Below are 72,089 nucleotides of genomic sequence, written 5' to 3' on the forward strand. Positions count from 1 at the left end.
AAATGAATGGATCTTTAAAAAAATAAAATATTTCCAAATAATAGATGATAATGGAATGTTTCCATTGGGGTGTATTCCTTAATTTCTGGTAAGGGTACATATTCTTTGGAATGTAATTTAAGAAACACTAGTCAAGAGATACTCAGCTTGATTATGAATGCAATAAAAATACTTAAAGCATTACTAGTATGTGTAACGTTTGGAGATAGAGAAAAAAAAAATTAGCCTGTGCCCCCAAGAAGCTCTTGGTTTAGATGGGGAATAATAAATTAAATACAATATACCATGGTAAAGGCTGTGATAGAAGTATTGTTCTTGGAGGCAGTAAACGTTGGAGTTTGCATTTATTGAAAAGATGGAGCAAGAGAAAAAGGAGGAGGAGCACATGAGAAATTACAGAGGTGTGAGAACAAATGGGTCACTTTTTCTTACATTCTGTATTACATGTTTTAATTCATATTATCTATAAGTATTAAAATTCAGTTTAAAAATGTGTGACTTAGAAATTCTAAACTGTTTTTACTGTTTTACAGGATGACCTCACACCACTTTTACTTGCTTTAAGTGAAAACAAACAGCAAATGGTAGAATTGTTGGGAAGGAGGGAAGGAAATAGACATGCTGTAGATAACGTTATAAGGTACAGTCATTTTTTTTGAACTTTAGTATTGTTTAGCGTGGTAATAGTCACTCAAATAAGAAGGATTAAATCATTAAGAGAATTAATTTATAACACTGACATATATTGAAAAATATCAATAAGTCATCAGGAGGAAAAACAATTCTTCTGATGGGCAATATATAAAAGTATATAGCAAAATTTATTCCTTTTTAATGTTGCTGATATCACTTACAATCTGATTCTTTTAGTCCTATGATTAGCTAATGGAGTATTAGCTAATGGGGCTTCATATTTTGTAAATTGTGGACTCCAACTTTTAGTTTATGGTACAATTGACTTTCTTAACTTTTATGGTATTTCTTTAACCTCTACTTAATATATTTTTCCTTTATTTATTTATTTATTTAATTTTTAATAGAGGCATGTTTTATTTATTTATTTGTTTGTTTTGTTTATACATGCACTGGGTACAGTCAGAAGCGCGGGAGGGTGAGAGAATTCACCAGAGGCAGAGCGGGGAGCAGATCAGGCAGAAGGACCAAAGTACACTGCTGAGGGGAGCAGCGGGCTGCAGGAGAGGTCTGCGTGCCATGTGGGACCCTCCGCTGGTGGCCGGGGAGCAGCCGGGTATCGAACCGGCGCCGCTGAGGCCGCGGGCAGCTTGGCAACCCAGTGCTCAACCGCTGCGCCACCGGGGAGGCCCTGTATTTTTCCTTTAAAGCTGCATTTGATGCATAACTAAGAGTTGATTTGGTTTCCATTCACCCTACTGCTGCAGTATAGCTAGTCTGCTATGCTGCTAACAGGCTGGTCCTGCTGGTCTGGTAGTGATTGACCTTTGTTCCCAGGATAACCTTGCTGGTCCAGATTCCTCATCCTTCATGGTGATCTGCATTTAGACTTCAAAGCTGCAATTTTTTAAAATTCCCTACATATGTTTCCATCACTGCTTCAAAGCACTGACAGGTGGGCCTCCCAACTTTAGTCAAAGATAACATTTCCCCCTCCTTCAAAACCCTTATGTAGAGTCCCTATCTTTGCCCAGACTGTCGCAGTAAGTTATCCTTCTAGGATCTTTGATTTTCCCGCTAGTAGATATTAGTTGGGGCCATACTAAGCTGTAGAGGAGTTCAAACAATGCTGCAGGAAGAGATCAGACTTTCCCTTCTCCTGTGTTACCAGATGTGTATGCTACTGCTGCTTTACGTCCTGTGACACCTTTTCTTGGTTGTGGAAAATCCCATATCATTCTGAGATAGTGGGTGCCAACATGCCTGAGATTCCACAATTAAGACTGAGCTCTCCAGTGATCTATTTCCTATACAAATGAAAATTCCCCTACATGACTTATATTTATGTCAAATTTCAAATTATTTTCTGATTCTGCCTTAAAAGGAAGCCACTCAGCAGAAATCTCTAGATCTAAAGTGCGTTAGTTGACAATGGGAAAGCCAAGACCCATCCATGATTCACCAGTATCCATGAGTTATAAAAGTTAGATTATATTTTCCAAGTCAGTTAGAGATGAACACGGCAGTGAACACTATTGCAATAAAGATCTGCTGGTTCAGGGTTTGAGTAGGTAGAGAAGGAATAGTAGTAGTCAAAGCCAGGTTTGTCTTCTTAGTTTTCTGCTCTTGTTGTGATTAGCTAAATTATGCTATTTAATGAGGTGACATTTATAATAAATTTAGTTACAGATTTGTAATAGCTAAAACCTTGAGTTACAAACCACAAAGAAATCCACTAATAACCCAAATTAATAACATTTTCTTGAAACTGCAATATTCGTTGTCAGAACTTATGAAAAAACACACATTCAGATTTTGGGGGGATTCCAAAGTTGTTCCAGTGGTAAAGTTCAAGAACAAATTATTCTATTGCTTCACTATTTGTCTTATCATTTTCGGGAGGCCATATCATCTCATTAAATCTTCTAATAATCTGATTGCCTTTAAAATAAGGCAATTGCATCCCCGTTTTATGGCGAAAGTTTTTGAGCTGAAGGGAAGTGACTTGTCCAGGAGGAAATAGCTGTTGGTTATAGAGCTTTGGACTCGTTCTGAGTTCAAGACGTCTTCCACTGTGTGTGAGCTCCTGAGTTATACTGCCCTCATTTCATGACTGCTTCACCTTCCTCTTTTTTCTTCTTTAAATTATGTTTTGTTTTTTTTTTTAAAGATTTATTTATTTATTTATACAACCACTGGGTACAGTTCGAAGTGCGGGAGTGTGAGAGAATTTACCAGAACCAGAGCGGGGAACAGAACAGGCAGAAGGACCAAAGTACACTGCTGAGGGGACCAGCAGGAGTGGCGGGAGAGGTCTGTTGCGCCATGTGGGATCCTAGCCGGTGGCCGGGAATCAAGCTGGTGCTGCAGAGGCTGTGGGCAGCTTCGCAGCCCAGCAGTCAACCGCTGCACCACCAGGGAGGCCCCTTTTAAATTACGTTTTGTAAAAATTTGTAGACCATACAAATTTGAAGTATACAGGATAATTATCCTTTTAATATATGAAACTACTATTAAAATGGTAATATGATTATCACCTTTTTTTAATCACAGCAATCATCAACTAATTTCTCAATATGAAGTAGAAGAGACTTCATTCTTCTCCAGCAATTAGCAATGCAGGTAAGACTTTAGATAGTGAACGACTCTTGGTGTTCCTACCATAGGTAAAGAAAGGAAAAATAAGGGAGTTTTGATAATGAAAAAGATTAATGTGCTCAATTACATGTATATTAAATTCTTCATAGTCTGGCTTTCACAATTGTTTAGAAAATTAATTGTAGATAATTGAAAATCTGAGACAATGTTGTCTTTCTGAAAAAAAAAAAGTCACTTATTTAGTTCCCATGGACCCTAAAATACCAATTAATACCTTTTATAAAAAAGAAAAAGGTTATTAGTTAGTATGCTATATGTTCTTCCTAATAACATCATAACAAATGGGACTTGTTTTAAAAATGATCTTTATTCAGTTTTTCCAACAAGTGGATTACATATGTTAAATGTAAATTAATTATTACATCATGCTTTTTCTCACTAAAAAAGTAACTATATCTTGTGACTCCCTGGTGGTGTAGGCAGTTGAGTGCAGCACTGTGAGGCTGTCTGCAGCCTCTGCAGTGCCTGTTAGATCCCTGCCAGTGGCAGAGATACCCACATGGCACCGCAGATCTCTCCTGTCTCTCCCGCTGCTCCCCTCAGCAGTGTATTTCAGTTGGTCTGCCTGTTCTGTTCCTCCCTCTGTCCCTAGTGAATCCTCTCACCTCCCGCACATCTGGCCTGTACCTCGGTTCTTGTGTAAATAAATAAATCTTAAAAAAAAAACAAACCAACAACTGTATCTTTTAAAACTGGAGGCTCAACAACACCTGTTGGGTACTCTAAATAGGTAGCAAACAAACAAACAAAAAAAAAAACAACTGCAAAACTTAGCCAGTATGCACCAATACCAAGAAAATATCTTTTTTTTTTAAGATTTATTTATTTATTTATTTTTTGTTTGTTTATGCAAGGGCTGGGGTATAGGCCAGATGCTCGGGAGGGTGAGAGGATTCACCAGAGACAGAGCCAGGAACACAACAGGCAGACTGATGAAATACGCAGCTGAAGGGAGCAGTGGGCGAGACAGGAGAGGTCTGCTCACCATGTGGGTTGCTCTGAGGCCGGCAGTGGGAATCGAACCGGCACTGCAGAGGCTGCAGACAGCTTCACAGTGCTGTGCTCAACCGCCTGCGCCACCAGGGAGGTCCAAGAAGAAATCATTCTTAAGATGATCTATTTAGGGCCTCCCTGGTGGTGCAAGGGTTTAAGCAAAGCACTGTGAAGCTATCCTCAGCCTCTGCAGCATGAGTTTGATCCCCACCGGCCAGGGAGCTACCCTGACTCGCCTGCTGCTCCCTTCAGCAGTGTTTTTTCAGTCAGTCTGTCTCTTCTGTTCCCCACTCTGTCTCTGGTGAATCTGCTCACCCCCTGCACTTCTGGCCTGTACCCAGTTATTATATGCATAAATAAATAAATCTTTACCAAAAAAAAGATACCTATCGATAGTATAGAAATCAAAAAAGTAGTAACAAAAGTTACTTGTTATTGTTTTTGGTTGCTGCTTAATAAGTGCCAGATGTTTTAAATTCTTGGTAAGGAATTCGAGTTTTTAAAAAGTGAACAGTAGTGCAAAGACTTTGATGCAGGAGTGAATTTTGCAGAATTCATAAGCTGTTCGTTTTGTTGGTATGAAAAGCGTGCTCTGGGAATGGCTGGAAAAGAGGTGAATAACTAGCGAGGGCAAGCTGATGACAGCCTGATGGTAGTATAAAGGAGGGACTCCTCCCCTGAACCCTGTGCACCTTGGGAGATTTATCAGGTAGAAGGCTTTTAGCAACAGTTAACAGGTTAAATGACAGTTAAATAACAGTGGCTGAAATGATAGGAATCATCATTGTTTGGGGGTTCAGTGATATCATCAGGATTCCAGTTGTCCCTCTTTCAATTGTGGGGTTGGGGGTGTTTTGTTTGTCTGCTTGCCTGGTTGGCTAATAGCAGTGATCCCAAGCATCATATTCTCCCATAACAATATCCAGAGGCTAAAAGGCTGCTTTTCTTCACGTGTCTCTTTTAAACAGGAAGTAAACTCAGAAGCTGGTAGTAGACTTCCCCTAACACCGTATTGGTTGGATTACATCATAAGCACACCAATAAACCAGTCACAGGTAAAGGAAACGTGGTTAGTGTGATTAGCTCAGGACAATCATTTCTCTTTGTGGAACTGTGGAGGGGCTCCGACTTGAGTTTCTTCAACAATAGCAAAGAGGATGAGAATGGCTGGCTATTAGGGAAGGTGCTAGCTCTGTTTGCCACAGGGATTCATTGAAGAATTTTCAGCATTAGAGTAACAAACTTGGACTTGAGAGTTAGGGCACTGTGGTTATTGTGTAAAGCAGGAATTAGAGAGCTTTTCCTGTAAAGGCCTGTTACTAAATGTTTTAATCCATGTGGTCTTTGTCATGTCTGCTCAACTCTGCCATTGTAATGGGAAGCAGTCACAGGCCATAAGGGACTAGATATGACTGTGCTCCAGTGAAGCTTTATTTTTAAAATCAGATGCAGGGTGGAGTTTGTCTATGGGCCAGAGTTTGCTAACCCTTCATGTAAAGGTTGAAGGAAATCATAAAGAGATTGTGAGATAAGTTTTTTGGAGCTAGTATTAGTCCCTTCTGAAGTTTTCACATATCCATGCTGAAATAAGTCAAGTCAGCAAGCTCAATTTATTCCATTTAAAATGTTGATTTTTTTTTTTCATGGTGGGTGAGTGGTGATATATACAATTGGTGTTGTAAGATATTGTACCCCTGAAACGTCTACAGTTTTGGACACTGTTACCTCATTAAAATAAAAAGGGGGAAAAGGTGGGTTTTCTAGGCTTTCTGTCTCAGTTGTTTTGCTCTAAAAATGTATTCATTATGAAATAACAGTAATTATTGTAGGTGGTTTTGGGCTTTAGTTTGCGCTTTTTTCCTGTGCAAGCCATAAGGGAAGAGCCATGCTTGCCCAGAGGACTAGAGTGGAAATGTAAAGGAGAGGCAGGTAAAGAACTTAGTGATTATTGAGTATAAAAAGTTAAGGGAGCTAGAGACAAATCCAAGATGATTCATAGGATTCTGGGGTGAGCCCTAGCGTTTACCTTGGACAAGAATGAGTAGGACTTTGTCTCATGAACAAAGAAGAACATCAGGTCAGCAGGGAAGACCAACATTTTTCTTGGCTACTTGGATAATAGCTAAAGCTCAAGGTTAGAGATACATATTTGAAATAATCTTACAGTAATTATAAGGCAGCATCATAGATCTGAATGAACTGTCTGTGATGAAGAACATATGGATTAAGGAGAAGGCCATTGACAATAATTTGGGAATACCAGCCTCAATGGATGGTCAAGGAAGTTAATATAATGACTGAAGAATGGATTCAAGAGCAGTAAAACAGGAATCAGGAAGCAATGTTACAAACATTTTTTTTTAAATTGGAATTTTAAGGAGGAGAAGTATCAGTTGTATCAAGTAAATATATTGAAGAGTAAGTTGGATTTAATTTTTAAAATCTCTTTGATAGTAATTTTTAAAAGAACAATTTTAGCATCCTAGATCAACTATTTAAATGACTTGTACATTCAGTGTCCAAATATGGAAAAGTAATCACATCTACCAAGGTCATGACAACCTTTTTTGTAAGGATAGTGCTACATACACACCTAGGGTTGGGGAAAGTGTGTCCTAGTGAGTACACATGCCAACATTTTCCATAATTGTCAAAACCTTGGGATACACCGTGAGAAAAATGATTGTCTTTCCTACTTGCTTTTTGTGGAAATGCTTGTGTTTTTCTCACATTCTGGATGCATTCCCCTGGAGGCATACTGAATTGAAAATTTGGCCAACACAACCTCAAGCCACTGTCAGACCCTAATTTATAGGGGATCATACCACAACCATGTTTTGATAGTTTCATGTTTTGATCAGATTTCCTCTACAGACCCACAGTTTGGAGACACTGGGATCTCCTAAATATTTTATTGCAGAAAACTAATATACCAGGAGAAAATAATATTTCTGAATATACTAGTTCTCAGTTATTTGGGAATTCTCATGATATTAGTAAAAAGTCAGTCCCTGACTATTTTAGTGCTATGTCTCAGGATTCTCTTTTCATTTGCCTACTCTTTAGTGTTGCCTTCTAAATGTCATCCTGTGGAAAATTGTCTTGGAATCTACCGCAATCAGAACACATGAAAACATATCTATGTTTGACAAAGGTGTACATTTCCTTTTAAGGTCATTGGTTACCTAACCAAACGTTTATCTCATAGTCTGTTAGTTTCTTATGGTGAATATCTTTGTATCTGCATCACAATCTCAGAACTACTGGTGATGATCTGCCAGGATTAAAGTGTCTTCTAGATTATCAAACACAAAGTTTTATCTGGCATAGTTTTATTGTGAAGTGCTTTTTAGATATTACATTTTTTCAGAAATTGATCATCTGTGGCTTAACTAGATTATGTACTCAATTAGATTACCAAACTTTCCAACCATCCACATATAAGATAACTCAGTCTCCCTCAGCCATCAGTTCTGTTGATTGTAAATGATCAAGATCACTGTGTACAGGGTGGAATAACAACTCATCCTACATTTTGGGTGCATTTTTCTTTTCCTTTTTTCCATTTTGACTCCTTCTGTCAACAACTTCCTGTAATAAGTGAGTGGTGGCTTTTGTTTCATAAGAATTAAGAAAAAGTTTAGAAACAAAAACTATGTAACAAGTAGTACATTGTTATACTACCTGTGATAGTTATACATTTTTCCATAATTACTTCAGTGACCTATTTGATTCATAACTATTATAAAAGGACTTAAACCCTGCATAGTTGGAGAAAATTCAGCGTGTTGTCTTCATAGCTTTCGTGGTATAGGCCATTTTGCCAATTATCAGTGCTTTTAAAAATTCTGATTAAAATAGGATTATTGCATATTTCACATTCTTTTCTGACTTCGTTTCCTGTTCCCTTTTATGCCTTTCTTCAAATTGACAGAAGTACAGGAACCTGAAAGACAGATAACAAGAAAAACAGAATCAAAGAAAGATGTTCTGTGAAATAACCGTCTGATGATAATTGTGTATAATATGTCAACCCAAATAATAAGAGTTTCATAAAATGCACTCATGGTTAGAGGCTCCTCAAATCACATCCCATTGGTTATTTGGTGAGGACTAACAGGGCTCAGCATATATTTGTCCTCATGCCTGTCATTTGTTGTAGTGAAATGATGCAAGGCAAAATCAGCAAAGAGAAATGTGGCTGGGGCAGAATGGAGGAAACCCGATTCAAGTTTGCAAGAGTCATTTTCCTGTGTAGTTACCAATATCTGCTTATTTCTCCGGCATGAAAATATGTTGTCTTCTAGTGCCAGAGCCTCCTTAGAGACTGGGTGCCTGAGGTTACAGCTGCAGTCTAGTCACGTAGGCTTCCTCTTCCTAGCATGTACTGAAATCCCACAATCCCAAAAGGAAAGCAAAGTGTTCAGCAGAAACCACATTGTTTGCACACACAGTTGAGACACAGTGAGCCACCTTTATCAATCAGTTAGGGAATGGTAGACCCTTTCAAGTCCAAGTTCCCATTCACAACCATGGGTCAGCTATTAAAGCAGGACTTTCTAAAGATAGGCATCTCAGGCCTACTTCTTGAAATGTCTGCATAACATCTATAATCCTGCCTCAGCGTTTGCTGTTATCTTAAATTTATTTAATAGCAGCTAATATGATGATATGACATGTTTTTTGTGTCCTTTGGGTAGATCCCTAGGAGTGGAATTGCTGGGTTGTATGGTAGCTCCAGGTATACTACACTCTTAAATTCATGTAACATTGGTTCACGATACTCACTATAATTAGATTACTCAGCATTCAAAAAGGAAAAACACATGCAATTTGCAGCAACATGGATGGAGCTGGAAGGGATCTTGCTTAGCGAAATAAGCCAGAAAGAAAAAGAAAAATACCGGATGGTCTCACTCATAGCAGGAATCTAGAAAACTTAAATAAGGGACAAGGAAAAAGAATAACTATAAGAAAGAAAATATCAAAATCAACAAACAACCATGAACCAGAGACACTCTATGGGGGGTGGGGGGCGGGGAAACAAGGGATTGGGGTCAAAATAAGGGGGTCGTAATTGTATGGGGAATATAAAAATAAATTTAAATAAAAAATAAAAGAAGGTACAGAATCACACTTACTCAGATGCATGTTCCCACACTGCACCTACTACCAAGCTATCCATAGTCATCCGCCGTAGTCCCTTGGCTCTATTCTACATTGCTCTCCAACCTCCCTCCACCCTCTGCTACCCTCAAGTTTTCAGTAGGATTTCTAAGGGGTTTTTTTGTTTGGATTTTCCTGATCCTTTGTTTTGTTTTCCTATGTTCCACATGTGAGTGAAAATATTCAGTATTTTTCTTTCTCCTTCTGAATTATTTTGCTGAGAATAATTCCCTCCAGTTCCACCCATGTTGTCAGAAATGGCAAGAGTTTGTCTCTTTTTATAGCAGAGTAGTATTCCCTAGTGTATATATGCCACATTTTTATATGCTCATCAGTACTTGGGCATTTAGGTTGTTTCCATACTTGGCTATTATAAATTGTGCTGCATATATCCCTTCAAGTTAAGTATTTTTGCATTCTAATAGAGAGCTAGGAGTAAAATTTGCTGAATCATATGTTAGATCTATTTTTAATATTTTGAGAAAACTGCATATTCTTCCTATTGAGGCGATAGATAAGTTTACATTTCAACCAGCAGTGTATAAGGTCCCATTTCTCAATATCTTCCTTAACAGTTGTTTCTAGTCTTTTAAATATGGATCTTTCTCACAGGTTTGAGATGGTACCTCATCATGGTTTTGATTTGCCTTTCCCTCATATCTAGTGACGATGAGCATTTTTTTCATGCGCCTATTTGTCATCTGTGTGCTTTTTTGGAGAACTTTTTTAGCCCTTGTGCCCATGTTTTGACTGGATTTGGAGGTTTTATTGTTGCTGTTCAGTGGTTTAGCTATTGGCCTCTTGTCAGATATTTGATGTGCAAATATTTTCTGCCATTCAGTGGGGTATGTTTTCATTTTAAGCACAGTGTCATTTTGTCTTTAGTTTACTTATCTACTTCCTTGGTCAGGTTTTTATTTGTAGATTTTCTTCTCCGAATTAGAAGAGCTCCTGTCAACATTTCTTGCAGTTGGAGACCAGTGTTTACAAATTCTTTCAATTTCTGTTTGTCTGGGAAGGCATTTATTTCTCTCTCATATCTGAAGGAGAGTATTTAAGGGTATGTAGTATTTTTGTCTGGCAGTTCTTATTTTTCAGTATTTTGAATATGTCTTTCTATTTTCTCCTTGCTTGTATGGTGGCTTCAGAGAACTCTGATGTAAGCCTGATGGGAGTACCTTTACAGATGATCTGTTTTTGTTCCCTAGCTACCTTCAATATTCTGTCTTTGTCTTGAACTCTTGGAAGTTTCACATCTTCGTGTAGGTCTCATTACATTTAGATAACCAGGTGTTCTTTTAACTTCATGGGCTTGTATGTTTAGTTCCTTAACCAGCTTAGGGAAGTTTTCCTCTATCATTTCTTTGAACAAGATCTCTGTTCCTTCTTTCTCTTCTGCTCCTGGATGCTTATGTTCCCTTTCCTAATAAATCAGTTCATTCTTGAAGGGTTTCTTGACTCTTTTTCTTTATACTTCTCTTTCTTCTTCCTCCTGGGTCCTTTGTGCATTATAATTTTTGATGTCACCAATTCAGTCTTGCATTTGTTCTATTCTGCTTCCATAGCTTCTCCAGAATATTTTATTGCTTCTGTTGATCTTTTCACATCCTGCATAGCCATCATTTTATCATTTAAAGCTTCAACTTGTATTTTCTGTTCATTAATTTTATTTCTCACATCATTCATTTGCTTTTCTGAGTTTTCGTCCTGTTCTTTGAATTATTGATAGGGGATTTTGGAAGGTTATTCTTGCCTTGTGATAATGCAGTCCCTTGATATGTCAAGGTGCCATGTGCTGTATTTTTCTGTTAGCCTATTTTGCTCCTTTTGATTTCTGTATTTTTTAAATGTTACTGTAGCAATAATTTCACCTTTTGCTGTTCAACTTTTCCAGCAGGTGGCACTGTCTTCCTCCCTTCCTCCCCCTTCCCTCCCCCCTCCCTCCTCCACTCCCTCTCCCTCCCTTCCTCCTTTCTCCTCTCTCTCCTTCCTTTCTTCCTCTCTTCCCTCCCTCTCTCCTCCCTCCATTCCTCTCTCTCTTTTTCTTTTTTTTTGAAGTTTTCCCAGCTTTATAATTTTAGATGTTGGCCTTTCCAGATCTTGAAGCCATTGAGTCAGGGTTGGGGAAGGGCCTGGAGGGTCCAGGCTCTGGTGGGCAGGCGGCAGGGTGTTAGCTCATGCCTGTAGCACCACTGAATCCCTCCACTGTAGGGTTTCACACCCACGTCTCTGTAGGCTGAGTGCTCTCAGCGAGGTCCACAAGGTCAGCACCATCCTAAAGGCTATGGGAATGGGGACACAGCCCACTACACTGTCTTTATTCCTTTCACTGGGCACCTGGCCTGCTGGGAGCACCCCAGCTCCTCTGCTCATGTCTGCTATTGTGGCTCCACACTGCTTAGGACCGAGCTTAGGCTCGGTCCCTTCTGAGTTATGCCAGCCAGGCAGCAGAGCTGTGGTTCGTAAGGCGGCCTCCCACCTGTGACCACAACCCCCAGTTGTCTGTCTCCACCAACTTCTGGCTTATGCATGAATCTTTTTGTTGTCCTTTCTGGTGTGGTCTGGTCTCCGATGTCTGAGACGTGTTCCAGTTTTGCCCCAGACACGGTTCCCTCTGGGTGCAGTTCCAATGTGGGTCAGCCTTTGGATCATCCTAAAGGCCTGCTCTGAGGCCATCTTTGACTTTCCAGAATTTTTTATCTCCTCTATATATCTTTTTATATTTTGCAACCCTGTTCTTTTCTTTTTGGTCATTAATTTTCTCATCTGAGTCATCTGTTTTTCTAAATTTTGTTTTTAACTTTACAGAGTTATCTCTTGGACTTGTTTTCTGCATTTTCTACTATTTCTTTCAATGTCTTTATCATGACAGTGTTTAATTCTGTACCAAGAGGAGGATAAAATCTTCCATGTCCTTGTGGTTCGATTATGGAGAGTTAATTGTTCTTTATCTATAGTGACATATTCCCTTGAGGTCTCAAGCTGTGCCACGTGTTGTATTTTTAGATGTTGGCCTTTCCAGATCTTGAAGCCATTGAGTCTGCCCATTTTGCTGTTTTAGATGTCCCTATTTTTTTTTAAAGCACCTGAAACAGTTGCATAAATATTTGCACTACTTCTGCTTTTCCATCAAGTGGCACAGTGGTTTTATTTAATTTTAATTATTATTTATTTATTTATTGGTCTTTCTCAACTTCTTTAGGCCAGGAGGCCTAATCTTGAATATTGAGTGAGGGGTTAAGGGAGAGCCCTGGAGGGGACCAATTATTGTTTGAAATGTGTCCTGGGGGAGGCGCTGGGTTGTTCTTGTGGCGCTTCCCATGTCCCTCCTCTTTGGGCTCCAGACCAGAGTCTGCAGCCTGTGCGCTGTCAGTGCGCTTCAAGAGGTCAGTGCCAGTCTTGAGGGTTGGGGAAGGCTGAGTGCTGCCCAGTGCACTATGGTCCTTATTCTTCTATCGGGAGCCTGGTTTGACAGGAGTGGCCCGCCTCCTCTGTACATGTTTCCCTTCAGTCAAGAGTGTGCACCTCCACACCATTCAGGTCTCCCTGCCCCAGACCACAACTCGAGGAGATGCCCTCCTTGCACCTCTTGTTTAATGAAACATGAGTTTCCTCAGGTGCAGTCCATGCTGGTCGCCAATATCCAAGAGCTGCTCCAGTTTCACCCCAAGTCACAGGACCCTCCAGGTTTATACCTCTCTGTATAACTTTCAAATTATCCCCCTAAAAGCAATGCAACAGACCTCTTAAGACACCATCTTGCTCGAATTCCTGCCTAGCCAACTGATATCTGATGTAAAATTAGAATAAAAATTGATCCAGTTCTGGTTCCTGTTATGCTAAATCCTGTTAATTATAAAGTAAGAAATTCAGTCATATTGCTCAGTAAAATTTTGCTGCCTAAGTATATGATCAGACTTATTTACTTTGTGTATTTTTGTATACTTCAGTTGGGGAGATAATATCAACAGTCTGTCATTTTGATTTTTTATCTTAATTTTCGAGGTGACTATATCCTGACAATATCAATGATACATGGTAATACCAGGTTCAGATGATATCTTTTAAAAAAAATTATTAACTCATTTGTATAGCAGTTTTAGGTTTATAGCAAAATTGGGCATAAAGTGCAGAGTTCCCACATGTCCCAGATCCCCATACATGTGGGGACAGCCTCCCTCATTGTTGACATCCTGCACCAGAGGTACATTTGTTACAACTCCTGAGCTTACATTGATTGGTTCATTATTATCACCCAGAGTCTGTGTTTACCTTAGGATTCACTCTTGGTGTTGTGAATTCTATAGGTGTGTGCATTATGACAATGTATAGTGACATATCCAATAATTGTAGTGTTATGCAGAATAGCTTCATGGCTGTAAAATCCTCTGTGCTCTGCCTACTCATCCCTCCATTTTCCTAATCTCTGGTGACCACTGATCTTTTTTACTGTCTCCATAGCTTTGCCTTTTGCAGAATGTCTTGTGGAATCCTACCGTGACCATCTTTTTGAATGTTTAAGAAGTTAAAATCCAAGGAAGTTGAATGTAGTTTTTAAGATGTTCTTTGTCCTTTATGGTTTTTGCTGTTGTTCATCAGCACAGTATCTGATAAAATATACCTTATAAGCTGGAAAAGCATGCTTTCGTTGACATTTGTCACATAATGAGGAGGGTTGAGAAAAATGGCATCCTGCACTACTGCACAGCATTAACTGGACCATTCTGGTCTATGAGGTGGGTACAGAAAAAGACCCTACCAATGGAAGGAGACAGTTTGAACAGGTTGCAATTAATAAAACTAGAATCACAAAGTCCATACCTATCTTGCACTTGGAAGTAAAACTAGAGAATCTATTTCCTCTTTTGCCCTGCTACAAAATAGGTGACTGTAAACCGAACTTCCTTGTGATAGGGCGTTTCATCCTAAACTGAACAGTCTCTACTAAAGAGGTGAAGTTGTGTTGTGTCGCAGCAAGATTATTATACTTCCTCTAACTACTATTGGTGGACTGCCACAAAAATCATGTTATTTAAGTTTGACATTGGCAATGTGTGGCAATGTATGCTGGTTCTGCTAGTGATGCCATTTCATGTTAGTTTTATTTCATTGTTAACAGCAGTTCATGTGTAGGTACCAAATTTTGGTAAATGATTTCAAGTTTCATGCATTTGATAATTATATAAGGGCAAGGACTTAAGAGTTTTTAACACATTAATTACATACTGATAGTAGAATGCTCACTCTAGTATAATTTCCAGGTGTGGCTCCAAAGACATGCATTTTAGCAAAACATCAGATTTACACTTGTATTTTAATACTCTGTGTTTTTCTGTTATTGATTTAAAATGTATTTTCCTTTTGTCTTTACTAGTGGATGAGAGTTCTGAAGAAGATTCTTTAAGCAGGTACGAGTTTATTGGTTAAAAATATTGTTTGTTAACTAAGTGCAGAGAAAAGGAACTAATATTTGTTGAGTGTTTTACCCTGACTACACGCTGTATTATGTGGTTAACAACTTATCTCATATAGTCATCTCCATACTTTTGCAAAGTAGCTGTGCTGCTATAGCTCTTTTTTTGCTAACTAGGTAACTGTGGTTCAGGAATCTTGGAACATGATTCCATTGTTTACAAAGCTACTGACCCATGAGTTGACAGTCATCCTGCTCTCTCAAAAATCCATTCTCTCTTTCAGTGTAGATTGACATGTACTTGTGTAGCACTGGCACTGGAGAGAGATCTAAATCAGATCAGCTGAGAAAGTTAACTTTAGTTTGTGTTAACTTTGCTTTACAGTTCTTCTAAGAAACCTGGCTTGTCCAAGCATTTGACCTAAATAATTTGACAGTTGCAGTGTCAAATTACCTTGTTGTCACCTTCAAAAGTTTTAAGGCAGATCTCAGAAGCTATAGCCAGAACTTTAGAACTATGTACTCAAGCCCTAATCAACAAGTCTTCTTAGGTATAATGAGTGATACCTTACACTCCTTCAGATGGATTGTCTTACTGTAAATGAAGAATAGCTGTGGTCTCTCCATGGTCTCTGGAACAGAATAAGCAGGGAAGTGGCATGTTTCAAGAGGAACGACACTGGGTTGGAGAGTGATAAGGGACTTAGAAAAGAGATGTGAATATTAGGGTTTATAGCAACTCAGATGAATTACAGGAACAATGGACACGGTATGTTGGAAGTTGTGTAGAAAGGCACATTAAGTGGAGGATTCAGGGGAACCCTCAACAGGCTACTGCTAGTTTGTTTAATTGAAGGCACCAGCAAACTTTAAGGTGTCTGTTGAAATATATAATCACTTGAGCCACTTGTTACAGTAAATAGAATGTGATATCATCTCCCTCCACCTCAGGTTATAGAGGGTAGCTTAGATCCCTTCAAAAATTAGGAGACTTGATATTACTGAACTACATAGGTCAGGACTTTTGGTAAAAACAAAGAATTCTCAGACTTTGCCAATATATGGGCTGTCACTTTTTGCGTGGGAACTAAGAATGTGATTTTACCGAATATTTTACGTGTTTGGAGAGGTAGAATAAGAAACAGAAAACTGAATTTTTTTTTAAAAATAACTGAGATCAAATTTAAATTATATCAAGAAACTTAATATTTAGATAACCTACTTTTACTTGAATTTTTTAATACAGAAATTAAATCACTCATATTTAGTCAGTATTTTACCTCTCAAGGCTTTCCAGCAAACCTGGCATTGATTCATGGCCTACAGCAGACGATAAAGACTTAGATTTTGAAACCAAGGTAAAGTGTTCTTTTGTGAAAGTAATTTTCTTGCTCTTAATTTAGTTTCTCTTTATTATCTGAGTGTTGCTTTCATTCATGAATCACTGCCCCACAAGGCAGCTTCATTTTTTTTTTTTCATTTTTGCTACTGAATTTACACCATCATTTGTCTTCATCTTTTGGACAAACAAAATAGGAACTACTTACATTGTTTGCCATTCCAGACCATCTATATAAAATACTGCTCAGAAATAAATTCTCATTTTTCCCTACAATTAAAAATTCACCCAAATCAGACAAGCACATTTTGAATTATAATAAATAATAAATTTAAATTTTATAGTGTTAGTTTTTTTTTCAATACTACTTTTAAGCTACTTACAGTTTTTATTTTTGGTTATCCTGATAAAGAAAATAATCTAATGGATATCATAGTATTTGTTTAATAATAAGTTATAAAGGAAATAACATTTGGAAATATTGTGATATTATATTTATTTTATGCAATTTGATACTTGTTATTCTTAAAGCTGTTATTTTTTTTCCATAGACTGTCCCGAAACTGAACTTTGCCAAGCTAATGACTGCTTCTCAGCAATGCAGGAAAAACAGTAAGCCATCTGAAGACTATTTTTTGTGTTGTTCACTGATTTAAAAATACAGATATTCTTTTGTACTCTTTTACTTTGTTTTTACTATAGTACAAGCCAAATGTGCCATCATGAGACCAGAAAGTAGATGCTTATTTGAGAATAACAATTCTGAGAGAGAAAATGAAGATGTAGTTGAAACCCTTTCTAAGCCATCAATGAAAGTCCAGGACTTTTCTATCCTGCCTTTCCATCACCTGAGCCTCTCAAGTCTTTAGCAATCCTGGATCATACAAAAGTAATTCATTTTGTTCTGTTTTTAAAGCTCCCCCCCACCCCATGCTTGTGTACATAACATTCCCCTGATCCTTACCATGATGGAAAGAATCCTAGAAAGAAATTTAATTCCTTGAGATTACAATAGAGCACAGAATAACCAAAGAGAGATGTACAAAGGATTGAGATTTATAAAGATTGATGAGAGGAAACAATCCTTAAGTATACTATGGTGGACAGAAAAAATGAGAAAGCAACTAGGAATAACAGCTAGATGAATAGGAGGATGAGAAGGATGAAGGGGAGAATTCATGTGAGAATAAGATAAATATGAAGATTGGATAAGACAGTGAAGATGAGAAAGATTATTAGTAAAACATAACAGAAATGTGGGATTAAGTGAAAGCAGGAACTCTATCATAAAATATATAGAAATTATTTTATTTTATTGTTATTTTTTAAAAGATTTATTTATACAAGAACCGGGGTACAGGGCAGATGTACGGGAGGGAGAGAGGATTCACCAGAGACAGAGTTGGGAGCACAAGAGACAGACTAATTGAAATACACTGCTGAGGGGAGTAGCGGGCGAGACAGGAGAGGTCTGAGGTACCAGGTGGGTATTTCTCCGGCCGGCAGGGATCAAACCCTCACTGCAGAGGCTATGGGCAGCTCCACAACGCTGCGCCCAACCCTCTGCGCCACCAGGGAGGCACCGATAGAAATTATTTTAAATGCAAATTAACAAAGCCAGATCATAAAAACAATGTTCAGATTCTTCTGAATGTCTTATGAACTGAATGTCTTATGTCTTATGAACTGAAAGAAAACTTATTCCTCACTTTCTGTAAGGTTAATAAAATGATGACATAGTTAATATAACAAAACTTATATTCATAGACAATAGGAAGTGAAATGTTTGAGGTCTTACTGATATTTTATGAATTTTGAATTTTTGGCTCTTCTGTTTCTTGTGGTTTCTTTTGTTTGAGGGAGACTTTATTTCTTTAACTATCTTAGCTTACTGTTTGGTATAATCTTGGTGTAGGTATTTGATTTTTTTGAGAATAAAGAGAGGAAATAAGTTACCCATTTATTTTAGTCTTTTCAGTAATTAAAATTTCTCATTATGTAAATGAGGTTCTTAATCTCTATCCATTAATGAGAAATTAAATTTTAAGCTGCAGCACTCAAAGACAAAATAATATGGAAATAATTTTTTTCTGTGAAGATTCTGATGTATCTTTTCCTAATATTATCTGTGTGTAATGAATACATATATGCACATCAAATGAATGGAATCACAATTTATGATTTTTACCCCTAATATAAATATCCTTATTGTTAAAGAATCATAAGGAAGGATTCCCAACAGGACATGCAAAATTATTTCTGGAAGATGATTTTCACTTTTTACATATCTGTAGCAGTGTGTGCATTTCCTATTATTCTTGGGAAACTTTATTTACCTTATTTTTCATAGTTGTTAAGCCTAACATGTCAAGTCTTTCATACTGATGACTTTATTATTCAATCCCTTTCTTCTTTTCTAGGTGAGTATTGGGTCTTGCTTGATAATTGCAGATATATTTGAAGACTTTTACATCTTCAACTTGTATAATGGCAGTTTTATTAATTTTTTATGCTAGTTCCTTTCTCCAATCTTACCATTCTATGTGGCATAAGCAGAAAATGAGTTATTTTTGTGCTGTTCACAGAGGATGGGAAAACCATTTGAATTTTAAACTAGTGTTTTATATATTTTCTTGCATCAGAGTAATACTTAAAAGCACCACTTAATTCTATAATCACACAAGCATATCTCCTTTAGACTTTAAAACTTGCCTTTTAAAATTAATTTTAAAATGGACTCTTTTTGTAGCATCTTGAACTAGTGTTTTATAATGAAATCTTTTCATTAAGCTTAAAAATGTATATTACTGTGACATCCCAGAAGTGAATATTTATTTTTACTCGTGAGGAGTACATTTTGTATCCTTGGAACAAATGTGAATTATATAGCTGAAAAAAATCTCATTTTCTCCCCCCTGCTCTTATTTTCATTTTCAAAATTTTAGTGTTCAGTGTAGGCTTGCATAATTCTACCAGTTTAGTATAATTTACGAATACTTATCTTCTTAGCAAATTTTCCTAAGTAGGGAACATCATTGCTTCCTGTAGTAGAAATATTTCTAATCCAAATGTATTCATGCAATTTTTCTTCTAAGTCTCCTGGTTCCTCAAATTTGATATATTTGAAACTAAAGTCATTGTCCCTAAGATTTTCCTCTATCCTGACTCTTTGTAATTTACTTTGACATCTGTTTTTGCCATTCTAGCAAATAGCACCCCTGAAACCTCAAGAAGCAGCCAAAATCTTGGTTTTCAATCCTCCTTGAAATCATCAATTCAGTCACTCACCAAACTATATGTTTGCTTGCTTACCATTTTTGATATCTTATTACCGTAACTTACTTTCTCACTATAATTCTGAAATACTTTTCTCGTTTGCTTCCCTTATATCGTCTTCACAATGCCAACAGTGACTTTACTAACCTATATTTGCACTGATGTAACACCATTGTTTATTTAATCTATACTTTTACTTGAAGGGAAAGTTCATATGCTCACATGACACTTGATGTTTTTTGGTTTGTCTCTGATTCTCTACTTTTATTTTTCCATCCCACTCCCAATAACTGAGTTCCTGTGTTACTCTCATTACCCTGAGAGTCGTTGACTCTCTGCTTTGTATGTCATTATTTTGCTCCTATCACCTTTCGAGAATACTCTCACTCCCTTCTCCCTGCACTTGTTGTATATTGCAAGATAGAACCCTATCCTGTCAGCTGTTCCTGAGCTTTCCAGGTACAACTAACTGTGCTCTCCTTTGTGCCCTGGTTGTACTTTATTCATATCAGTTGAAAAACTCGTGAATTACACTTTTCTGTTCTTAATTTTCTTCATGTATTTCTACCCTAACTGAAATATTGGGGAGAATTTGTCTTTTATTTATATTTCCAGCTTTTTCCAGGCAGGGCTGGTGCCTATACTTCAGTATAGTAAATGTTGTGGTCTTACTGATAGATTAGTTCAGTGAGTAAGCATATGAATGAATGGTTGTTTTCTGAAGTTGGGTTTTTGTTTTGCCTTTACAGGAAGAAGCAACAAAGCCAGCAGTTGGAAATGAAGAAAAGGGTAATGATATTATTGATATTGTTCCACAAGAGCACATAAATAATTACAATTTGGCTTATGTTGATGGACCACACAAAAATAATAGAAGTGGTAAGTGAGTGACTATTTATTAATATTTTTCTATCCTTAAATGGTGGTATAAGCAAACCTAAAGTTTCTAGATCCAAATGAGATATCCACTTCTTTGTATTTTTTTGAAGCAACGTTGGATTACAGCATGGTTTGTGTTTTAGAGGTACAGTGTCTCCCCCTTCAGGTGTTGTCTCTACACCACACCCCCCACCAAAGCCCCCATCGTCCTGGGCTCCCATCCCACTTTGGTCTTGCCCCTTCCCCTTTCCCCCTCTAGTAGCCTCAGTAATAAAGTCAGCTTCCTAGGTTTTGTTATTGGTTTGACTTTATCTGACCCTTTGGTTTGTTTCTCTATTGCCACATATGAGTGACACCATTCAGTATTTGCCTTTATTCTTCTGTCTTATTTTTTTGAAAGATGTATTTATGCATTCAAGAACTGGGGTACAGGCCAGAGATGTGGGGGGTGAGAGGATTCACAAGAGACAAAGTGGGGAACAGAACAGGCAGACTGACTGAAATGCACTGCTGAGGAGAGCAGCGGGCGAGTCAGGAGAGGTCTCCTGCACCATGTGGGTAGCTCCCTGGCCGGGGATCGAACTCATGCTGCAGCGGCTGCAGATAGCTTCATAGGTTGTGTCTTAACCCCTTGTGCCACCAGGGAGGCCCCTGTCTTATTTTGCTTTGCTAATTCCCTACAGCTCCATCCATGGTATCTCAAATGGCAAGAGTTTATCTCTTTTTAATAGCCTAGCCATATTCTATTGCACATATATACCATATATCCTGATCAACTCATCTGTTTTTGGGCACTTAGTTTCCATAGCTTGGCTATTGTCAATAGTGCTGCAATAAGGAGTGCATGTGTCCCTTCAAATTAGTGTTTTTCTCTTCTTTGGATAGTCACCTAGGAGTGGAATTATTGGATCATATGGTACATCCATTTTTAATATTTTGAGAAACTTCCAAACTGTATTCCATAGGGGATGGATGGACCAGTTTACATTCCCATCAACAGTGTATAAGGGTTCCTTTACTCCGCATCCACACCAATGCTTGTTTCTCAAGCAAGGATATATATATATATATATATATATATATATATATATATATATATATATATATATCTCAAGCAAGGATATATATATATCTCCTTGCTTGTAATGCATCTGCTCAGATTTTCTTGTTTCTTTGCTGTTCGGCCTGGGATGGTTGTATATTTCCAAGAATTTATCCACCTCCTCTAGGGTATTCAGCTTACCAGCATACAGAATGTTCATAGTAAACTCTTATGATTCTCTGAATCTCTAAGATGTGTGTTATAAGTTCTCTTCTTTCATTTCTGGTCCTATTTGAATTCTCCCTTCTTTCCTTTGTGAGCCTATTTACAAGTTTGTCTGTTTTGTTTATTGTTTCAAAGTACCAACTTTTGGTTTTCTTAATCTTTGGGACTGTCATTTTGACTTTTACTTCATTTATTTATAACCTAATTTTTATTATTTCCTTCTTTCTACTGGATTTTTTTTCTTCTTTTTTTTTCTAGTTCCTTACATTGAGCGTTAAGATTATTTGATCTTTTGTTCATTTTATATATGTGGGCCTGTGTTGCTATATGCTATATTCTTCCCTCTTCATACTGCTTTTGCTGTGTCCCATAGGTTCTGAAAGGTTTGTCCTCATTTTTGTCTCAAGGTATTTTTTAATTTATCTTTGATTTCTTCATTAATCCAGTAGTTACTCAGTAGTGTATTATTCAGTCTCCACATCCACATATTAGAGGTTTTTTTTCCTTCCTTCATTTTTGATTGATTTCTAGTTTGATACCATTGTGGTCAGAGGAGAAGATTGGTATGATTTCAGTTTTTATGAATTTGTCGATACTTGTCTTGTGACCCACTCTGTGGTCAGTCCCGGAGAATGCCCCATGTACACTTGAGAAGAATATGTATTGAGCTTTTGGGAGGGTGGGGTGCACTGCCCTACAAAAGTCTTTTAAGCCCATATGGTCTAATTCTTTATTTAAGGCTACTGTGTCCTTACTTTCTGCGTGGTTAATCTGCCCATTGGTAAAAGGGAATGTTGAAGCCCCAGCCATGAATGTGGTTTTTTGCAAAGCCTATATTTGATAGTGATTACCTTATATAGTTCAATGCTCCTTGGTTTGGTGAGTATAATATTGATGAGTATTATGACTTCCCGATGTGTTTTTTCCTGAAATCATTTATTGTGTTTATCCCTGTCTCTCATGTTTTTCAGCTGGAGATCTATTTTATCTGCTATTGTCCCATTTGCTTGTGGGATTGTTTCCCAACTCTTTAGTCTGAGCCTGGAGAAAGCAGAAAGTTAGATTGTGTTTTCTAATCTAATCAGTCACTCTGTGCCCTTTTGAGCTCTGTACTTGACAGGAATAATGATCTTGCATGTCTTTGGTTAGGTTCTCGAATGTTCTTTCTCTGTGGTGTAGTGTTCCTCTGAGAACTTAGGTTGCCGCATGTAGTGTTTTTTCACCTCCCTGTTATTTGCTTCGTAAATATTAAGGCTACAGAGCTTCTACATTTCCAGTAGATGGCACTGCATGTCAGGGAGAAGTAAAATGTAGCTGGGTCATCAGTGAGTCAGGGCAGGGCTGAGGGGGAGTCCGGAAGGAGTCTATCACTAGTGATAGTTGTGCATGTGGGCTGGGCTTATGCCTGTGTTACCTCCATTTGTACATAACCCCTAAGGGCGTGTCCCGCCTTCCGAGTGAACCAGTCAATATCTATTTCCTTTAAGTATTTTTCTTTTGCTTTCTTTCTGCATAAGTATACCAGCTTTTTCTTCCTGAAACTTCTTCAACCCTCTGAAATTCCTTTTTGCTATAATATTTTATAGAAATATTCATAAATGTAGACTTTTTAAAAATAATTCATAGTAATAGGCATTGTCCTTAATGTATCTGTACCTATGTTTTATAGATATGATATCAGCATTAGGATTAGGAGAAGAGGAAGATACAGAATCACCTTGGGATTCTGAGGTACTGTCTTTTATTATTTTTTTTCCCACTGTAAGCATTGAATGACATTAAAATATAAAAGACTCTGATTTGACTTTATTTTCTCATCTCTGTATTTTCCCATTAAATTATTTCATTGTAGATTTAATATATAATTAATAACATGCCAAATTTAATACTACTTCATAGTACAATTCTGCTAATTGGCAAGAGTGAAATTTTATCATATAGGAATCTAAGTAGAATAAAAATAGCAAATTCAACACAGAGGATGTAGGAGGGGAAAGTAAATTAAGAAAAGAACAGTAATTCATAAAATTAAAAAACATGTACTAGAGAAAATAATTTCTAATAATATTGTTAAATATCTAGCAAAACTGATCTTAAAAAAACAAGAGAAAATAGAAATCATCCATATTTAGTTCACACAAACACTTATTTTTATTTTAACATTTATCATTTTTTACATTTTTTAGACCATATTTTCTTCCCCCCACCCCCTCAGATTGAGCCCCCATAGAATCTCCTTCCCCAAGGCATCCATGCACCATCACCACAGTCCCCTGTGCTCCTCCCTCCATCCCTCTCACCCCTTTCTCTCCTCCTCCCCTGCAGTATGTCTCTGATTTATAATTGTCTGCACACAAACACTTTTAAAGGGTGATAAGGTGCAACTTTGTGACATTAAATTTGAAAATTTAGGTGAAATGTACAAACCAATGTGGGGAAAATAGGAAATCTGAGTAGTCTATGTTCTGTTAAAGATGTTTAAATTGTAATAAAACAGGAATGACAAAAATTCTCCCCACAAAGAAAATCCCAGGTCCAGAGAGATCAAAAATAAAATCTCCAGATATTTCATCTAGACTTATTGACATCTCAAACAAAATCTTCCTTCAAATAGAGAAAATGGGAAAACTTATAATTTATTTTATGAGTCCAGCATAACACTGTTATAAAACCTTCTTCAGGACATTTAAGAAAAGAAAACTTAAAGTCCAATTTATCTCATATGCTGAGATGCAAAAATCCTCAAGAAAATAACCTCCCAAATTTAGGTTTATTCTGTAAAGGATTGCAGTGTGGCTTTGACATATAAAATAATGTTATCTTCTGCATGAATAGCACAAAGAGATAAAATATAGTAGTCTTGATAGGTGCAGAAAAAAACATTTGATAAAATGCAATATATATTTTTCACTTTAAAATAAATCCTGTAGGAAAGTATTTTTCATTGGAGACTTCTTTCATCTATACAATAATCTATAAGAAAGGGCATATTTTATGATAAAATGATAAAAGCATTTGCCCTGCATTTGAGAATGGGAGAACAGTGCCTGATGTCACCATTCCTGTTCAACACTACTGGAGGTGGTGTCACTGAGCCATCCCCCAGAAACTGGAACATTTCAGGATCTGGCATTTGCTCTGTATCTGTGATGTTACTGTGCCTGCATCGACCAGGAACATCTCTCTTGTCCACTGCAGAACTTCTGCTTATACTGACTTTTTGTCCATTGATGTCTTCTTTTCTCCTGTGTTTTCTATTTTATTTTCTATTTCATGTCAGCTCACCTGCACTACCACTAACTCACACTCTACCTGTAGTTCACAATCAAACTCCATAGAAAAGATTTATACCATCACACTGGAAAATGATTGAGCATTATCTTGAAAGGCAGAATATTTACATTCCATACAACCCAGGAATTTTACTCCTGAGTTTGCCATGAGGAGAATTTTGTACCTTTATATAAGGAGCAATTAGAAGCTGTGGCAGCACAGAACACAGATTATTTTCTGTTATGGGATGTGACAGATTTGTAACAGAATAGATTCATTAATCTGTTATAGAAGATTAATACAATTAAGCACACAACGATGAAAATAAACACACAGAAACAATTTGCCATTTATCTATGAAAAGAACAGAAATGCATTTAAAATATGGGAAGTAATTTCATTTTAAGCTTTAGTTATTAGATATATCACACAAATAACCAATGTTACCTTAATAAAAATAAATTTACAAAACATTGCCAAATTAGAGAGAAAAGGATTACTTTGTCTCCATGTTGAGCTAAAGTAAGATGCATGCAACATTTTAAAACTTACATTCTTCCAAATCTTTGTTTTCCAAAATGAAGTAAGCTCTACAGTGTTTTTTTTTTTTTTTAAGATTTATTTGTTTATTTATACAAGCACTGGGTACAGTCAGAAGCACGGGAGGGTGAGAGAATTCACCAGAGCCAGAGCCGGGAGCAGAGCAGGCAGAAGGACCAAAGTACACTGCTGAGGGGAGCAGCGGGCGGCAGGAGAGGTCTGCGCGCCATGTGGGACCCTCCTCTGGTGGCCGGGGAGCAGCTGGGGATTGAACCGGCGCTGCAGAGGCTGCGGGTAGCTTCGCAACCCAGCACTCAACCACTGCGCCACCGGGGAGGCCCAAAGTATTACTATATATTTTAAAACAAAATAAAAAATACAGTGGTGATCTAATTAGTACTACAGTGTCTAAGAGTCATAACTTTAGGCACTCTCAAGCTTTTGCACAGAAGCTTCACAATTTCCTAGCTCATCACTATAAAATTCTATCACATAAAATTCTATGAATTTTATACTTCTCCCAGTCTTTGTGCATTAAAGACTCTCCATGTAGATTTTTTTTTTTTCTCGTGCATTTTTTTTTTTTCTGGTGACCTCCTCTGCCATCCCTCTTCTTAAAGCCTCCCTTGTGCTCACTTAACATTTCATATGACAATCATTCTATAGCACATTATATCATAATTGTATATCTGTTTTTGAAGCAAGAAAAGTGTATTTCCTTGCTTACAGATGGTACTTCATACTTCTTGTGAATTAATAGACGAATGTAGATAAATGTTGGAACTGTACAAAATATATCAGTAGTTATTCTAAATATTGACCTTTTTGTGGATTTTTAAAAGTAGTAATCCTGGCTTGCCTATGAAAGAAGCAAAGAAAAATGAAAATAACAAATGGACAGTCAAAGCATCTGTGACTATATCCATGTTTGAGAAGGCTGGTTCCCTAACTGGTGGTGCGCTTCAAGTGAATGATGACAGCAGCTTAAGTTAAGTAGATCAGAATGATGGAAGGTAAATTCTCTAAGTTCTTTATTTCTAAGTATAGGAATATTAGCAGTGATTACTTTTTTCTGGGGATAAAACAACTATAATGTAGTGTACAGTCCCCAACAAGAGAGTTCTAGATAATATCAGAGAAATATTGTTGAGAGGTTACAATGAGGACCAGTAAATTTGATGAGAAAGTTTCAATAAATAGTTGCCCTTCAGCCAGTTTGTGGTGAGTGTGAACTGCTCCTTTATAGAAGAATATATACGGAGAAAGACAGTAGAAAAATGGATAACTTCAGAAGAGTTTGAGGGAGTTTTCTTTCTTATCTTAGATATTTATGCTCTTGGAAATGATCCAGCAGAGAAGAACATGTTTATTAAATTTGATTTTGTTTGTATTTCCAATGTTAGAAACTTGTTGACTGTCAGCTTGATCTATATTTAATGATTTGTTAATATTATTTGTAGTACATTTTCTTTGTTCATTAATATTACTCTTTTTATGTATTGCGTAATCCCCACTCTAGAAAATTAATTACATTGCAGATATTTATTTAAAAAAACTAGTCTCAGTTATTCTCTGTATTAAAATAGTTAACATGCATCTGAAATAGCTGTTTGGTTATGTTTTTTGGGCTTATAAAGAAAACATCTAAAGAAAAGAACAAGGTACAGTAAAAATTAATTGATAAAAAATATTATTCTGGGACCTCCCTGGTAGTGCAGGTGTTCAAGTCTCAGCACTGTCAAGCTAGTGCCAGCCACTGCAGCATTAGTTCAATTCCCAGACCCGGGGAGCTGACCCACAAATGGGGCAGTAGACCTCTCCTATATCACCTGCTGCTCCCCGCAGCAGTGTAGTTCAGTAGATCCACCTGTTCTGCTCCTCACTGTGTCTCTGGTGAATCCTCTCACCCCCACCATACCTCTGGCCTATAGTTCTTATATGCATAATAAATAAAAATAAATCCTTAAAAAATATTATTCTGTAGTAAGTGTCTCTGGCTCATAGTTTTTTGTTGATTTTGATTTTCACTTTCTTGTAGTTATTCATTTTCCTGGTCTCTTATTTAAGTTTTATAGATTCCTGCTATGAGTGAGACCATCCGGTATTTTTCTTTTTCTTTCTGGCTTATTTCGCTGAGCATGATCCCTTCCAGCGCCATCCATGTTGCTGAAAATTGCATGTGTTTATCTTTTTTGAATGCTGAGTAATATTCCATGGTATATATGTACCACATCTTCTTGATGCAGTCATCTATTTTTGGGCATTTGGGTTGTTTCCAAAGCGTAGCTATAGTAAATAGTGCTGCTATAAACATAGGGGTGCAGGTGTTCTTTGGAATTGATGTTTCTGTGTCCTTTGGGTAAATACCTAGGAGTGAAATTGCTGTATCATATGGAAGCTCTATGTTTAGTACGTCCAGAAATCTCCACACAGCTCTCCATAGTGGTTGGACCAGTTTGCACTCCCACCAACAGCGCAGAAGAGTTCCTTTTTCTCCACACCCTCGCCAACATTTGTTGTTGTTAGTTTTTTTAATATGTGCCATTCTCACTGGTGTAAGATGGTATCTCATGGTAGTTTTGATTTGCATTTCCCTGATTACAAGTGATGTTGAACATTTTTTCATATGCCTGTTGGCCATTTGCATTTCCTCTTAGAGAAGTTTCTTTTTAGCTCTTCTGCCCATTTTTTGACTGGATTATTTTCTTTGTTGTTGTTGAGTCTCATCAGCTCTTTGCAGATTTTTATCATCAGTCCTTTATCTTTAGTGTTGTGTGCAAAAATGTTCTCCCAGTTGGTGGGGTTTCTCTTTGTTTTTGTTATTGTCTCTTTTGCTGTGCAGAAGCTCTTTAATTTGATGTAGTCCCAGCTGTTGACCTTTGCCTTCACTATCACTGCTTTGGGTGATGTGTCTGTAAAGATGTCTTTGATGTGAATATCACTTAGAGTTTCACCTATATTTCCTTCGTGTATTTTATGGTTTCAGGTCTTATGTCTAGTTCTTTAATCCATTTTGAGTTGATTTTTGTATATGGTGTGAAGTAGTGGTCAAGCTTCATTCTTTTGCATGTAGCAACCCAGTTTCCCCAGCACCATTTATTGAACAAACTTTCTTTGCTCCAATGCATAGTCTTTGCTCCTTTGTCAAAGATTAGTTGACCATAAATCTGTGGGTTTATTTCTGGATTTTCTATTTGATTCCATTGGTCTGAATGTCTGTTCTTGTTCCAATACCATGCAGTTTTGATGATTATGGCTTTGTAGTATAGTTTGAAGTCTGGGAGTGTGATGCCTCCATTTCCTTCTTTTTTTTTTTTTTTTTCAGGAGAGCTTTGGCTATTCGAGGTTTTTGGTGATTCCATATGAATTTCATCAATAATTGTTCTATTTCTTTGAAGAATGACATTGAAATTTTGATTGGAATAGCATTGAATCTGTATATTGCTTTTGGTAGGATGGCCATTTTAATAATGTTTATTCTTCCAATCCATGAGCAGGGGATGTTTTTCCATTTCTTTGTGTCTTCTTCTATTTCTTTTAACAATTTTTATAGTTTCCTTTGTATAGGTCCTTTACCTCTTCTGTTAGATTTAGTCCCAAGTATTTGATTTTTGTTGTATCGATAGTAAAAGGGATGCTTTTTTTTTTAATTTCTTCTTCTTCAGATTTATTGTTTGTGTATAGGAAGGCCACTGACTTTTGCGTGTTGATTTTGTATCCTGCCACTTTACTGAACTGATTGATGAGTTGAATTAGTTTTTCTGTGGAGTTTTTGTGGTTCTCTATGTATATTATCATATTGTCTGCAAATAGTGATAGCTTGACTTCTTCTTTTCCTATTTGGATTCCTTGTATGTCTTTCTCTTGTCTTATTGCTCTGGCTAGGACTTCCAGTATTATATTGAAAAGCAGTGGTGAGAGTGGACATCCTTGTCTTGTTCCAGATCTTAATGGAATTGCTTTCAGCTTTTCGCCATTGAGAATGATACTGGCTGTTGGCTTCTCATATATGGCCTTTATGATGTTGAGGTATGTTCCTTGTATCCCAAGAATTTCATGGGCTTCTATCATGAATGGGTGTTGCACTTTGTCGAAAGCTTTCTCAGCATCTATTGATATTATCATATGGTTTTTATATTTCTTTTTGTTGATGTGTTAGATAAAGTTGATTGATTTTCGGATGTTGAACCATCCTTGTGTCCCTAGAATGAATCCTACTTTGACGTGGTGAATTATCTTATGGATACATTGTTGGATTCTGATAGCTAAAATTTTGTTGAGGATTTTTGCATCAGTGTTCATTAGGGAGATTGGCCTGTAGTTTTCCTTTTTTTGTGTTGTCCTTGTTCGGTTTTGGTATTAGTGTAATGTTGGCTTCATAGAACGTGTTTGGTATTATCCCTTCCTTCTCAATTTTTTAGAAGAGTTTGTGAAGGATAGACACTAATTCATAACTGAATGTTTGGTAGAATTCATTTGTAAATCCATCAGGTCCTGGGCTTTTGTTTTTGGGGAGGTTTTTGATTACCATTTCAATTTTGCTGCTTGTAATTGGTCTGTTTAGGTGTTCTATTTCTTCTTTATCTAGCTTTGGGTGATTGTAGAGTTGTAGGAATTTGTCCATGTTTTCTAGATTGTTGCACTTGTTTCCATATAACTGTTCATAGTAGTTACTGAGTGTTCTTTTGATTTCTGCTCTGTTGTGATTTCTCCTCTTTCATTTCTGATCCTGTTTATTTGTGCTTTCTCCCTTTTTTCCTTTGTGAGCCTGGCTAGGGGCTTGTCTCTTTTATTGATTTTTTTTCGAAGAAACAGCTCTTGGTTTCATTGATCTTTTGGATTGTTTTTTTAGTTTCAAATTCATTTATTTCTGCTTTGGTTTTTATCATTTCTTTTCTTCTACTGCTTGTGGGTTTTTTTTGTTATTCTTTTTCTAGATCTTTGAGATTCGAGATTAGGTTGTTTCTTTGAGTTCTTTCTTGTTTCTTGATGTGAGCTTCTATTGCTATATATTTTCCTCTTATTACTGCTTTTGCTGCGTCCCATACATTTAGGATATTGGTGTCCTCCTTGTCATTCTATTCAAATAATTTTTTAATTTCTTCTTTGACCTTGTCATTAGTCCAGTGTTCTTCCAGTAGTGTGGTTTTTAGTCTCCATGAGGCAGGAAAGTTCCTTGCCTTCTTTTTATGGTTTATTTCTAGTTTGATGCCTTCATGGTCAGAAAAGATGGTTGGTATGATTTCAATCTTGGTGTATCTGTTGATGTTTGTCTTGTGCCCCAGTATGTGATCGATCCTGGAGAATGATCCGTGTGCGCTTGAGAAAAATGTGTACTCTGTTTTTTGGGGGTTTAGTGTTCTATAAATGTCTGTTAAGCCCAAATGCTCTAGGTCCTTATTTAGAGCTTTAGTTTCTTTACTTATTTTTTGTCTTGTTGATCTATCCATTGTTTATAGTGGTGTGTTAAAGTCTCCCACTACGTATGTGTTTTCTCTGATGTCTGTTTTCAGAGATGACAACAGTTGTCTGATATATTCTGGTGCTCCTTCGTTGGGTGAGTATATGTTAATGAGTGTTATTTCTTCTTGAAGTATTGTCCCCTTGATCATAATGTAGTGACCATTGGGGTCTCTTTTTATTTTTTTGAGTTTGAAATCTGTTTTATCTGATATAAGTATAATTTTTCCTGCTTTCTTTTTGGGTCCATTTGCTTGTAGGATTGTTTTCCATCCTTTAACTTTGAGTCTATTTTTATCTTCTGTAGCTAAATGTGTTTCCTGGAGACAGCAAAAGGTTGGGTTTTGTTTCTTAATCCAGGCTGCAACTCTGTGTCTTTTTATTGACAAGTTTATTCCATTTACATTTAGAGTTAATATTGATATGTTAGCATATGTATTTGCCTTTGTGTTTGTCTTTCCTTTGATTTATTTATTCTTTTAAGAACTTTTTTTTTTGGCCTTCTTTCGTTGTTATTCGTCCCTCTGATGTTCTGGCTTTAGGACTCCTTGTAGTATTTTTTGGAGTGGGGGTTTAGTCTTAATGAAATTCCAGAGTTTCTGTTTGGCTGGGAAGGTCCTTAATCTTTCTTCATAGAGGAAGGAGAGCTTTGCGGGATAGAGTACTCTTGGTTGGCATCTGTTTCCTTGGAGTCTGTTGACTATGTCCCTTCACTCTCTCCTTGCCCGTAGAGTTTCTTCAGAGAAGTCTGATGTCAGCCTGATTGGTTTTCCTTTGAATGTTATCTGTTTCTTTCCTCTTGTCAGCTTCATTATTTTTTCCTTGTCCTGGATTCTTGGGAGCTTTACTATTATGTGTCTTGCTGTATTTCTCCTTTCGTTGTGGAAGTTTGGTGTTCTTCTTGCTTCTTGTATATCAATTTTCAGCTCCTTCTTCACATTTTGGAAGTTCTCTTTAATTAACTCTTTGAATATTTTCTCTGTTCCTACATCTCTTTCCTCTCCTTCTGGTATTCCTATAACTCTTATGTTTCCTTTCCTCATGGAGTCAGATAGTTCCCGAAGTCTTTCTTCGTTCTTTTTTCTTCGTACTTCTCTTTCCTTTTCTGTTTTGGTTCTTTTTATTTCTGTGTCTTCAAGAGTATTAATTCGTTCTTCCATTTCATCTATTCTGCTTTCATTGCTTTCCCCAGCGTTCTTTAGCTCCTCCATTAATTCCTTGATCTCCTGCATTTCTTTTGCTTCCCTCTTTAGGGACTCAATTTCCTTCTTCTGATATTGTTTTCCTTTATGAGTTCTGTCATTTTTTTTAATCATGGCAATTTTAAATTCTCTTTCTGGAAGGCTCAGAAGTTCTTCCAAGTTACTGTCGTTGCAATCGGGGGTGGGGGGTGGTTTTCTTCTTGTGGTGTGCTTTTTTCCTGAGGAGTTGTTAGGTTGCGTGTGGTTCTTCTACTCCCTACTGTCTGTTTTCTAATTTGTCATATGCTTTGGGACACTGTGTTGCTGGGACTGGCTGACATCTTGGGTGAGCTTCTCCACTCCCCTCTGGCTCCTCCAGGAGCCATCTGTCATTTTCAAGAAGTCTTTACTGAAGAAAGATCCCTGTTCTAAAATGCCGATGTGGGCACACACTCCCCTGTGCGCTTGGTCTGCCCCGGCGGTGGGTTCCAGCTCCCCCTCTGGGTTTGGACTGCAGGCCATAAGGGGCCTGGCATGGGCAAGCTTCCCCGCTCACCTCTGGCTCCCGAAGGAGCCTTCTGCAGGCAGTCTTTACTGAAGAAATGTCCTTGTTCTAAAATGGGGATGTGGGATGCAGACCCTGCGCATCCGGTCTCAGGCAGATTCTTCTGCGCGCCCGGTCTGCCCCGGCCGTGGATGTCCGCTCCCCCTGTGGGCTCAGACTGCTGGTTGGAAGGGGCCTGGCATGGGCTAACTTCCCAGCTGGCGACGGGCTCCTCCTGGAGCCTTCTGCCGGTTTCAAGCTAGGTGGCGCCAGAGATCTCTCCTATTGTTCTAGGGGAACTCTTTTTTTCACCCTGTGGGACAGGGAACAGAGTGGGAATGGTAGGGAAAACCACAATGGCTTTGGGGTGCTGTGTCTGCCTTGTGCCCCACCGACATGGATGACCCGCACCCCGAATTTCGTGCCTGGGTCTCAGTTCCAAAGCCCTCAGGTCCAGGACGCGGGCTATAGCCCAGCTCAGTGGCCGCAGGGATGGCACCTTTTGCACCCCGCTCCTGTGTCAGGGAGCCTGGTTTCTGATTACTCAGTGAGGGACATTCACCTCAGTGAGGGCCCCCGCTCCTCTCCCCACAAGCCTAGGTTGCAGGCGCTGGTACCTGGGCAGCCGTGATCCGTGTTTGCTTTTCAAGCGCGCTGCACCGCTTTTCTGCGCAAGCTTACCGGCCGGCCTGGGGCTGTTGTTCTCTAATGGCACCCGGAGCCGTTCCCTCACCGCTGCGGCGAATCCCACAGGGTTCTCCACAGCTCCAGTTCATGGGGTGTGGTGGCTGAAATAGTTCCTTTCCCCTCACAGTCCTGCTTGATGCGTAGTTTGTTCTTGTTGGTCGTTTTAGTTTGTTGTTTTCCTCCTCTCTGTTGGTTGGAGAGTGCCGACTTTGGGGGTGGGGTAGGGGAGCAGGGTTCTGCGCTTTCTTCCCTTCTAGTCCTCTTTTATGGCAACTTTCTTCCTCGGGTAGTTTGCTGGAGTCATCCGTTTATCTTCCGTGTCCCAGTTCTCACTGGGACCTGCCGCTTTTCCTCCCTATTAACTTTTTTTAATGGGAGATCTTACTCGCAACGTCTCCTCGCTGCCATGTTGCTCCGCCTCCTCAAGCATAGTTTCTTCATGTGTCTCTCAGCTCCATGTGCCTCCTTCAGGCCTCCTTCTGGCTGTCCTTCCTGCTTCCTTCCTTCCTCAGTCTCCTCTGGGTCTTCTTCTTCTCCCAGCTCAGCTCCACCCGCCTTTTGGGTAGGGCAGAAAACTTGGAACCTCCCTCTTTCCTGGGGCCCACCCTGTTGCAGTATGTTTGTCATGTATCAGCTCACCATATATGTGATTGTGTTTCTGGGCTTTCTATTATGTTCCATTGACTAATTTATTAATCACTGTGATAATACCACTGTCTTTTATATGTCTGGCAATGTCAGCTTCTATGTATGCTGGGTTTTTGTTGTTGTTTTGGATGTTCTACAGTAGGAAAGAGAATGTTGCTGAGAACATGTTTAATTTACAAAATATATTAAAATAATATCTGTGTTACCAGACATGGACAATGCCTTAGAGAATTACAAGTCCTTGCATTTTCATAATAATTTTAGAATCAGCTTGCAGTTTCCATACATACATACACAAAGCCACACATGATCTTGGAACCCTATTTGGATTGCACTGATCATTTTGGAGCAAATGGATACATTATACTGTGTTTTCCAATCTATGAACAAGGCACTTAGGACTTTAATTTTTCCCTGATTCTGTAGCTTTCAGTTAAGTATCTTGCCCATTTTTCTATTTTTATTTTATTTATATATTTATTTTTTAATATTTTATTTTATATAATTCTTATATCATTTTTCATTTTTGCACAATGTATGCATTTTCATTTTTGTTATATTCCCCATACAATTTCACCCCCCTTATATTGACCCTTATCCTTTCTCTCCCCCCCCCCACACTGTAGTGTGTCTCTGGTTTATAGTTGCTTGTTGATTTTGATTTTTAATTTGTATTAATTAGGCTTTTTCCTTGTCCTTATTTAGGTTTTCTAAATTCCTGCTATGAGTGAGACCATCTGGTATTTTTTCTTTTCCTTTCTGACTTATTTTGCTGAGCATTATCCTGTCTAGCTCCTTCCATGTTGCTGCAAACTGCATGTGTTTATCTTTTTTTGATTGCTGAGTAATATTCCATTGTGTATATGTATCACAGCTTCTTGATCCAGTCATCTATGTTTGGGCATTTGGGTTGCTTCCATAGCTTAGCTATTGTAAACAGTGCTGCTATAAACATAGGGGTGCAGGTGCCCTTTGGAGTTAATGTTTCTGTGTCCTTTGGGTAAATACCTAGGAATGGAATTGTTGGATCATATGGAAGCTCTATCTCTAGTAGGTCAGAAAATATCCACACAGCTCTCCATAGTGTTTGGAGTAGTTTGCACTCCCACCAGCAGTGCAGGAGAGTTCCTTTTTCTCCACCTCCTCGCCAACATTTGTTGTTGATAGTTTTTTAAATATGTACCATTCTCACTGGTGTAAGATGGTATTTCATTGTAGTTTTGATTTGCATTTCCCTGATTACAAGTGATGTTGAACATTTTTTCATATGCCTGTTGGCCATTTGTATTTCCTCTTTGGAGAAGTTTCTTTTTAGCACTTTTGCCCATTTTTGACCGGATTATTTTCTTTGTTTTTGTTGATGCCCATTTTTTTAATTAAATATATCCCTAATTATTGTAGGTTTGTATATTATTTTAATAATTTACCATATACTATTTTATTCTCCAATTTAATGCCAGTATATAGGAAAAATTAATGTTTCCACATTGGCCAGGTATTCTACAATCTTGCTAAATTCAATTATCCTGCAGGCTTTATAGATTTCTGAAATTCTTCTTTGTAAGCAATTGTATCACATTTGAATAAAGACAGGCTTATTTCTACCTTTCCAATCTTTATACCTCTTCTTTTCCTTGCCTATTCTGCTGAATAGGAATGCCAAAAAAAAATGTTGTATGGAAGTGGTGAGAGTGAGCCTCCTTATTTTGTTGTTGACTGTGGGTTCCTATTGGCTGGCCACTCAAGGGCAACTGTGGCCTATTTGCTATCTACAAATCACAGCAGAACATTCCTTGAGTATCTATGGAGTATAGCTTGTATCGCGAGGCACCTGGGAACACCTAGGCCGCTGTTGACCTGATTAGGTGACTATCTCCATGGTGGTCTTGGGATAACTCTGCCTGTGATAATGTCATACTTTGCTGATGTAAATGGTTCTTACATATGGTCACCATGTCCCCTTCCCTGTTCCTTGTAAAACTTTGTGCCTCATTCCTATCCTCCTCTCTGGACTCTATACCTCATATCATTGTCTCATGATGAGCTTTTAGTATCCTGTATGATTTCAATAAATGGCACAAGAAGTTCTTGCCTTGCAAACCTGCTCTATGACCATTGTGTCCCTCATCATGTTCCTGCCACAATGTGACAACAAAGTTCCTGTTGCAACATAGTAGCACCCACACAGGGACTTCATCAGTGACCACTGGCCTGGACTTACCAGAGATGAATTGTCCAGGGATCGCGAGCCATTCCTCAACCCAGTGAAGGGATAGGATGTCCGCCTCAGCTGTATCACAGCCCCACAGACCTTTGAGTCTGTGACGGAATTGTATGTTGTGACTTTCTTTCTTGCTTTCTTCTTACTTCTCAGCCCTTCTTTGTCATTAACTGTTTCAAATTAACAGAATGAAATTCATTCCACTTCTCCAAACCTTCATGCCTTTTTTATTCAGTTTTTTTTTTAATTAGGAAAAGATAAGCAGGTCCAGCTTTTTCTAATGAAATTTTCGTTGTGTTCTCCCTATTTCTATTTCTTGTCCCACCAGTGCCTTGCATGAAAGTTCCCTTTCTGACTGGATGTATGTAAATTCCATTTTTCTTTGGTTTTGCTAAGGAAGATTTGAAATTCTCCAAAGTATTCTTACTATTAAACTGGAGGAATAGAATATAAAATGAAATCAAACAGAATGGTTTTATAAACCCTTCTGAAGCCCAGGGACATAATTGCTGACAGGGAATTTATTTATTTTCATTCCAAGATAGAGTTTAACCCAAAAGCATCACTCCCATCATCAAGCAAAAGCTTACAAGGGCAATGTCCTCCTTAAAATCTCCCAAGGGTTTTACTTATTACAGTAACCCCCCCTCACAGGTTTCCATAAGCTGGTTCCAGTAACCTCTCCAGCCCATCTGATTGTACTGCCTGGCCTGTTAGGTGTGTGTGATCAACCCCTGCTTCTCAAAGGAAAGTACTACAACTTCCCTCACCAGAAATGTGTCTAATCAAGAGCTCATGGCATCTCATCTGAGCTGTTTCCCCTGAAGTTTCATGGTAGAGTTAAATGCTTTTTTATATATATATCAGCAGTTTTTAATATAATTTCCACACTTACTTATTCCCCCATTGGAATGCATTTTCTTCAGCAGTTGCTTTGAAGACTGTGCTATCAAACTATACGCTATTCCTTCTAGATGAGTATTCCCTTTTTAGTCTGAGAAATTAAGCAGATAGCTGATCCAGTGTGGCATGCAATAAATCTTTATTTCAATAATAAACTGGGACTGTAGGATATATCACATCCCAATGTAGTTTTTTTTTTTTTTAAACCTTACCGCTTATCACAATCGTGTACCAGTGAGTCGGTCATATTTCAATGGGAATTTTCATTAGTTCTATGCCTCCAATCCTACACATAATTCTAAGAATTACCAGTATATTAAGCTGTCTATTTTGTTACTCAGGAAAAATAAAGCAGTTTTCTCAGCATTTTAGACCATTTGAATAGGTAATCTGATTGAAGATTGTTTTTCCTAGAATCTGAAAATCATTAAGGTCTACTTAGGAAAATGGCAGTCATAAGATATTGAAATAGCTTTATTAACAAAACAAATGTTATTTGAAGCTATTTGATCTTGTAATAAACATTAAAATTGTGCTACCGTGACAAACATGTACGTAGAAAAGCTGCTGCATTGCTAAGGTTTATATCTATTCCTACTTATCTGGATTCTGTATCCAAAATGGTATCAATATTTTCTTTTGTTGAGTATCTATTAAGGTCATTACCTAAAGCTGAATATTGTGGTGGAAATCAGTTGTAAAAGTCCTGGTGTTGAATCCTGGCTCATCTTACAAGCTAAATTGATTAAGGTGTTTTAATCAAAATCTTGTAATCTCAGCTTTAGCTTATTGAGGATGGATATCATAATCCTTCATTTTAACCATATTGAAAGTTCAGTGAGGTCATTCATGGAAAACTATTATGTATAGAGGACTGTAAACACTAATTGCTCCTTGCTAACGAAAATCTTTTATTTGTTTCATCCTAATTTAGAGATATGGTATGAACATATGGGTCTTCTGTGTATAAATGGGGATTGTTATTTTCACTTAATCGAAAACTGAACTAAAGGCTAAAGGTGATTTGAATGACTAGGTTTGTATTTTTTATGTCCTAGTAAATATCGGAGTGGTAGGCCATTTCTGAGAGCTGCAATTATATGCTTCACTTTTGTGGAAAGTGAGGAAACACCTTCATCTGTCATTAGCAGGGAAGTAAAAGACTTTCCAATATGTCTGATTGATTGGATCTAGGTGACATCATTACATGTATTGCAAAGGACTCTGGGAGTTGGGGCCCTCTCTTCCATCATTTAAGTGGGAAAAAGCAGGGCAAAGGGATGTTAGATATAGAATTTCAGAATTTCTTTTACTTTCTCAATAGGATTTTTCAATATAAGAAAAGTCAAATAATGCCAGTAGATGATCAAGTTGCTCTCATTTCAAAGCAAACATTAATCATTGGAACTTAAACTATCACTGTAACAGAGAAAATATACTGGATTTCAATTTTCTTAACTCCTTGTTTAAAAATATGGTGATTCATTTATGTCATTCACATGAAATACAGTTAGTTTCCTTTGTGTCTAGTTGGATTGTATGCACCTTTATTGATTTCAGTTTTTGAGTTTGTGAAATATTAATACAATTCTAAAATTCAGAGTTTTTACAAAGGTATAGAGAAACATGTACCATCCACATCTCTCCTAATGTTTCTTTTTTAAAAAAAATATTTATTTATGCACACAAGAGCTGGGGTACAGGCCAGAGGTGTGGGGAGGGTGAGAGGATTCACCAAAGACAGAATGGGAAATAGAACTGGCAGATTGACCAAAGTACACTGCTGAGGGGAGCAGCGGGGCAAGTCAGGAGAGGTCTGCTGCACCATATGGGCTGCTCCCTGGCTGGCCAGGAATCGAACTTGTGCTTCCGTGGCTGGTACAGCCCCATAGGTTGTGTCCCAACTCTTGCACCACCAGGGAGACCCCCTCCTAAAGTTTCAACCTCCCTTCCTCTCTCTTGATATCCACCTACATATATACAATGAAAGGCTCTAAATCCTAAGTAACATATAAAAGCAAAGGAGCAATACTGATATATTTTTATTGGACCCTGCTAGAAAAAACAGAAAAGATTAATATCAAAATGTTGATCTTGGCTTCATTTTACTATAATGATTTCTATCGAAATCATATAAATCTGTGGAATTTACATTTGCTAATAGTTAAAATTAAATGCAAAAATAATTTTTCAGGTTTTTTTATACGACTGAAAGGGCTCACTTTATCTTTCCCTTCTCACCATGGCAAATGCCCTAACACCTACACAATTACAACATCGAGAACATTTAAAAGCTCTTTTACTATCAATGGACTATAAAGTCTCAGATAAAGAATTAACTCATTTTTTTTGTTTTTTTTTTTAAAGATTTATTTATTTATGCATACAAGAGCCGGGGTACAGGCCAGTGATGGGGGGTTGAGAAGATTTACCAGAGACAGAGTGTGGAACAGAACAGGCAGACTGACTGAAATACACTGCTGAGGGGAGCAGTGGGCAAGTCAAGAGAGGTCTGCTGTGTCATGTGGGTTGCTCTCTGGCCTGCTGGCCGGGATCCAACTCATGCTACAGAGGCTGCAGTTGCTTCATAGTGTGGTGCTTAACCCCTTGTGCCACCAGGGAGGCCCAAGAACTAACTCAATTTTTATTTATTGATTTTTTTTCAGGATGCAAGTTTTTTTTAATTAATTTATTCATATATATTTTACATCATTGTTCATTTTTAAACAATGTTCACCTGTGCACCATCACCACAGTCCCCTGTGCTGCTCCCTCCCTGCCTCCGAACCCTCTCGCTCCCCTGTAGGATATCTCTGGTTTATAATTGTCTGTTTGTTTTTGTTTTGTTTTGTTTTGTCATTATTTTGTTGTTATTTTTTTCTCCTGATCCTTTATTTGGTTTCCCCTATATTCCTCCTATAAGTGAAACCTTCTTAAATTTTTATTTTTCCTTCTGACTTAGTTCACTGAGCATAATTCCTTCTAGCTCCATCCATGTTGCCACAAGTGACATTAGTTTATCTTTTTTGATTGCTAAATAGTATTCCATTGTGTGTATATACCACATCTTCTTGATCCAGTCTTCTATTTTTGGACATTTGGTTAGTTTTCAGGCATTTGGGGTGTTTGCCTATTATAAATAGGCAAAAAATAAACATAGGGGTGCAGGTATTCTCTTTTTTAAATATTTATTTATTTATTTATACAAGAACTGGGTACAGTCAGAAGTGCGGGGGGGTGAGAAAATTCACCAGAGCCCGAGCAGGGAACAGAGCAGACCGACTGACGAAATACACTGCTGAGGGGAGCAGTGAGCGCGGCAGGAGAGGTCTGTGCACCATGTGGGACCCTCGCTGGTGGCCGGGGATTGAGCCAGCGCTGCAGAGGCTGCAGGCAGCTTTGCAGCCCAGCGCTCAACCACCGTGCCACCAGGGGAGGCCCCCAGGTATTATTTTGATTCAATCTTTTTGTGTCCCTTGGGTAGATTCCTAAGAGTGGAATTGCTGGATCATATGGTAGCTCCATTTTCAGTAGACTGAGGAAACTCCATACAACTTTCCATCGTTGGACAAGTTTGCACTTCGCCAGCAGTATAGGATAGAGGCCATGCTTAAGGAAGGATTAAAAAAAATAGATGGGTTCATGTCCTTCCCTGTTAAATGAGACTGAAACCATTATATTCATGAGCCTCTTCCTTATCAATTATTTGAGGATCTTAAAATAAGCATTAAAGAAAATGGTATGGGGGCTCATATACAAAGGGCATGATCCAGGGCATTGCAGGAAGTTATGAAATGACCCCATAGGACTGGAGACTATTAATAAAAACAGTCTTCACTGTGCCTCAGTATACCCTGTGGCTCCAAGTGTTTATAGACTATCTTCATATCCAAGCCAGACAAAGTACTGCTAATGATATCCCCATTGACCTAGACATGCTAATGGGTGAAGGACAATATGTCTCCTTGCAGGACCAGGTTAATCTAGATTCTCCAGTCTTTCCTCAAGTATCAGATGCTGTAATTAAGGCCTGGGTTTGAATCCCAGACACAAATACCTCATCAGGTTCTTTCATGTCTATTCATCAGGGAGCCACTGAACCTTACCTGTCTTTTGTCGACCACTTACAAATGGTCATTTCACGACAAGTAGACAAATAATGAGGCAAAAAATGTTCTTACTCTTCAATTGGCATATGAAAACACCAATTCAGATTGCAAAAAGGTCCTTAACCCCTTCTAGCTAAACCATATACCCTAATGTGAATGTCAAAATATTGGTACTGAATCTCATAAGGCCCTCATTTTGGCCACAGCACTCCAGTCCTCAGTTATGTGCTATAGCTGTGGACAATCTGGTCATTTCATAAAGGACTGTCTTAATAATCAATAGCCAAAAGTCAAGATCCAGGCCACTCCCCAAAACTAAATGCCCTCTCTGTCAATGAGGTTTTTAGACTTTCACGTTACTTCCTTTACGATCTGCTTCTATTATCTGCTCATCATCCTTACCAGGAGTGCTGACAGTTTTTGTTGATGGTTCCTCAGAAAATGAAGGGGAATAGTTCCTGGCATAGGACCTCCAATGTCTGGTGTACTGCCTTTACTTTGTCCTACCCCTCTGCCCAACATGCAGAGCTTGCTGCAGTCATACTTGCCCTTCAGACCTTGAAAAACAAACCCCTTAATGTCATCTCTCATTTATTTCATGTCACCAACTTAGTGTTTGACATCTTTACCACTCTTTTTTAAAATTTATTTTTGTATGTATTTCTTGCATCATAGTTCATTTTTAAATGATGTTTGCTTTCTCTCCACCTCAGGTGTAATCCTCATAGAATTTCCTTCACTAATGCACCTGTGCACCATCACCACAGTCCCCTGTGCTCCTCCCTCCATCCCTCTGATCCCTCTCCTTCCTCTTCCCCTGCAGGATGTCTCTGATTTATAATTGTCTGTTTTTTGTTTTGTTTTGTTTTGTATTGTTATTATTTTTTCCCTGATGTCTTATTTGATTCTCCTATATTTCTGCTATAAGTGAAACCATCCAATATTTTATTTTTCCTTCTGGCTTATTTAGTTGAGCATAATTCCTTCTACCTCCATCCATGTGGCTGCAAATGGCATGAGTTTATCTTTTTTGATTGCTGAATAATATTCCACTGTGTATATATCCCACATCTTTTTGATCCAGTCATCTATTTTTGGGCTTTTGGGTTGTTTTCAGGTTTTACCTATTATCAATAGCGCTGCAATAAACAGGGGTACAGGTGTTTTTTTGAATCAATGTTTTTGTGTCCTTTGGGTAGATTGCTAGGAGTGGAATTGCTGGGTCATGTAGTAACTACATTTTTAGTAGACTGAGGAACATCCAGACAACTTCCCATAATGGTTGGAACACTCTGTACTCTCACCAACAAAGTAGGGGAGTTCCTTTTTTACTACATCCTTGCCAACATTTGTTGCTAGTTTTTTTGATATGTGCCATTCTTACTGTCTAATGTTCTTCTTAGCCCCTTCGTGGATGATGCCCATCTTTCTCTGTTATTTCCTTACAGGCACTACTTCAACAAAGATCTTTTCAACTTTTCATAACCCATATCCACAGTCATTTTGTCTTGCCAGACCTTCTCTCCACAGGTAATGCTTTGGAAGATTCTGCCCTGGCTCCCTTCAGTGTTTTCGCAGATCCCATTTCACGCCAACTTTTTTCCACCAGGGAGCACGAAGTTTGGCCAAAACTTTCTCTCTTTCTGTCAACACACTGTTCTAGCCTTTCCCTCTTGGGTCAATCCTTGTGGTTAACAGCCTAATTAACTATGCAAATGGATGTTACCCATTACACTCCCTTTGGTAGACTGGCCTTTCTGCATGTCACTGTTGACACTTTTTCAGGCTTCATTTGGGCCACAACTCATCCTGGTGAAAAAGCCTCTCATGCCATCCATCATTTACTTTCTTGTTTTTCAGTAATGGGTCACCCCCCAAAGCTTAAAACTGATAGTAGCCCTATCTGTATCTCTCATAGCTTCTCTTCCTTCCTTCAAACTTGGGATACTACCCATATCACCAGCATCCTTTATACCCCTACAGGACAAGCCATTATTGAATGAATTAATGGTCTTAAACTCATTTTAGCTACACAAGAGCCTGGTTTTCACCTTTCTTCTCCTCACATGTGGCTCTGTAAAACCCTCTTCACATTCAGTCACCTTTGGTATACTTCCAGGGACTGCTCCTGAGATACACCCATTCACCATCATTTCTCTAACATCTCAATCCGATCTCAAGACAAACCCTTGGTTCTTTATAAAATGCCACCCAACCCTCTCTGGGAAGGCCTAGCTCCTTTACTTACATGGGGAAGAGGGTATGCAGCCATTTTGTCTCCAGAGGGAGTTCAGTGAATTCCAGCACTGCCCTGCTTTAAGAGTTATCATGAGTTGTCAGGATGGCTTCAGGATCCACTCCTACAGCTCAAGAGACTGAGGATGACTGCATCCCTCCAGGCTCCCAGCTCTCCAAAAGAAAGGCACAATCAATGGAGACTTAATTTTCAGACATCTAAAAACAACATCACCTGGGACAGTATCAAGTGCCTGGCTTCTCAGGTGCCTAACCACAGCTGGCCCCACGGGGAGTAACCTTTTCCCTTGAATCTTTTATTTTTTATTTTTATTTTTTTTAAGATTTATTTATTTGTACAAGCACTGGGTACAGTCAAAGCATGGGAGGGTGAGAGAATTCACCAGAGCCAGAGTGGGGAGCAGAACAGGCAGAAGGACCGAAGTACACTGCTAAGGGGAGCAGTGGGCACGGCAGGAGAGGTCTGCACACCATGTGGGACCATTGCCAGCGGCAGGGGATGGAACTGGTGCTGCAGAGGCTGTGGGCAGCTTTGCAGCCCAGCTCTCAACGCCTGCGCCATTGGGGAGGCCCTCCCTTGAATCTTTTACTGCTGCACTGTTCTCCTGCCTTACAGCTCACTCTATGGTATTTCTTTTCTTCCTTTCAATTTTTATTCCTTTTCGTTTGCATCTCATATAAAATGGGCTCATGTCATTAACCCTCCCATCTTTAGGTTAGTTGGTTGGGCCGATCCAGAGCCCCCTATGCTACCAATGTTTCTGTTCATTTAGGGGGACCCCATCTACCATTGTCCCTTTCTAAATATCCTACCCATTCCCTTAATGCTTCTTGGATCATACACAGTCCCTCACATCCTCTGTGTCTAACCTTGATCCCTAATTCATAGTGTTCCTTTTGTCACAAGTGTGATAGATAAGCTTCAGTCAGAAGTTGGCTCTCAAAGAGAATTTTATTCCTATATTGGTCACACACACACTTAAGTTCATACAGGCAAGCCAACCCCAAGTTCCCAAAGTACCTTTGACTGAAGACAGTAACCGTGACCTCTGCTAGCTGGGCCTTCCACCTAAGTGGAAGTCCTCAGGCCGTGGAAATCTCTAGGCTCGAGGGCCCGCAGTGCAGATGGTCACTGGTCATGCAGAGTGTTGAGCTTATAGGCACCTTGTGCCACTGTCAAAGAGCAGGCCACTGGTTCACAGGGAGCAGAGCAGGAGAGTGCAGATTGGTTTGGTGTGTGCCAAACTGGGGAGCAGGGATGAAGGAGCAGGAGTAAGGAGAGGTTTCAGATGGAGAGCGAGTCTGAGTCCAAAGGGAGGCAGCAAGCTGGGCTCTGGAAGAGTAGCCTCCAGGGCCTCCCTGGTGGCACAGGGGGTTGAGACGCAACCTATGAAGATGTCCACAGCCACTGCAGCACCAGTTTGATCTCCGGCCAGGGAGCTACCCACATGGCGCAACAGACCTCTCCTGGCTTTTTGCTGCTCCCCTCAGCGGTGTATTTCAGTCTGTCTGCCTGTTCTGCTCCCCACTCTGTCTCTGGTGAATCTTCTCAACCTCCACACCTCTGGCCTGTACCCCAGATCTTGTATACATAAATAAATAAATCTTTAAAATCTTAAAAAAAAAAAAAAGAGTAGTCTCCGGCAAGTCCTTTGCTCTGAGCCAGTTTTCAGAACTGCTCTGAGTCTGCTTTGGTAGGGCTCCTTTTATTATTTTATCTCTTTTTATTTTTTCAAATATTTATTTATTTATTTATTTATTTATTTATTTATTTATTTATATAAGCACTGGGTACAGTCAGAAGTGCAGGAGGGTGAGAGAATTTGCCAAAGCAGAGGCTGCGGGCAGCTTTGCAACCCAGCGCTCACCTGCTGTGCCACTGGGGAGGCCCTGGTAGGGCTCCTTTTATAACTTCTTACCAGGTTTAGGCTCAGGCACCATCTGCTTTATCAGTTTTTAATACTCAGTATGTGGCCTCAGCTACTTTCACTCACCGTGCTCACAGTTACCTTAATATTTTCAGTTTTACTAGTAAACTTTATATGTTCGTTACACCTTTCTCTCTATAATGACAAATGAATGAATTGTTCTGTGAACCCACAGGTGAATCATGGGTAATATCCATACAATATCAGTGGTTTGTACAAACTATTGGTCTTGAAAATATGCTCCTCACTTTAACTGTGATCTTCTACATGCTCCTCCCATTCCCCTATGCCAGCATCCATGGCAAGACATAAAGTATTTTATTGATGCTTTCCACTGAGAAATATGCACTTTAATACCCCTTGCTAATAATTGCACCCTTCACAATTGGGGTCCCCAAGGTTTATTGGTTATGGAAAAAAATAAATAAAACCTGGCATGAAAAAAAAAAAATGGAACTGTTCCTTACCTTATTTTTATCAACACTTCCGCCCCTCTTGGAATCCAGGTTTTGCTGGTCTATTGTCATGATATATTGTCATAATAATAATATATGCTCCCCATTTAAAACCAAGATCTGGAGAACTGCCCTCCCGTTCTTTCTTTACATTCTGCAACATGGTCCAGCCCAGTTCAAGGAAGGAAGGTTTCTATGAAATTTTATTGACGCACCTAAGTTTTCACAAATCTGCACCTCTTGCCCATATTTCTCCTAACTCCTTCAATTCCAGTTCTTCAAGCTCAATCCCTCTTCTGTGGCTGCCTGGGGAATGGAAACACCTGCCCCCGGGCCGGGAGCCTGAGCGCCTCCAGTGCGCTGAGTCAGGCCGGGTCCAGCCTCAGGGAGCCTCACTGCAAGTCGTTGAGAGAAGAGCTCGCAGAGATGGCCACGGCTACTCAAGTGAATAGCGAGGCTCTGGACCTGACAGAGCTCGCTAAGAAGCAGGTGTGGTGGCACAGATTGTTTCTGCAAGATTCGGGGTTCGCTGCCCAGAAGTACAACGTCGCCACCCAGCTGTTAATCGGTGGCGTCACTGGTTGGTGCACAGGTTTCCTATTCCAGAAGGTTGGAAAATTGGCCGACACAGCTGTGGGAGGGGGATTTTTCCTCCTCCAGCTTGCAAACTATGTGGGGTACATCAGAGTTGACTGGCAGCGAGTGGAGAAGGACATGCAGAAAGCCAAGCAGCAGATGAAGATCCACAAGAGCAACCAGTTACCTACAGAGATCAAAAGCAAAGCAGAGGAGGTGGTGATATTTGTGAAGAAGAATTTCCTGGTGACTGTGGGGTTTTTTGGAGGCTTTCTGCTTGGCATGACATCCTAAGGGGGATGACTTTGCTTCCATCATGGCAGCCTCCCGCTCCATCACAAGACACTGTTTCTCCTCCTCCGCTTTTCCAAGCCGTCCTCCCAGCGGTGTCTAATCTGAATGGCTTCTGCAGGCATCCTACGTACAGGTTAACTGTGAGCTTGACAGCCACAGAGGAGACAGTAGACTTTAGCTGTACTTCCAGCATCCTCCCTGCTTGACTAATCTGTAGGTCAGCGAGAAGGTTCCTTTCCCCTCAAGTAAGATCCTGACTAGAACATGTTACAAGATGGCCCCTGTGGGGGATGAGTGGGTCCTCAAAGTTGTCCCAACCCCCTTTATTTGGAAAAGAAGTAACAGTACATAGAGACCTTGCGTGGGAGTGGAAAGGAACTAAATGCATTGGCTTTGAAGCATGAACCATATTGGTATTTTGGTGTCTACTTTCGTTCCTTTAATTTTTGTATCACCTAGAGAAAACTACTTTTAATATTCAAGTAAGTATCCTTCAAGGTATAAATACAAGTAAGTATCCTTCAAGGTATAAATACAAACAAAATATCAATAAACAAGTATTTGCACAAATACATATGTAGATACACCTGTATCTACATCTGTATCTACATGTTAATATCTGCAGTAGAAATACACCGGCCCTGTTGGATGTGGATGCCCATTTAAAAATACTGCAAAACATGGCGGCGAGGAGACGCTGTGAGTAAGATCTCCCATTAAAAAAAAGTTAACAGGGAGGAAAAGCGGCAGGTCCCAGTGAGAACTGGTACACGGAAGATAAACGGACGACTCCAGCAAACTACCCGAAGAAGAAAGTTGCCATAAAAGAGGACTAGAAGGGAGGAAAGCGCAGAACCTTGCTCCCCTTCCCCACCCACAAAGTCGGCACTCTCCGACCAACAGAAAGGAGGAAAAAAACAAACTAAAATGACCAACAAGAGCAACCTACGCATCAAGCGGGACTGGGAGTGGAAAGGAACTATTTCAGCCACCACACCCTGTGAACTGGAGCTGCGGAGAACCCTGCAGGATTCGCCGCGGCAGTAAGCGAATGGCTCCGGGCGCCATTAGAGAACAACAGAGACTCTGGAGACCCGCACACAGCCCTGGGCCCTGTCGGCAAGCTTGTGCGAAAAAGCAGCGTGCTTGAAAAGCAAACGCAGATCGGTATTGCGGCTGCCCAGCTCCCTGCGCCTGCGACCTAGGCTTGTGGGGAGATGCACGGGGGCCCTCACTGAGGTGAAAGTCCCTCACTGAGTAAGCAGGAACCAGGCGCCCAGGCACGGGAGCGGGGTGCAAAATGCGCCATTCCTGCGGCCACTGAACTGGGCTACAGCCCAAGTGCTGGACCTGAGGGCTTTGCAAATGAGACCCGGGGCACAAAATTTGGGGTGTGGGTTCTCCACGACGGTGGGGCAAAAGGCAGACACAGCACCCCAAAGCCGTTGAGGTTTACCCTACCATTCCCACTCTGTTCCCTGCCCCACGGCGGGGAAAAAACAGCCCCCCAGGGACAATAGGACGAATCTTTGGCGCCACCTAGCGACCAGAAAAAAAATTCACTAACACCCCATAGAACAGGGAAATTTCTTCAGAAAAGACTGCTTGAAAGGGCAGAAGGCTTCCGGAGGAGCAAGTGGCCAGCTGGGAAGTTAGCCTACGACAGGCCCCTTCCGACCAGCAGTCTGAGCCCACAGAGGGAGCGGGCACCCACGGCCGGGGCAGACCGGGCCGCAGAAGAGTGTGCCTGTGACCGGATGCGCAGGGTCTGCGTCCCGCATCGCCATTTTAGAACAGGGACATTTCTTCAGTAAAGACTGCCTGAAACCAGCAGAAAGCTCCCTCAGAAGCCAGAGATGGCTCCTGGAGGAGCCAGAGGGGAGCGGAGAAGTTCACCCAAGATGCTGGCCAGTCCGAGCAACACAGAGTCCCAATGCATCCGACAAATAAGAAAACAGACAGTAGGGAGTAGAAGAACCACACACAACCTAGCAACTCCTCAGGAAAAAAGACACCACAAAAAGAAAACCACCCCCCAGATTGCAACAACAGTAACTTGGAAGAACTTCTGAGCCTTACAGAAAGAGAATTTAAAATTGCCATGATTAAAAAAGTGACAGAAGTCATAAAGGAAAACAATGATATGAGAAAAATAATCAACGATCAGAAGAATGAAAATGAGTCCCTAAAGGGGGAAGCAAAAGAAACGCAGGAGATCAAAGAATTAATGGAGGAACTAAAGAACTCTGGGAAAAGCAATGAAAGCAGAGTAGATGAAATGGAAGAAAGAATAAGTACTCTTGAAGACACATAAATAAAAAGAACCAAAACAGAAAAGGAAAGAAAAGTACGAAGGAAAAAGAATGAAGAAAGACACCGGGAACTATCTGACTCCATGAGGAAAGGACATATAAGAGTTATAGGAATACCAGAAGGAGAGGAGAGAGATGTAGGAACAGAGAAAATATTCAAAGAGATAATTGAAGAGAACTTCCAAAATGTGAAGAAGGAGCTGAAAATTGGTATACAAGAAGCAAGAAGAACACCAAACTTCCATGACGAAAGGAAAAATACAGCAAGACACATAATAGGAAAGCTCCCAAGAATCCAGGACAAGGAAAAAAATAATGAAGCTGACAAGAGGGATGAAACAGATAACATTCAAAGGAAAACCAATCAGGCTGACATCAGACTTCTCTGAAGAAACACTACGGGCAAGGAGAGAGTGAAGGGACATAGTCAACAGACTCCAAGAAAACAGATGCCAACCAAGAATACTCTATCCAGCAAAGCTCTCCTTCCTCTATGAAGAAAGAATAAGGACCTTCCCAGACAAAAAGAAACTCTGGAATTTCATTACGACTAAACCCCCAATCCAAAAAATACTACAAGGTATCCTAAAGCCAGAACCTCAGAGGGATGAATAACAACGAAAGAAGGCCAAAAAAAAAAAGTTGTTAAAAGAATAAATAAATCAAAGGAAAGACAAACACAAAGGCAAATACATATGCTAACATATCAATATTAACTCTAAATGTAAATGGACTAAACTCTTCAATAAAAAGACACATAGTTGCAGGCCGATTTAAGAAACAAAACCCAACCTTTTGTTGTCCCCAGGAAACACATTTAGCTACAAAAGATAAAAATAAGCTCAAAGTTAAAGGATGGAAAACAATCCTACAAGTAAATGGAACAAAAAAAGAAAGCAGGAACAGCTATACTTATATCAGATAAAATAGATTTCAAACTCAAAAAAATAAAAAGAGACCCCTATGATCACTACATTGTGATCAAGGGGACAATACTTCAGGAAGATATAACACTTATTAACATATACTCACCAAACGAAGGAGCACCAACATATATCAGACAACTGTTGTCTTCTCTGAAAACAGACATCAGAGAAAACACATACGTAGTGGGAGACTTCAACACACCACTATCAACAATGGATAGATCAACAAGACAAAAAATAAGTAAAGAAACTAAAGCTCTAAATAAGGACCTAGAGCATTTGGGCTTAACAGACATCTATAGAACACTAAACCCCAAAAAACGGAGTACACATTTTTCTCAAGCGCACACGGATCATTCTCCAGGATCGATCACATACTGGGGCACAAGACAAACATCAACAGATACACCAAGATTGAAACCATACCAACCATCTTTTCTGACCATGAAGGCATCAAACTAGAAATAAACCATAAAAAGAAGGCAAGGGACTTTCCTACCTCATGGAGACTAAAAACCACACTACTGGAAGAACAATGGACTAATGAGGAGGTCAACGAAGAAATTAAAAAATTCTTTGAATAGAATGACAAGGAGGACACCAATTTCCTAAATGTATGGGATGCAGCAAAAGCAGTAATAAGAGGAAAATACATAGAAATAGAGGCTCACATCAAGAAACAAGAAAGAACTCAAAGAAACAACCTAATCTCGAACCTCAAAGATCTAGAAAAAGAACAACAAAAAAACCCCACAAGCAGTAGAAGAAAAGAAATAATAAAAACCAAAGCAGAAATAAATGAATTTGAAACTAAAAAAACAATCCAAAAGATCAATGAAACCAAGAGCTGGTTCTTCGAAAAAAAATCAATAAAAGAGACAAACCCCTAGCCAGGCTCACAAAGGAAAAAAGGGAGAAAGCACAAATAAACAGGATCAGAAATGAAAGAGGAGAAATCACAACAGACAGAGCAGAAATCAAAAGAACACTCAGTAACTACTATGAACAGTTATATGGAAACAAGTGCAACAATCTAGAAGACATGGACAAATTCCTACAACTCTACAATCACCCAAAGCTAGATAAAGAAGAAATAGAACACCTAAACAGATCAATTATAAGCAGCAAAATTGAAATGGTAATCAAAAACCTCCCCAAAAACAAAAGCCCAGGACCTGATGGATTTACAAATGAATTCTAACAAACACTCAGAGACGAATTAGTGTCTATGCTTCACAAACTCTTCTAAAATATTGAGAAGGAAGGGATAATACCAAACACGCTCTATGAAGCCAACATTACACTAATACCATAACCGAACAAGGACAACACAAAAAAAGGAAAACTACAGGCCAATCTCCCTAATGAACACTGATGCAAAAATCCTCAACAAAATTTTAGCTATCAGAATCCAACAATGTACCCATAAGATAATTCACCACGACCAAGTAGGATTCATTCCAGGGACACAAGGATGGTTCAACATCCGAAAATCAATCAACGTTATCCAACACATCAACAAAAAGAAATATAAAAACCATATGATAATATCAATAGATGCTGAGAAAGCTTTCGACAAAGTGCAACACCCATTCATGATAAAAGCCCTTGAAATTCTTGGGATACAAGGAACATACCTCAACATCATAAAGGCCATATATGAGAAGCCAACAGCCAGTATCATTCTCAATGGCGAAAAGCTGAAAGCAATTCCATTAAGATCTGGAACAAGACAAGGATGTCCACTCTCACCACTGCTTTTCAATATAATACTGGAAGTCCTAGCCAGAGCAATAAGAAAAGAGAAGGACATACAAGGAATCCAAATAGGTAAAGAAGAAGTCAAGCTATCACTATTTGCAGACAATATGATAATATACATAGAGAACCCCAAAAACTCCACAGAAAAACTAATTCAACTCATCAATCAGTAAAGTGGCAGGATACAAAATCAATACGCAAAAGTCAGTAGCCTTCCTATACACAAAAAATAAATCTGAAGAAGAAATAAAAATAAAATCCCTTTCATTATCAAAACAAAAAAAAATCAAATATTGGGAATAAATCTAACAAAAGAGGTAAAGGACCTATACAAAGAAAACTATAAAACACTGTTAAAAGAAATAGAAGAAGACACAAAGAAATTGAGAGACATCCCCTGCTCATGGATTGGAAGAATAAACATTATTAAAATGGCCATCCTACCAAAAGCAATATACAGATTCAATGCTATTCCAATCAAAATTTCAATGTCATTCTTCAAAGAAATAGAACAATTATTGATGAAATTCATATGGAATCACAAAAAACCCCGAATATCCAAAGCACTCCTGAAAAAAAAAAAAAAGAAGGGAATGGAGGCATCACACTCCCAGACTTCAAACTATACTACAAAACCATAATTATCAAAATGGCATGGTATTGGAACAAAAAGAGACATACAGACTAATGGAATCGAATGGAAAATCCAGAAATAAACCCACAGATTTATAGTCAAATAATCTTTGACAAAGGAGCAAAACTATGCATTGGAGCAAAGAAAGTTTGTTCAATAAATGGTGCTGGGAAAACTGGGTCTCTACATGCAAAAGAATGAAGCTTGACCACTATCTCACACCATACACAAAAATCAACTCAAAATGGATTAAAGAATTAGACATAAGACCTGAAACCATAGAATATATAGAAGGAAATATAGGCGAAACACTACGTGATTTGCACATCAAAGACATCTTTACAGACACATCACCCAAAGCAGTGATAGTGAAGGCAAAGATAAACACCTGGGACTACATCAAATTAAAGAGCTTCTGCACAGCAAAAGAGACAATAACAAAAACAAAGAGAAACCCCACCAACTGGGAGAACATTTTTGCACCCAACACTAATGATAAAGGACTGGTCACAAAAATCTGCAAAGAGCTGATGAGACTCAATAACAACAACAAAAAAATCGAGTCAAAAACGGGCAGAAGAGCTAAAAAGATACTTCTCTGAAGAGGAAATGCAAATGGCCAACACACAAATGAAAAAATATTCATCATCACTTGTAATCAGGGAAATGCAAATCAAAACTACCATGAGATACCATCTTACACCAGTGTGAATCGCACATATTAAAAAAAAAAAAACAAACTAGGAACAACAAATGTTGGCGAGGGTGTGGAGAAAAAGGAACTCTTCTGCACTGTTGGTGGGAGTGCAAACTGGTCCAACCACTATGGAGAGCTGTGTGGAGATTTCTGGACCTACTGAACGTAGAGCTTCCATATGATCCAGCAATTCCACTCCTAGGTATCTACCCAAAGGACACAGAAACATCAATTCCAAAGAACACAGCACCCCTATGTTTATAGCAGCACTATTTACAATAGCTAAGCTTTGGAAACAGCCCAAATGCCCAAAAATAGATGCCTGGATCAAGAAGATGTGGTACATATATACCATGGAATATTACTCAGCATTCAAAAAAGATAAACACATGCAATTTGCATCAACATGGATGGCGCTGGAAGGGATCATGCTCGGTGAAATAAGCCAGAAAGAAAACGAAAAATACCGGATGGTCTCACTCATAGCAGGAATCTAGAAAACTTAAATAAGGGACCAGGAAAATGAATAACTATAAGATAGTGAAAATCAAAATCAACAAAAAACTATGAACCAGAGACACTTTTTGGGGGGTGGTGTGGGAGGGGAGGGATTGGGGTCAGAATGGGGGGTTGCAATTGTATGGGGAATATAAAAATAAAATTTATTATTAAAAAAATAAAATCCATCGGTTTCTTTAACTTTTTCAAAAAAAAAAAATAAAAATACTGCAGATGGGAAGCACAAACAGGTCCGCCTTTGGAAAAGTGTAATCTTAGTGATACATCTCTTCTCTCACCATTAAGTGGGTATCTGCTTTCTTTTAGTTGGTTTAGATTACTGAACAAAATTTATCTATACCTGCTATAATTATCCTGACAAATATGGCAGCATAAGCACTGCAATGAAAAACTCTGAATGTTAAGGAACTTGTCCCAAAGGTACATCTGCTGAGCTGGGCTATAGTACTCAGTTGAGAGATGCATCTGAAGTGGTCAGTCATTTACAGGCCAGGGTTGTGACCAGGCCAGTGCATGACTGTTTCTAAGGATTTATTTTTGATAAAGTATGTGGCTCTAGGGGGAGAGGCAGAAGTTCTTGGATTTACTTATCACAGCAAAGTTTTAAGCTGTAAAATGTGAAGTGTATTTCTCATCCAAACATAAGCTTCTCTGTGATGATTCTATTTCTTTATTCAGTCAGTCATAGTAGAGTGTTTTAGACACCATTCTGGACATACAGAATTGAGTATGGCAGCAATAGCACTTGTGAAATAAATTATATCCATTATCAAATGTAATTTTCTGTCTCATGAAGACCCCAAGTCTTGAAATCCCTCTTTAAAAATTTATAGACACTCATACTCTTAGAATCGTTGCATGTTTTGTTGTAGTTACCTGATACCATCTAGAATACCTGGGTTCCAGGGGACTAAACTAGTGTCTTCTGTATACCCAAGGAGCTGAACTCTTAAATAGGACTCACTGTTTGTTGATTATACAAACAGTGACCACATAGAAGGATATCAGGAAAAGGTACTGATCAGGGAATTGAAACTTTATGAGTTATGAGAACATATTGTTAACCTTGCTGGTGACCTCTGAAAAAGATGTTTTTAAGACCTTCTTAAGTGTCTTGGCTTTTTAATTTATCTCAGGAATGCTGTATTGAGTTTGGAAATAGTAAAGCTTTCAAGAATTCATCCATTTGCTTATTCTCCTCCAGTCATGGTATGAGACATTTTTTTTTTGCTGCATATTTCTATAAAAGAACTTATATTTTCCCACTTTTTATTATGTAAACCTTCCAAGAAAATAGTATAATGGCCTCGATGGATGCATCACCTACTTACATAATTATCATTGTACCTTGCTTATCAATAATAATTTTAATTACAGTAAAATGTCTGGTCAAAAAAAAATCACACAGTGATGTAAGTACAGTGATGTAAGTACAATTTAAAGAAAGAAAAGAGGTAAAGACATTGCTGAAATATGAAGGGAAGATGAAAGTTAGAAAAGAGAAACCCCAGTGGAAAGCAAACATTTTGAAAACAGTGCCTGATGTGGGTAATGGCTTCATCTTTTTATTACACATGTTTGATGTTTATCTCAAATTTTCTTTGCCATGAAAATCTCATTATATAGTTCAGCTCACTTCTTCTATGTTTTCCATGAAGAGTCTCAATTCAGGTCCAATAATTATGATCACAAGGTAGTTTACTGAGATTTCTCTTCTCACCAGGATGTTGATCTTCCTAAGAGAAATATCTTGATTTTATCCTTTCACATTCTAGTCTTACATATTATTAGTGAGTTTCCATGACATTGGAACCATATGGAGAGTCCATTCATAATAATTCATAAGACATTGCCACAAATTCTTTCAAATATATGTGCCAAGTCATCAATATTTTTTTTTTGGGGGGGGTCAGGTATACATTGCCATGAAGACTGTAACCTGTTCTTAGTTGTGTTATTATTATAGTTTTTTCTTAACAGCAGTAACACTTGTTCATTTTAAGTTAGGGAATGTGAAAGGCATCCTCATGTCATCCCCCTCAGTGACACATAACTAGCTGAGGTGAGATTTATATATATTTGTTAATATCATTTAAACCTTTATTTTTGGGGGCCTCCCCTGGTGGCGCAGGTGGTTGAGCACCGCCCTGTGAAGCTGTCCGCAGCCTCTGCAGCACTGGTTTGATCCCAGCCGGCCGGCGAGGGTCCCACATGGTGCAGCAGACCTCTCCTGTCACACCTGCTGCTCCCCTCAGCAGTATATTTTGTCAGTCTGCCTGTTCTGTTCCCCACTTTGTCTCTGGTGAATCCTCTCACCCTCCCACACATTTGGCCTGTACACCGGTTCTTGTATAAAAAAATAAATAAAATCTTAAAAAAAAGTAAAAAAAAAACACCTTTATTTTTGGGCCTCCTTGGTGGCACAGGGGTTAAAGTCTCAGCACTATCAAGCTATCACCACTTACTGCAGCATGAGTTCCATCCCTGGCCAAGGAGCTAACCCATAGGTGCAGCAGATCTCTTCTGTCTTGCTGGCTGCTCTCCTCAGCAGTATATTTCAATTAAACCTCTTGTTCTGCTCCCCACTCCATGTGTAGTGAATCCTCTCACCCTCCCACAGCTCTGGCCTGCACCTCAGCTTTTGTATGCATAAATAAAATAAATGTTTTTAAAAAAACCTTTATTTTCATAACAAAATAACATTTATTATTATGCTTACAAATATTAAGTACATTATTCTACGTATACTTTTAAAAAATACTCATTCACTACCATTTTATAGTATTTGAGGTTTTTTACAGAAGTAGTTTAAATAAATTACAGACATTGAACCACTACATTCTTTCAGTATGAAGTTAAGCAATTAGTAATGCTCTCTCTGGGTAATTCTGATAAACATCATTTGCTCAATACCATTGACTAAAGTCAGAGTATTCTATTAACTGTATTCTACTCAGTGTGTTGGAAGAAAATCATAGAGTAACAGGAGTGTTGGTGATGCCAGGAATACAGTTGATGAATGAAAATCAGCTACATGGAACATTTTTAAATGTTTTAAATTTATTTATTTTTAATCGAGTTAATATTTGGATACCCCATCACACATTACCAGCATAGCGCGCCCACTACCCCGTCACTCGGCGTCCACTACCATAGTCCATTGTGCTCCCTTCCCACTTTGTTCTTTCCTCAGCCGCTCCCCTTTCTGGCTGCTTTAGTTCTGTACTCAGCTTTGAATATTTTTTAAACAGTGTCTTTATCTGATTCTTAGTTTAGGTACTCTGTATTCCACAAATTAGTTACACCATTCAGTATTTATCTTTCTCCTTCTGATTTTTTTCACTTAGCATTATCCCTTCCAGTCCCATCCCGGTTGATGCAAATGGAATGAGTTCATCTTCTTTGATCCCTGACTAATATTCCTTTGTGTATATATACAGCACATTGTTTGATACGCTCATCTGTTTGGGGCCATGTAGGTTGTCTCCATAAGTTAGCGATAGTAAATAGTGCTGCAGTGAGCAGTGGAATGCAAGTTTCCTTTTGAATGAGGATATTTGAATTTTGGCGGTAGATGCCTAGGAGTGGAATTACTGGGTCGAAAGGCAGATATATTTTTAATGTTTTGAGATACCTCCATGCTGCTTTCCATAAAGGTTGAACCAGTTTGTACTCCCACCAGAGGCACAGGTGGTTCCTTTTCCTCACATTCTTGCCAGTACTTGTTTTTTCTGGTCTTCGCTATGTGGGTCCTTCTCACCGGTGTGAGATGGTATCTCGTTGTGGTTTTGATTTGTATTTCCCTGAAAATAAGTGATTGTAACATTAATTCATATGTCTGTCTGAAGTTAGGTTGTCTTTGAAGAATTGTCTGTTTAGTTCTCCTGCCCATATTTTTTTTGTTAAAAGATTTATTTATTTATACAAGAACTGGGGTACAGGCCACATGCGTGGAAGGGTGAGAGGATTCACCAGAGACAGAGCAGGGAACAGAACAGGCAGACTGACGAAATACACTGCTGAGGGGAGCAGTGGGCGAGACAGGAGAGGTCTGTTTCACCATGTGGGATTCTCGCCGGCCTCCTGGGATCCAACCTGCACTGCAGAGGCTGCTAACAGCTTCACAGTGTGGCGCTCAACTGCCTGCCCCACCAGGGAGGCCCTCCTTCCCATATTTTTGAAGGAGGTATTTGTACTGTTTTGTTTTCAGATTTATTTGAGTTCTTTATGGATCTTTGATAGCAGTCCCCTGTCAGATATATGGTGTGCCAATGTTCTCTTCCATTCCTGCCCTTTTAGAGATGCCCAGCACAAGGCCAGTGGTGTCATTCAGCATGTGATATTAGAGGCAGAGTGAGAAGTTAGGTCAGTGGGTAGTGGAGCAGGAGGACAGGGACTAAGGTTGCAGCTCTACAAAGTCTCCACAGGAGAGCAGCTGGGTGAGTGTGACTGACTGGACACTGGCTGGAACCTGACTTATATACACTTCAGTATGCCTGCCATTCAAACCTGATTAGTCCTTTTTTTTTTTTTTTTTCATTGGCAACCATGGGCACTCCAATAAGATTGGGCAGTTTACCATCCCAGTTATATGATCAGTGTCAGTTGAATTTCCCCAATGTGTGCAGCCTGACCTGTACTGAGGTTGGGCGTCATAAGGAACACTAGGCACCAAGGGTGAGGAGGCACCCATCCCACATATTTGGTGCTAGTTGAGCTCTAGTCAGTTGGTCCATTTTCAATCTGATGCTGGATCTTTTCCCTCTCAAACTGGCTGTTTCAAAACTGAAAATGTACAAGTGTGTCCATCTTGACCCATAATGGACTTGGGCTTCTGAAGCAAGCAACAGTCGCCTTCTTTCGCACTGGTCCAAGCTGAAATGTGATTAGTAACCAAAGGAGCTCTGATCAAACAGATTCATTTTGAATCCCTTGTTGGTTTAATGGGCTCCTTTGACAAGAGAGATGACTATCCCAGCAGTTGAGAGGCACCCTCCCCCTCAATAGTATTTAGCAGGACTTCATTCAGGTCCACTCTCATTGTTCTTGGTGCTATGTGACTGCCCTTGTGTTCCCAGGGTATTGAAAGACCATGGAGGTTTTTCCCAGCATCTGTTTGTGTGTGCAGATTTGTTTTGACCTTAGGTTGGCCCAAGATCCACACCCACTCTTCTGTGCACCCACTGCAATGCTACCTCCATTCTGTCCATATGGCACTCGGGTCCTGCTCCCATTGCATGACTTCTGGGGCCCCATTACTTCCCACCCCAGCTAACCATAGCCTCCTTCCTACCATGGATAGCACTGGATGCCAAAGGGGACCTATGGCTTTTTGGTCCTTTAAAGGCCCAAGCTGGAGCAGCAGTGGAGAAGACCACCCATGGTGATTTTATGGCAGTATGAGCCCACTGCCATGGTGCGTGTGTGTGTGTGCGTGTGTGTGTGCATGGGTGTCTTGTGTTGTGTGAAAAGCATAGGCTTTGATGTTGTACCTACACACCATCACCATGACACTGGGTACATGCCTCCCCACTGATGCACATGCACTGCTGTTTACTGATGTTGCTTGGCAACGGTTGGTTCTTCCAGCTGAAAGTTTCCCAGCTCTGCTGGAATTTGGCTGCTAGTGGGTTGTGGTGACCTACCCGGTTCCTCTAGCAGTGCTTGGCTGGCTGGCGATTCATCGCTAAGTGCCATTGTTGGGTGGTAGAGGCAGCAAAGAGCGCAGAGGGAGGGGAGGCCTCTCCGAAGTCCTGCGCTTTGCCATGAGGAGGATTTTTGCTTGGTCTTCTTGGACCTCCCACACCCCACAGAAGAAAACCATCACCGACCCTGTTGTCGACCGTAACACTGACACAAGAAGACCTGTGTATGGCAACATCAAAGACAAAGGTCTCAAGAAGATCCACAGAGCTGCTCTCATCGGCGATGTCTCTGAAGTGCAGGCGCTTCTGCAGCTGCATAAACGTGCCTTGAATGAGTTGGACTCACAGCACAGGTACCGGGCACTTGGAGGCCAGCAGGGAGAAGGAGGGAGGTCCTGGGAGAACGCAACCTTTCTGGGATCATCCTGGGGGAGCCCTGGCCTCTTGTCACTGATAGGGAGCACTGAGCCCTCTTACCTGGCTAGGGATCGCAGCCCCTGGGTGCTGGGATCAAACTCCCAGCTAGCTTGATCTATAGCAGAAACAGACGGGGGCCGCTTGGGGACTCACGTCAAATTAGCCCTGTGGAGGGCTTACTGATCAGCAGGGAATGACCTAACTCAGGTCAATAATGAGAAAAGAATCAAAATGTAGTATGTAGAGCATTTTCCTGCGCATGGACACACTCTTGTGTCCTCATGTTATGTACTGCAAAAAAAGTATGGGAGATGACAGATTCCCTAGTAGATCAACTCCTAGGCTGACAGTTGTTCAGAAATACCCCAACGCCCATTTTATATCAGTTGCCACCTCCTCACACATGTTCTTTTCTGAGGAACCTGAGAAGGAAACTTTGAAGGCGGAGGATGGTTCTGGTTTCTTGAAGAGGAAGACTCAGTTTCTCAAAATGGCAACTGTTGCTAGATTCATCAGTTTTGCAAACCAAATCAAAGTTTAAGATCTTGAAATGTTGAGCTACACTGATGTCCTTTATTCCCTCTATCTCAGAGAAAAACCTGCCTTCATTTTACAGAGAATAGTTTTTAAAACAACAAGAATGAGACTAAAATCTCATTTGAAATGGCACAGAGTAGCTTTTGGACATATCAGTCAGTGGCTGACGGATAGTAGTGGAAATAATTAGGGTCCCAGGTAGGAAAAGGAATTGAAACAAACAAGGAATGAAATAACCTTTTCCATCCACACAGTTTGTGAGGATGAGCAGCGGTGGCACTTGTTTAGAGTTTCACTTGCTCTTCCCTTTTCTAAGAGGTGATTTGGTGGTAAGTACCCCATCTTAAAAGCTGTGGTTCTCTTACACACCCATTGTCTTCATTCTAAAACATCTTTAGGAAATAGAAATTCTGGCTGTTTTTCCTCAGCACTTCTTAATATATTAAGCTGCTAGCGATGGATTTTATGACAATTTCCTTAGGATCATGGGAAGGTGTAGCCTCTTTCTTGTGCCTGGCTCCCCTGCTTGCTCTGCTGATGCTCGGCCTGCCTTGAGATAGCTGTTCCCTGGGCTGCTCCTGTGTGCCCTCACTGGGGCCCTATCATGTTTTTTTTTTAATTAAATTATATATATATGCATATATACACAGATATATTTTACTTTGTTGTTCATTTTTATACGATGTTTGATTTCTCCTCTCAGGTATAGTCCCCATAAATTTTCACCACCACCCCATAAATTTTCAGTCATCCGTGAACTGTCACCATAGTCTCTTGTGCTCTCGTTGTCGTTTGATCCTTCTCCCTCCCCTGCCGTAGGTCTCGGATGTATAGATTGTCTGCTAGTTTTGTCTTTTTTCCCCTGACCCTTTCTTTAGTTTTCCTATATTCCTCCTCTAAATGCAACCATCTGCTATTTTTCTTTATCCTTCTGACTAATTTCACTGAGCGCAGTCCCTTCTAGCTCCATCCATGTTGCTGCAAAATGGCATGAGTTTGTCTTCCAGTGTTATGTTGAAGAGCACTGGTGAGAGTGGACACCCTTGTCTTGTTCCAGATCTTAAAGGAGAGGCTTTCAGCTTTTCACCATTGAGTATGATACTAGCTGTGGGTTTGTGGTATATGGATTTATCATGTTCAGACATGTTCCTTCTATCCCAAGAATTTTGAGGGCCTTCATCATAAATGGATGTTGAATTGTGTCAAGTGTTCTCTCGGCATCTATTGATTTGGTCATATGGTTTTTATTTTTCTTTTTGTCGATGTGTTGAATTGCCTCAATTGATTTTCAGATTTTGAACCATACTTGTCCCCCTGGAATTAATCCAACTTGGTCATGGTGTATTATCTTTTCCATGCATTGTTGGATTTGGTTTGCCACGATTTTATTGAGGATTTTTCCTTCTGTGTTCTTTAGGGAGATTGGCCTGTAGTTTCTTTTTTGTGTGTTGTCTCTGTTTGGTTAGGTATTAGGGTGATGTTGTCTTTATAAAATGTATTTGGTAGTATTCTTTCTTTCTCTGTTTTTTTTTTTTTTTTAAGTTGTGGTGCGTGTGGACATCCTTATCTTGTTCCAGGTCTTAAAGGAAAGGCTTCACGTTTTCACCATTGAGAATGATATTAGCTGTGGGTTTTTGTTGGCTAGGCACCGGTTCATCTTTGAGCTTCTGTAGAACTCATTTGTGAAACCATCTGGTGCTGGGCTTTTGTTTTTGGGGAGTGTATTGATTACTGTTTCAGTTTCATTGTTTGTAATTGGTTTCTTTAGGTTTTCTATTTCTTCTTTCTCCAACTTTGGCTGATTGTCTCGTTCTAAGAATTTGTCCATATCTTCTGTGCTGTCAATCTTGTTTGCATATAAGTGTTCATAGTAATCTCTGTTGTTTGGATCTCTACCATGTCTATTATTATTTATCCTCTTTTATTTTTGATCCTATTTATTTTAGGTTTCCTCACTTTTTTTTTTTTTTCCTTTGTGAGCCTGGCTAAAGATTTGCCTATTTATTTTTTCAAAGATCTGGTTTTTGGTTTCTTTGATCTTTTGGATTGTCTTTTTTATTCTATTTCCTTTATTTCTGCTTGAGTTTTTATTATTCCACTCTTCTACTGGTTTTAGGTTTTTTTGTTTGTTTGTTTGTTTTACTTTTTCTAAGTCTTTCAGTTGGGAGATTAGGTTGTTTCTTTCAGTTCTTGTTTCTTGATTTGAGCCTATGTTGCTATATATTTTCCTCTTAAGAGTGCGTTTGCTGTGTCCCATACATTCTGAAAAATGATATCCTCATTGTCATTCAACTGATAGTATTTTTTTTTTAGATTTTCATTTATTTATTTATTTATTTATACAAGCATTGGGTATAGTCAGAAGCGTGGGAGTGTGAGAGAACTCACCAGAGCCAGAGCGGGGAGCAGAGCAGGCAGAAGGACCGAAGTACACTGCTGAGGGGGAGCAGCGGGCGGCCGGAGAGGTCTGCGTGCCATGTGGGACCCTCCTCTGGTGGCCGGGGAGCAGCCAGGGATCGAACCGGCGCTGCAGAGGCTGCGGGCAGCTTCGCAACCCAGCGCTCAACCGCTGTGCCACCGGGGAGGCCCTGAAAGTATTTTTTAAATTTCTTTTTTGATCTCCTCTTTAATCCTGTGGTCTTCTACCAATGTGGATTCAACCTCCACAAAGTGGGTGGCTTGCTTGCTTTCTTTTCATGATTTATTTCTAGTTTGATGCCTTTATGATCAGAGAAAATGGGTGGAATTATTTTGATTTTTTTTTAAAGATTTATTTATTTAGTTATACAAGAACCGGGGTGCAGGCCAGATGCACGGGAGGGTGAGAGGATTCACCAGAGACAGAGCAGGGAACAGAACAGGCAGACTGATGAAATACACTACTGAGGGGAGCAGTGGGCAGGCAGAAGAGGTCTGCTGTGCCATGTGGGATCTTCATCGGCTGGCCGGGGTCGAACCGGCGCTGCAGAGGCTGTGGACAGCTTCACAGCGCTGAGCTTAACCACCTGCGCCACCAGTGGAGGCCCTATTTTGATTTTCATGTATCTGTTGATGTTTGTCTTGTGGCCCAATAAGTGATTGGTTGTCAAGAATGATCCTTGTGCACTTGAGAAAAATATGTACTTGGGTTTTTTTAGGGTGCAGTGTCCTATAGATGTCTGTTAAGCCAATGAGGTCTAGGTCTTTATTAGGGCTCTAGTGTCTTTGTTTATTTTTTGTCTCGTCTATTTGTCCATTGGTAAGAGTGGGGTGTTAGAGTCTCTTACTGTATATGTATTTTCTGTAATATCTGTTTTCAGAGCTAATAAGTATTATCTTATATACTTTGGTGCTCCTTCATTGGTGAGTATATGTTGAATGATGTACTGCCCCTTTAATCATAATGTAGTGTCCATATTTTTCTCTCATTTTTTTTTAAAGATTCACTTATTTATGCAAACAAGAACTGGGGTATATGCTAGAGGTGCCGTGGGAGGGGTGAGAGGATTCACCAGAGACAGAGAGATAACAGAGCAGGTAGACTGACTGAAATGCACTGCTGAGGGAAGCAGTGGGCGAGTCAGGAGAGGTAGAGGTCTGCTGTGCCATGTGGGTAGCACCCCGGCAGGCCAGGGATCGAATTCATGCAGTTGCTGCGAATTGCTGCATAGGAGGCCCATCTTTGTGTTTTTTACCTTTGTTAGCCTGAAGTCTGTTTTTTGATATTAGTATAGGTGTTCCTGCATTCTTTCTTGGTCCATTTGCTTGTAGGATTGTTTTCAAAGCATTTACTTTCAGCCTAAGTTCATCTTTTGTAGTTAAATGTGTTTCCAGAAGATAGCAGAAGGTTGGACTTTGTGTTTTAATCCAGCCAGGGACTCCGGATCTTCTTATTAATGAGTTTAGTCCATTTACATTTAAAGTTAATACTGACATATTGGTGTCTGGATTTGCCATTTTTTTGTTTATGATTTTATTCCTTGCCTTATTCTTTTCTTCTTATTCATTCTTCTATGGTTTTGACTTTAGGACTTTGTATGGTAAATGATTTTCAGGCTTTTCTGCCCTCCCACCATTAGGATCGCACACCTGGTGGTGGTCACCTGCATTTTGGCACATTGTTATATTCAGTTGTATTATTTACTTCTGTGGGCCATGGAAACAGCATTTAGATATTGGCCAAGAGAAGCAGAGGCAGGAGAGAGAACAGGAGAGAGAAAAGGAGAGAGAGAGTGCCAGAGAGCTCAGTGAAAAGTGAAGATTCCCCCTAGGGCTGAGAGGCCCCCTGGTACCCCTACCTGCCATATACCTGGTTGCTGCCCTACATGTAAAAGATCAATAAAAGCCAGAGAAAGCCACTGAGGGCTCCAGGATTCCTGCTTTACTGGGCTGCTCGGGTCATAGAGAACCAGCTCTGGGCCTTCCTGGCACTACAGACACCTTATACTAATTTTTGGAGTGGGCGTTTAGTTGTAATGAATTTCTGGAGTTTGTGTTTGTTTGAGAAGGTCCTTATTTTTTTCTTCCTTGAGGAAGGAGAGCTTTTCAGGATAAAGTATTCTTTTTTTTTTTTTTTTTTTAGAGGCATGCTTTATTTATTTGTTTGCTGGGTTGTTTGTTTGTTTTGTTTATACATGCACTGGGTACAGTCAGAAGCCAGAAGCGCGGGAGGGTGAGAGAATTCACCAGAGCCAGAGCAGGGAGCAGAGCAGGCAGAAGGACCGAAGTACACTGCTGAGGGGAGCAGCGGGCGGCAGGAGAGGTCTGCGCCATGTGGGACCCTCCTCCGGTGGCAGGGGAGCAGCTGGGGATCGAGCCGGCGCCGCAGAGGCCGAGGGCAGCTTCGCAACCCAGCGCTCAACCACTGCGCCACCTGGGAGGCCCCCAGGATAAAGTATTCTTGTTTGGCATTTGTGGTTTTGGAGTTTGTTGTTTATGTCCCTCCATGCTCTTCTTCCCCACAGTGTTCCTTTGGAGAAGTCTGATGTCAGTCTGATTGGTTTTCCTTTATATGTTACCTGTTTCTTCCTCCTCATCAGCTGCATTATTTTTCCCATATATTCTTGGGAGTCCTACTATTAGGTCTTGCTGTAGTTTCCCTTTCATCATGGAAATTTGGTGTTCTTCTCGCTTCTTGTACGTCCATTTTTTTTTATCTTCTTCATGCTTGGGGAGTTCTCTTCGATTATCTCCTTAAATAGTTTCAGTTCCTTGTTCTCTCTCCTCAGCTTCTTGGATTCCTATTGTTACAGGGCAATCCTGCTCTAAAATGGGTTGCCTGACAGGGTCCTCACTGGCACACTTAAAAGGGACTCACACTGCAGGCACTCACGAAAGGTTAACAAAGGTTTATTTACAAGGGAAAGGGAAATGAGGAAATGTACGACTCGGGGAGAAAAGAGGAAGATAAATTCTTAAATGCATCCTACCCGTACCGCTGACCTGGAATCCCAGATGACCCGCCGAGACCCAACCTGCCTGGCCAAGAGCATGAGCCAAGTGCCCCAGAACCCACTGACATGGCTGGTTTTATTTACAAAGTGAGAAAATGGCTGCTTAACTCTGCCCTTAGGTCCTTCAACTTAGGTCTTGAAACTTCCCTTTGGGGATCATGGGAATTGTAGTTCCCAGTGTCTTGATGGAGTGGGGGTGGCATGCACAAAGTCTGTATGGAGTTTGCTCTGGCCATACTTTCCCCTAACACTATGACTCTTATATTTCCTTTCTTCATGGAGTCATCTAGTTCTTGAAGTGTTTCTTCATTCTTTTTCCTTTGTACTTCTCTTTTTCTGTTTTAGTTCTTTTTATGTCTATATCTTCGCGAGTACTGATTCATTCTTCCATTTCATCAATTGTGTTTTCATCACTTTTCCCAGAGTTCTTTAGCTCCTCCACTAATCTTTTAATCTCCTGCATTTCTTTTATTGCCTTCCTTAAGGTCTCAATTTCATTCTTGAGTTCATTAATTGTCTCATATCATTTTTTTCCTTTTTGTCTTCTTTTTGTTTTAATCATGACAATATTAAATTCTCTGTCTGGGCGGGGGGCAGAGTACTTCTTCCATGTCATTGTTGTTGAGTTCTGGTGGCTAATTTCCTTTTGTGGTATGTCCTTCTCCTGAGGGCTTGCTTGCTTATTTGTATTTTTACTTCTCCCTGTTGTTTGTTTTCTAGTTTGTTCTATATGTTCGGACACTGCGCTGCTGGTCCTGCCGTGCCTCTCTTTGGGGTGCTCCTTCTGGGATATTGGAACCTGGTATTTAGCCCAAGTCCAGCACTATTGGGCCACATCTCCACAAGGGTAGTGATACTGTGAATATGTGAATGGGTTCTGTCCCTGATGATTCCCGCTCTCTGTATTTCCTCTGTTCCAGAAGGGGCTGGTGGGGTCCCTAGTTTCCAACAGCAGTGTAGGGGCTGCACATTTCTGGTGCTGGCAGATCACCCTGATGGCGGTTCCTGTCCTAGCCCAGTATGGCTCAGTCCAGTTCCAAAATTGAGGGCTTGGGGCATGCAGGAGCCCCACTCCACTCTACAAACGCTGTCCTGCCGACCTCTGTGGGACCCTCCCCCTCTCAGTTCCAGAGGGGAATGGTGATGTCCCTAGCTTCCAACAGTGATGCAGTGGCTGCACATTCCCAGTGCCTGCAGGTTGATCTGAAGGTGGATCCCACAACTACCAGGATCCACCTGGTCAGGCTGAACCCTGTCGGGCTTCAGCTCAGTTTCCAATCGCAGGCTTGGGACCTGCAGGAGCCCCCACTCTGCTCCATGCATGCTATCCTGTCGAAGTTTGTTTGTTTCACCTTCTGGAGTTCTTGATGATTCAGTGTTTTCCCATTGCTTCCAAACTTTTGTTGTTCCTCTCTTGGAACACAGGTTGCAAGTGTTGGGGGTCACACTTTCTCATTGGTGCGGTGTCTGAGGGACTTTGAGGATGTAGGTGAGAGCTCTGAGAGCCCAGGGTTGGGGTCGCCAGGGTTCTGTGGTGGCAGTGCCCTCATTGGGGTCACAGTTTCTCATCTGTGTGGTATCTCCAGAGGTATCCAATGTAGGTGAGATCGCTGAGAACTTGGCACTGGGGTACGGCTGGCTTCCAGTAGTGGTTGTCCTGGGTGTTGTGATGACCATGGCTGCAACGGTGGCTGCAGCTAGTTGAGATGCAGGATGCCTATGGAAAGTGGTATCCTTCTCAGGCTTTGGATCTCCCTGAAGATGTTCTGATGTTTGACCGAAGAGTCTCGTTTTTCCAGAAGCTTGTAACATCTCCACTCTTTTTTTACAGATGCTTTTAGGAGAGGGGTCAATCTGGGCGCACTGCCATGTTGTGGGCAGGGCTTCTCCATGGTTGGTTTTGGATTAGAGCAATAGAATGGTCCCCGAAGAGTCTTTTTTGGGGCACATGCTAGAACATGAGTGTGGACCTTCCCACCCATAGTGCATACCTGGGCACTTGATCCAGCTACCTTGGGGTGTGTGTGTGTGTGTGTGTGTGTGTGCGCGCGCGCATGCACATGCATACACACATCTGTATTGTGGTTGTGTGTGTTCATTACCAGATCTTTTGCTTTGTTTTTGATGTTGACAGTTTCTTAAGAATGCTTTTCAAAAGAAGAATTTTGAGATTCAACCTAGCAACATAAAAAATGAAAACCCTCTCTTTATCAAAAGAATATTATTATCAAAAATAAATTGTACCATGTGCTTACAACTTTTTTTTAATAACAGATAAAAATGTATCTTCTTACTGTTTACAAGTAGGAATCATTTTTAAATCAACCAGAAAGAAAGTTTTTATTTGAAATTGGACTTTTTGCAATACTGCAAATGGCCAATGTACAGTGGAACAAAGAGTTTAGGCCAAGTGGTAAAGGAATTAATGTGAAAAAGAAGTCAAAAAATAATTTCCTATCTACTGTGTTTGTGGGAATGTCCTGCAATGGCACTTACTGTATGGCTCACATTTTAAGCTGTTTTTCCCTTTTCAAATAGGCAATTAGGTGATATGTACCACATTTAAAATTATGTAGTCCTTTGCCCATTAGTTAACTTCATTGTAAAATATTTTTAGGAAGTAGAGACATGTAACATGCAATTTTTTTTCTCAGCACTGCTTAACTAGCGTATTCGGTAGGAGTCATGCAACATATTATGTAAATAAACCAGTACATTCATGGGATCATTTGTTACTATAGAAAGTGACAAAGACAGATACGTTGAGTAGCAAAGATGTACATTGGGAGACAATTTAGTGAGGAAAAGCATCATGTGATAATACATACATCCCAATATAATCTGTTAGTTGAAAATATGTGATCCAGGGCCTCCCCGGTGGTGCAGCAGTTGAGCGCTGGGTTGCGAAGCTGCACGCAGCCTCTGCAGCGCTGGTTCGATCCCCTGCTGCTCCCCGGCCACCAGAGGAGGGTCCCACATGGCACACGGACCTCTCCTGCCGCCCGCTGCTCCCCTCAGCAGTGTACTTCGTTCCTTCTGCCTGCTCTGCTCCCTGCTCTGGCTCTGGTGAATTCTCTCACACTCCTGCACTTCTGACTGTACCCAGTGCATGTATAAACAAAACAAACAAACAAACCAACAAATAAATAAATAAATAAAAACATGCCTCTAAAAAAAAAAAAAAGAAAATATGTGATCCAATTTTTATTTCTGAGCTTTTGCATCATAATTAAACGTTGAAAAATCTGTTATTTTGCAGTGAACATGTATACAAATATGAGTATAAATTTATTATGAATGAAGTATCGTGGAGAACAGCAGGAATATGGATGTTCCACAGATAAAAATATTTTTTTTCAATTTTTTAAGCATTTTCTTGAGGATTGGTATCTACTGACTGACTTTGCCCCTTCAAGAGTATAGTGAATCTTTTTATATTTACTTGCTGATTATTATGTATATATTTAAATAGATAGATTATAAATAACTTTACTATGTAAACAATTATAGATTAGTCATGTTATTTTATTTTATTTATTTTTTAAAGATTTATTTATTTATACAAGAACGGGGTACAGGCTAGAGATGCGGGGGGTGAGAGGATTTGCCAGAGACAGAGCAGGGAACAGAACAGGCTGACAACAGAAATACACTGCTGAGGGAAGCACGGGGTGAGACAGGAGAGTTCTGCTTCACCATGTGGGATTCTTGCCGGCCTGCTGCGATCGAACCCATGCTGCAGAGGCTGCGGAGAGCTTCACAGTGCGGTGCTCAATGGCCTGTGCCAACAGGAAGTCCCAGTCATGTTATTTTAGTAGCATATTTATGAAAATATAAATAGTAAGCATATATGATGATTATTATTATTATTGTTACAAATAATTATCAATGATGACTATTGTTATAGCAAATGTTTTGCTTTATTTCCTAAAAGTTTTTTTTTTTTTCTTAAAGCATTGAATGAGTGGCAGCCTCAGCTCTCTTACACGCTGGGAAACTGGTTGTTGTTCAAGTTGATTATGCTGAATCCCCAGCTTTTAGTGTTAGCTCATAGGTAGACTTGGTTTACACTACTTGAAAGGTTGCTACTTGAGTAATGACTTTCCCAGGGACAGTAATGGAGATTAAATCATATACATATTGAAGTCTCCAACTGTATTTATCCATTCATTCAACCCAGTTTTATTCATCATTACATAGCAGAAATATTCTACATATTTTATCCTTAAAAGCTACATGTCCAGTCTGAGCAAGATGAGAAATTTCAAACTGAAGTAATGCATTATCGCCTATTCTCAGTGGAAGTTTTTCCTGCCTCCTTGGAAACAAAAGCATTTCTAAAAGCAGGAAATTATAAAAGATTATCTTTACTTGCCTATTTGAAAATGTATAATAAGATTGAATACTAATAGTCATAATTGGCATACTGACTTTCACAGCATTTACCACTAAAAATAGTGCATTCCTATTCTATTCATAGGAATCATATGTTTCCTTTGGCCTAAAGTTTCTTGAAAATTTGAAGTAAGAATCATTTTTTGTATTGTTATTTTTTTTTTTTTTTACACTGATGTCTTATTTGGGTCTCCTGTATTCCTCCTATAGGTGAAACCATCCGATATTTTTCTTTTTCTTTCTGATTTATTTCACTGAGCATAATTCTATTTTTTTTTTGATTGATTGATTGATTTATGCAAGCACTGGGTACAGTCAGAAGCACGGGAGGGTGAGAGAATTCACCAGAGCCAGAGCAGGGAACAGAACAGGCAGACCGACGAAATACACTGCTGAGGGGAGCAGCGGGCGTGGCAGGAGAGGTCTGTCATGCCATGTGCGACCCTCGCCAGTGGCAGAGGATCAAACCGGTGCTGCAGAGGCTGTGGGCAGCTTCTCAGCCCAGCGCTCAACTACTGCACCACCAGGGGAGGCCCTGAGCATAATTCTTTCAAGCTCCATCTAAAAATGAGTTTATCATTTTTGATTGTTGACACAACAAAACAAAACCAGACAATTTTAAGCCAGAGACATCCTGCAGGGGAGGAGGAGGGAGAGGGATCAAAGGGAGGGAGGGAGGAGCACAAAGGACTGTGGTGATGGTACACAGGTGCATTGGTGAAGGAAATTCTATGGGGATTACACCTTGGGGCAGGGGAAGAAAATAATGTTTAAGAATGAACAATGATGTAAAAATTAATAATTTTTAAAAATTAAAATAACATTTTTAAAAATTATTTGCTTAGTTTTCTTGCCTCTTAATGCTTTAAATATAATTCAGGAAATTTTAAAGGAAAATATGAGGAAGTAAAAAATTGTATTTGTTGTACATAGAATAAAGCATGCATTAAAAGAAAAATAATAAAAACAATTACAGTTTATTAAACTGCCAATCATATGAGTGGAACTGCAGCACACCTGTTGTTTATACTATACTTAATGTAACACACTGTGGATTATGTGATATCCCACTATTTGTTGTACCAATGAAACTTTTTTAAATACTGTTAATTATGTTTATGAGACATTATGAATTATACATTGCATTCCAGTGTCAGGGATGTTATATGTGAGAAGCTGGGAGCATCTTAGAATCAGTGAAGGACGGTTCTCCCTCCAAACCTAAATATAACTGCGAAGTCGGTGTACTTGAATCATTTTATTTAATTGAGTTATTGGCTCCACAAAGTGGTGCTAGTGGTAATAAGAGTAATATTATCTTATAAGTTTGAGTTGCTCTTTGTGCTGGGGACTATTCTGAACACTTTGCATAGAGTCTCATGTAATATCATCACAGTGTTCTGTGAGACAACACTGTTTTATCCCCCTTTCACTGATGAGAAATTGAAGCATAGAAAGGCTAAAACAGCTGATAAGTGACAGAGTAAAGTAGGATTCAAGTCCAGTAGAACTGTGTCCAAAGCTTTTCTATTCAAACAGGCTGCTCTTTCATTAATGTGGTGAGTGATAAGAGTTAATAATGTCCTTTTCCCCAAGAAAATGATGTGGAGACATAGGAATAACTAGCTCATTCATGTTTATAGCTCCAAGAGTAGTGGTGTATTTGAGATCTTGCACTATGATTTCCTAAAGGCGCCTTTAACTCTCATAGGACTCCCTTCCATTTGGCCGCAGCCCATGGTCACAGTGCAGTGGACACTCTGCTAGTAGAGAGAAAATGCGACCTTAACCTGCATGATGCTGAGCATAGGACAGCTCTGATGAAGGTATGTGGTAGCCAACTCAACCAACATGGGATGGATTTGACTTAGTTTACTTGACTGGAAATGAATTTACCACATTAACCTCATTTAAATTAGCTAATTGCCAAAACCTACGAAATGTTTAACCTTAATTCCTAGAATTTACTATTTCTTTGTGTGATACTGACAGGCAGTACAATGCCAGAAAGAAGAATGTGTTCGTATTCTTCTAGACCATGGTGCCGATCCAGATATTTTGGACATAAGAGGCAACTCTGCGCTCCATTATGCAGCTGGTAATGAAAATGAGTCC

General features: G+C 39.5%; 1 protein-coding gene across 1 annotated transcript; it reads left to right on the forward strand.

Moving 5' to 3' along the window:
* Positions 1–15,623: 15,623 nt before the first annotated feature.
* Positions 15,624–46,727, forward strand: LOC311184194 (FUN14 domain-containing protein 2-like; the record flags this gene model as incomplete). Its single annotated transcript, XM_084254048.1, has 3 exons — positions 15,624–15,632; positions 20,228–20,357; positions 46,104–46,727. 3 exons carry the CDS (start codon positions 15,624–15,626, stop codon positions 46,697–46,699), a joined length of 735 nt encoding a protein of 244 aa, XP_084110174.1. The 3' UTR covers positions 46,700–46,727.
* Between the last annotated feature and the right edge of the window lie 25,362 nt (positions 46,728–72,089).

Source organism: Talpa europaea, assembly GCF_964194135.1.
Source record: "Talpa europaea genome assembly, chromosome: 14".
In the NCBI taxonomy this organism is placed as follows: domain Eukaryota; kingdom Metazoa; phylum Chordata; class Mammalia; order Eulipotyphla; family Talpidae; genus Talpa; species Talpa europaea.